Raw genomic sequence first — 72,089 nt, 5'->3', positions numbered from 1 at the left:
CTCCAAAAAAAAAAACTACAGAACAACCCTGTCTCGAAAAAAAAAAAGAAAGAAAGAAAGAAAGAAAGAAAGAAAGAAAGAAAGAAAGAAGAAAAAGAAAACAGTGCTGTCCTCGAAAATGCCCTCTCCCTTTGAACACGGCCCCTCCTTTGGGCTGAGTTTCCCACACAGCTCTGATGATGCAGGAGGATGCCGAGGGCCCAGTTGGTGCCTGTATCTGTGCCTTGGCAGCAGCTATTCATGTCTTGCCACTCAGAGTCAAATTCCCTTAAGTTTAGCCTTCCCTAAGTGCTTGTTCACTTCAGAAGACTCAACCCTCATCTTCCATGTCCTCCTGGCCTAATTTCTCATATTACTGTTTTACTGAGTATGAATCAGTAATATGAGATGTTCAGGAGAGGGAGGAAGGGTCATTCATGAAAAAAGTGAGTGTTCAACTAACTAACTCCCCATGGGTTCAGGAAGTAGTGAGAAGATATTAATGAAGCAGAGAGAAATTTCTGGTTTTGGAAGGAGGAAATCCTGAATGGCTCCCTCTGTGTCGCAGGAGAGACTCCTGGAAAGGAAACCTCAGGTTCCGGTTGGTCGGTCGGTCGGTCGGTCGGTCAGTTCGGGGAGAAATATCAGCAAGGAGGTAAAGGCCGTGCCTCACGACATCAGCAGTCCCTTCTCTGGAAATTCCACGGTATCCCAGAGAGCTCTCGGAATTTTGTGATGTCACTCGTGTCCTAGAAACGCCAACTGCCCTCAAGACACACTCTCTCGGTGCCTATAAGACTCGGTTCTAGACATGTTGTCTAGAGAATGGAGATCGTTCGTGGAGAGGCCAGAGGGAGGAAGAAGAAAGCTGGCCTCAGATCTCACAGGAAAACATGGAGAAATAATTAGTGGTCCTGGGGAAGACGAAGTGAGTTCACCACTAGCAGGGACTAGAGAGATTTCTGGATGTGATGGCTTTGAGACTTCCAGGGCTAGGGCTCAGGAACTGGGAGGTTTCTGGGATGAAACAGGTCTGTCTGTCTTGTTTCTCTGAGTTCCTAAAGGGCCAACCCACATCAAAGATTCACGATAGTTGATTTGACAAAGTCGGGAATTGACAAGGAGTGCGGAAGGAGTCAGTGAGATTTCAATACCAGCACTGACTGCACATCATCACCCCCCCCCCGGTCCTTTTCGTTGTGTAGCAATAATAATAGAGAAAGGGGAGTAGTGCTCTGCCAAAGCCCGTATTTTACCATGCCTTATATCACAGCCATTAGCAGGGTTGAGGCATCAAGTGCTGCAGTCAGTCCGACTCCTGTGACCCCCCTAAGGTTTCTGGCTTCCCAGTTTTGAGTGACACCATGGTCTCCAGTTCAGCTTGAGAGCTCTTTAAGAGCCAATGGAGGAGAGAGTGGAAAGAGACTGCCATTTTTTTCTTTTTCCTTGTCTTTCTTTCTTTTGCTGTTTTGCTTTGTTTTTCAAGAAAGGGTTTCTTTGTGTATCTTGGGCTGTCCTAAAACTCACTCTGTAAATCAGGCCATCTTTGAATTCACAGAGATCTGTGTGTGTGCTGTGATTAAAGCCCGGCTGAGACTGCAATTTCTTGTTAGCTCTGGGTGTCCTGAGCTGTTAGTAAGTGACAATGGCTCTGTGTTGTGAATCTCTGTGAATCCAGACTATGTTATGTCCTTCAATGACATGAGTCTGAAGCATCAAGCACCCACCCACCCCTATACTCCCTGAGGTCTCTGAAGTCACACACAGCGCAGCCTCTATGGGTCTGAATAAGGCTTAGAAAGCTTTTCCCTGGTTCACCTGGTGCAGAGGAAACCAGGTAAGTTCTGAGAGACATGCACCACCTTCCTACAGAAAGAAGGGAGGACTGATTAGCTAATACCCACAGAGGGGGAAACTCAAGTCTGGTATTTCAGACAGAACCTGCTTGGACAAAGTCTCATCTGTCAGTCACTTCCTGAGGGAAGGAGGGAGGGAGGGAGGGAGGGAGGGAGGGAGGAAGGAAGGACCACAATTATCTCTCCTCTGTGTCCTTTTTACGCTCTTTTCATGCTCTGATGAATATTGTGATTCAAGTTGGCCATGTCCCCTTTTCCACAGCATGTGCACTGTGGCTCTAGATCAAGGAATCAGTTTGTTTGTGTGTTTTGCTCTATCTAGGAGAAGCACCATAGCAGTTGCATACTGACTGAGAAATTTGATTTTTAGGAAATGATTTTTCATATCTGTGAGTGGTCTCTCCATAGATAGCCACTCATCTTTCTTTAAACTTGAGTATAGGAATGAATGATCCCTCCCTCCCTCCCTCCCTCCCTCCCTCTCTCCCTCTTCATGGGAATGAGTGTCTGCTCTTGCATTGAGGGCTCCCCAGTTCTCAGCATCTCCAGCCCAACCTGTCACAAGCTGATCACACATTTGCAAACTTGGGATATATTCTGCTGAAGTTTTGGGATAATGAATTTCATCAACTATGGGACTAACTTTGTTCTGACAGGACACTCACTCACAATCTCTCCTCATCACACCCACATAGTGTAACAACTTTGTGTTTCCTCCACAATGTGCTCATTTCTGTCAGGGAACTGAAAGCCGGCCAGCCAGCCAACACTATTTTTCCTTGTTTCTCATTTTGTTCTTATATTCTGTCTCTCTCCCCCCCCCCCGCCTGGAAAACTTTCAGAGTTCACTCTGCCCCCTGAGTAAAGGTGTTATGCTTCCTTTTATTGTATATTTAGTGTGTGTGTGTGTGTGTGTGTGAGAGAGAGAGAGAGAGAGAGAGAGAGATTCATTATGAAATCAAAAGTCAGTCAACAACAGCAAACTTTGTATTTATTTGTCCATCCACGTATTTGCTTGTTTACTTACTTACTTACTTACTTACTCACTCACTCACTCACTCACCCACTTCATTTATTATTTATTTATTTATTTATTTGCAGTGGAAGACTTAATTCAGTAAGAATGATCAGAAGGGTAGGTAGGGTATCCTTGGGAAAAGAGTAAGATATCACGATGACTTTCCCTTCCAAGAGGGAGCTTTCTAGTAAGACGTGAAACCACAGTTTCAAGGGCCCGCTTTCCACAAGTCCTTTTCCAAGGTCAGGCATTTCTTAGGTAAGCAAGGGTCTCCATTCATTCCCTTTGAGGAACTCTCAGGCCCTGCCCTGACATTAACCTCTGACTCCTGCCTATTGTCAAGGCCAATGGGACACTCCTCAGCCCCTCCCTGACCTGAGGTGACCTGAGAAGCCACAGCCCACCCCAGTTCACAGGCCTCTCTTTATCTATCTATCTAACTAAGTAACTGTACAGCATAAAATGTGGAATCCCTTCTCAATGAAATGCTGTTGGAAGCCATTCGATGAATTTATTCTCATCTCAGATCCTGTCCAGCAGGGATGTCTTCTTTCCGTGTTTCTTCTTCTTTTGTATGTTGCAGTCAGTTCAGATGTGCTGGTATATGGTGAGAAAGAGAGAGAGAGAGAAATGGAATTGCTTTTTATTTATTTGAAGAGTTTTAATGATTTAATATTCAGCTATTTCCAGCCTTATTTACCAGCACATTTATTATTACCAGCGAGCACCTTCCTCTGAAAACATTGGAATCGCCACCCATCTGTACATGTCATGCACGTGCATGCATATGTGTGTGTGTGTGTGTGTGTGTGTGTGTGAGCGTGTGCGCATCCCATCTATCTATCTATCTATCTATCTATCTATCTATCTATCTATCTATCTATCTATGTATCCCTTCATCAAATTCCATTTTAGGAGCTGCTATGCTGACCAGTGACATGGAGGCCACCATTTTCTTAGCCAGTGACAGTCAGGAGACAGAAAGAAGGAAAGAAAGGAAGAAAGGAAGAAAGAATCTACATTCCCAAAGAAAGAAAAAAATTAAGTAAATTTTAAAAAGTAAAAAAAAAAATTAAGAAAGTAAGTAAATACATACATAAAAATAGACATAAAGAATGAATAAATGAATAAAACTAAATAATAATTGAAACATTCAATAAGTAAATGAGTCATGCTAAATCAGCAGATAAATAAACAGATATATGAAAGAAGATAAGGAAGTGAAGGAATGAATGAACAAGTAAGTAAGTAAGTAAGTAAGTAAATAACTAGGTGGGTCATTTTTTTTAAAGAAGTAAGTAAATGAGATGGGCTGAACAGATAGTAAGTAAGTAAGTAAGTAAGCAAGCAAGCAAGCAAGCAATCGTGAAAAAAAAAATGAGAGCCGGGCGATGGTGGCGCACGCCTTTAATCCCAGTACTCGGGAGGCAGAGGTAGGCGGATCTCTGTGAGTTCGAGACCAGCCTGGTCTACAGTGCTAGTTCCAGGACAGGCTCCAAAGCCACAGAGAAACCCTGTCTCGAAAAACCAAAAAAAAAAAAAAAAAAGAGAGAGACACATCCATTCAATCCATAAAAGACAAAACGTAGAAATAAACACGTAAACTGGTCGAACCACCCAAAGCAGGAGGGAGGTCTCTGTCCAGCAGGGCTGTCTTCTTTCCAAGTTGCAGTCAGTCAGATCTCTGGGCAAACAGAAAAAGAAAGCAATTGTTTTCTACTTGAACAGTTTTAATATTACTCAAATGAATTAATATTCAGCTATTTATTCCCAGCCTTATTTACAACTGGATGCCCACTGAGCACCTTCCTCTCATAGCTAGCCCCTTCTACCCCTGCCCCATCTGGACAGATAGACAGGATGTATGTATGTATGTATAAATAAATAAATAAATAATAAAAAAGTAAAATAAAAATAAGTAAATAAATAAATTAAAAAAAAAGTGTTTGGTGAGTGGGGCGTGTTGGCATAGAGAACAAAAGAGATAAACTTACCACCAACACATTGAAGAATGATATCATTCAATCAAGACATGGAAAAAGACAACTGGTCGACCCAAGTTCACAAGGCCAACTGGTCGACCCCGGTACTTAGCATTTTAAGGCCAAATATTTAATCGGACAACTGGTCGACCCGCTTCCAGTCCGTCAAAAAAAAAGGAAGTGCACAGAGACAACTGGTCGACCCGTCAGGTCTAGGAAGATATAATATATATTATACATTAAAAAAAAAAAAAAAGAGTCCAGCGGGACATCTGGTCGACCCGCCGCATCCCCGGGGGAAAAAAATGGCCTCCCGCCCGGTGGGAGGGACTACTGGTCTACCCCGGTCCTTTGGAGAAGGAGGTGGAGAGGGGGGAAAAAAAAGTGCGCCCAACCTCCGCCGCCTCCCCGACAGGCGCGCCGCGGCGCCACGGCGCGCGAGCGGAGGTCGGCGGCGAGAGGGGGCCCGGGGCACCGCCAGACCCTCGCCCATCCTCCCCCGGGAAGAGGGATGGAGAGGGAAAGGCGCGCGCCCGGGAAAGAGGGGACACACCTGCGGGCCGCTGCGGTGCGGTGAGGCAAGCAGCGGGAGTGGATGGAGGAGAGCGAGAGCGGGAAGAGAGCCGCCGTCCGCCGTGAGCCGCCAGCGGCAGAGCCAGACACGGGTCCTCGGACGGGGCGAGGAGGGCGGGCGAGCCGGCGCCCGTCCCCCTTCCCCCTCTCTCGACCTCTCTCTCACGACCGCCACGCGCGCCCGTGCGCACGCACACTTCCGTGCGCACAACACACGTGCGACCCGGGGAGCGCGCCTCCCGGCGAGAACTCGGGCGAGGCAGGCGAGCGGGCGGGCAGAGCCGCCGCCGCTGCTCTCTCACGTTAATGATCCTTCCGCAGGTTCACCTACGGAAACCTTGTTACGACTTTTACTTCCTCTAGATAGTCTAGTTGGTGAACAACCACAAATAAGCAAACAAATAGAGAGATAATAACAATAAAAATATTTGAGAGTTCAAATAATTGACTTCATCCACAATAAAAGAATATAAAAATAAAAATATCAAATGCACTTGAACACATTGGCACAGGAGAACGCTTGCTAAATAGAACCCCAGTAGCACAGACACTGAGAGAAAAAGAAAAAAAAGAAAAAAAAAAGAAAAACAAAACAAAAAAAAAGAACAAAGAAAAAAACTAAAGAGAGAAAAAAAAGAAAAAAAAAGAAAAGAAGAAGAAGAAAAAAAGAAAAAAAGAAAAAAAAGAAAAAAGAAAGAAAGAAAAAAGAAAAAAAAAAGAAAAAAAAACAGACACTGAGAGAAACAATTAATAAGTGAGACCTCCTGAAACTGAAAAGCTTCTGTAAAGCAAAGAACATGGCCAACAAGACAAAACGACGGCCTTACAGAATGGGAAAAGATCTTCACTAATCTCCAAAATACACAAAGAAGTCGAGAAATAGGTCATCCAAAGAACAAATAATCCAATTTTAAAAAATGGAGTACAGACCTAAACAGAGAACTCTCAACAGAGGGATCTAAAATGGTTGAAAGACACTTAAATGTATTTAGTGATTATATTTCTTTTCCCTTAGGGATAAAGAAATGGAGAAGTTCTTTGAAGCAGTAAGTCACAAAAACACCAGGCCGTTAAACTTCAGCTACAGGGAAACCCTGTCTCGTGGAAAAACAAAACAACAACAACAACAACAAAAAAAAAATCCTGAAGCCAGTGATCATTGCAAACATCTGTATGTTCAGATACTGAGCCTGAGCAAGTTAGAGTGTCACAGATTTGCTGCAATTCATTGCAAATTTCATGTGGATCACAAATCCTGCTCAAGTTACAGCTGTTAGTGTCAGTGTGAACCTTGACACCATCTCTACTGGATTCCTGTCAGCTGGGCTCCGGTCTGCTAGAAAAGCAGAAGAACTAAGGTACCATAATTAACCTCTTCTGTGCCCCACCTGCAAGAACACTCTGTAAGCTACAGTTCTGAAAACAGCCTGGTCCTGGCATAAGAACAGACAGGAGGACCAATGGAACCGAATAGAAGACCCGGATATCGATCCACACATCTTCGAACACCTGATCTTTGATAAAGAAGTCAAAAATATCCAATAGAAAAAAAAAGAAAGCATGTGAGTTCAAGACCAGCCTGGTCTACAAGAGCTAGTTCCAGGACAGGCTCCAAAAAAAAAAAACTACAGAACAACCCTGTCTCGAAAAAAAAAAAGAAAGAAAGAAAGAAAGAAAGAAAGAAGAAAAAGAAAACAGTGCTGTCCTCGAAAATGCCCTCTCCCTTTGAACACGGCCCCTCCTTTGGGCTGAGTTTCCCACACAGCTCTGATGATGCAGGAGGATGCCGAGGGCCCAGTTGGTGCCTGTATCTGTGCCTTGGCAGCAGCTATTCATGTCTTGCCACTCAGAGTCAAATTCCCTTAAGTTTAGCCTTCCCTAAGTGCTTGTTCACTTCAGAAGACTCAACCCTCATCTTCCATGTCCTCCTGGCCTAATTTCTCATATTACTGTTTTACTGAGTATGAATCAGTAATATGAGATGTTCAGGAGAGGGAGGAAGGGTCATTCATGAAAAAAGTGAGTGTTCAACTAACTAACTCCCCATGGGTTCAGGAAGTAGTGAGAAGATATTAATGAAGCAGAGAGAAATTTCTGGTTTTGGAAGGAGGAAATCCTGAATGGCTCCCTCTGTGTCGGAGGAGAGACTCCTGGAAAGGAAACCTCAGGTTCCGGTTGGTCGGTCGGTCGGTCGTTCGGTCAGTTCGGGGAGAAATATCAGCAAGGAGGTAAAGGCCGTGCCTCACGACATCAGCAGTCCCTTCTCTGGAAATTCCACGGTATCCCAGAGAGCTCTCGGAATTTTGTGATGTCACTCGTGTCCTAGAAACGCCAACTGCCCTCAAGACACACTCTCTCGGTGCCTATAAGACTCGGTTCTAGACATGTTGTCTAGAGAATGGAGATCGTTCGTGGAGAGGCCAGAGGGAGGAAGAAGAAAGCTGGCCTCAGATCTCACAGGAAAACATGGAGAAATAATTAGTGGTCCTGGGGAAGACGAAGTGAGTTCACCACTAGCAGGGACTAGAGAGATTTCTGGATGTGATGGCTTTGAGACTTCCAGGGCTAGGGCTCAGGAACTGGGAGGTTTCTGGGATGAAACAGGTCTGTCTGTCTTGTTTCTCTGAGTTCCTAAAGGGCCAACCCACATCAAAGATTCACGATAGTTGATTTGACAAAGTCGGGAATTGACAAGGAGTGCGGAAGGAGTCAGTGAGATTTCAATACCAGCACTGACTGCACATCATCACCCCCCCCCCGGTCCTTTTCGTTGTGTAGCAATAATAATAGAGAAAGGGGAGTAGTGCTCTGCCAAAGCCCGTATTTTACCATGCCTTATATCACAGCCATTAGCAGGGTTGAGGCATCAAGTGCTGCAGTCAGTCCGACTCCTGTGACCCCCCTAAGGTTTCTGGCTTCCCAGTTTTGAGTGACACCATGGTCTCCAGTTCAGCTTGAGAGCTCTTTAAGAGCCAATGGAGGAGAGAGTGGAAAGAGACTGCCATTTTTTTCTTTTTCCTTGTCTTTCTTTCTTTTGCTGTTTTGCTTTGTTTTTCAAGAAAGGGTTTCTTTTTGTATCTTGGGCTGTCCTAAAACTCACTCTGTAAATCAGGCCATCTTTGAATTCACAGAGATCTGTGTGTGTGCTGTGATTAAAGCCCGGCTGAGACTGCAATTTCTTGTTAGCTCTGGGTGTCCTGAGCTGTTAGTAAGTGACAATGGCTCTGTGTTGTGAATCTCTGTGAATCCAGACTATGTTATGTCCTTCAATGACATGAGTCTGAAGCATCAAGCACCCACCCACCCCTATACTCCCTGAGGTCTCTGAAGTCACACACAGCGCAGCCTCTATGGGTCTGAATAAGGCTTAGAAAGCTTTTCCCTGGTTCACCTGGTGCAGAGGAAACCAGGTAAGTTCTGAGAGACATGCACCACCTTCCTACAGAAAGAAGGGAGGACTGATTAGCTAATACCCACAGAGGGGGAAACTCAAGTCTGGTATTTCAGACAGAACCTGCTTGGACAAAGTCTCATCTGTCAGTCACTTCCTGAGGGAAGGAGGGAGGGAGGGAGGGAGGGAGGGAGGGAGGAAGGAAGGACCACAATTATCTCTCCTCTGTGTCCTTTTTACGCTCTTTTCATGCTCTGATGAATATTGTGATTCAAGTTGGCCATGTCCCCTTTTCCACAGCATGTGCACTGTGGCTCTAGATCAAGGAATCAGTTTGTTTGTGTGTTTTGCTCTATCTAGGAGAAGCACCATAGCAGTTGCATACTGACTGAGAAATTTGATTTTTAGGAAATGATTTTTCATATCTGTGAGTGGTCTCTCCATAGATAGCCACTCATCTTTCTTTAAACTTGAGTATAGGAATGAATGATCCCTCCCTCCCTCCCTCCCTCCCTCTCTCCCTCTTCATGGGAATGAGTGTCTGCTCTTGCATTGAGGGCTCCCCAGTTCTCAGCATCTCCAGCCCAACCTGTCACAAGCTGATCACACATTTGCAAACTTGGGATATATTCTGCTGAAGTTTTGGGATAATGAATTTCATCAACTATGGGACTAACTTTGTTCTGACAGGACACTCACTCACAATCTCTCCTCATCACACCCACATAGTGTAACAACTTTGTGTTTCCTCCACAATGTGCTCATTTCTGTCAGGGAACTGAAAGCCGGCCAGCCAGCCAACACTATTTTTCCTTGTTTCTCATTTTGTTCTTATATTCTGTCTCTCTCCCCCCCCCCCGCCTGGAAAACTTTCAGAGTTCACTCTGCCCCCTGAGTAAAGGTGTTATGCTTCCTTTTATTGTATATTTAGTGTGTGTGTGTGTGTGTGTGTGAGAGAGAGAGAGAGAGAGAGAGAGAGAGATTCATTATGAAATCAAAAGTCAGTCAACAACAGCAAACTTTGTATTTATTTGTCCATCCACGTATTTGCTTGTTTACTTACTTACTTACTTACTTACTCACTCACTCACTCACTCACCCACTTCATTTATTATTTATTTATTTATTTATTTGCAGTGGAAGACTTAATTCAGTAAGAATGATCAGAAGGGTAGGTAGGGTATCCTTGGGAAAAGAGTAAGATATCACGATGACTTTCCCTTCCAAGAGGGAGCTTTCTAGTAAGACGTGAAACCACAGTTTCAAGGGCCCGCTTTCCACAAGTCCTTTTCCAAGGTCAGGCATTTCTTAGGTAAGCAAGGGTCTCCATTCATTCCCTTTGAGGAACTCTCAGGCCCTGCCCTGACATTAACCTCTGACTCCTGCCTATTGTCAAGGCCAATGGGACACTCCTCAGCCCCTCCCTGACCTGAGGTGACCTGAGAAGCCACAGCCCACCCCAGTTCACAGGCCTCTCTTTATCTATCTATCTAACTAAGTAACTGTACAGCATAAAATGTGGAATCTCTTCTCAATGAAATGCTGTTGGCAGCCATTCGATGAATTTATTCTCATCTCAGATCCTGTCCAGCAGGGATGTCTTCTTTCCGTGTTTCTTCTTCTTTTGTATGTTGCAGTCAGTTCAGATGTGCTGGTATATGGTGAGAAAGAGAGAGAGAGAGAAATGGAATTGCTTTTTATTTATTTGAAGAGTTTTAATGATTTAATATTCAGCTATTTCCAGCCTTATTTACCAGCACATTTATTATTACCAGCGAGCACCTTCCTCTGAAAACATTGGAATCGCCCCCCATCTGTACATGTCATGCACGTGCGTGCATATGTGTGTGTGTGTGTGTGTGTGTGTGTGAGCGTGTGCGCATCCCATCTATCTATCTATCTATCTATCTATCTATCTATCTATCTATCTATCTATCTATCTATCTATGTATCCCTTCATCAAATTCCATTTTAGGAGCTGCTATGCTGACCAGTGACATGGAGGCCACCATTTTCTTAGCCAGTGACAGTCAGGAGACAGAAAGAAGGAAAGAAAGGAAGAAAGGAAGAAAGAATCTACATTCCCAAAGAAAGAAAAAAATTAAGTAAATTTTAAAAAGTAAAAAAAAAATTAAGAAAGTAAGTAAATACATACATAAAAATAGACATAAAGAATGAATAAATGAATAAAACTAACTAATAATTGAAACATTCAATAAGTAAATGAGTCACGCTAAATCAGCAGATAAATAAACAGATATATGAAAGAAGATAAGGAAGTGAAGGAATGAATGAACAAGTAAGTAAGTAAGTAAGTAAGTAAATAACTAGGTGGGTCATTTTTTTTAAAGAAGTAAGTAAATGAGATGGGCTGAACAGATAGTAAGTAAGTAAGTAAGTAAGCAAGCAAGCAAGCAAGCAAGCAATCGTGAAAAAAAAAATGAGAGCCGGGCGATGGTGGCGCACGCCTTTAATCCCAGTACTCGGGAGGCAGAGGTAGGCGGATCTCTGTGAGTTCGAGACCAGCCTGGTCTACAGTGCTAGTTCCAGGACAGGCTCCAAAGCCACAGAGAAACCCTGTCTCAAAAAACCAAAAAAAAAAAAAAAAAGAGAGAGACACATCCATTCAATCCATAAAAGACAAAACGTGGAAATAAACATGTAAACTGGTCGACCCACCCAAAGCAGGAGGGAGGTCTCTGTCCAGGAGGGCCGTCTTCTTTCCAAGTTGCAGTCAGTCAGATCTCTGGGCAAACAGAAAAAGAAAGCAATTGTTTTCTACTTGAACAGTTTTAATATTACTCAAATGAATTAATATTCAGCTATTTATTCCCAGCCTTATTTACAACTGGATGCCCACCGAGCACCTTCCTCTCATAGCTAGCCCCTTCTACCCCTGCCCCATCTGGACAGATAGACAGGATGTATGTATGTATGTATGTATAAATAAATAAATAAATAAATAATAATAAAGTAAAATAAAAATAAGTAAATAAATAAATTAAAAAAAAAGTGTTTGGTGAGTGGGGCGTGTTGGCATAGAGAACAAAAGAGATAAACTAACTACCAACACATTGAAGAATGACATCATTCAATCAAGACATGGAAAAAGACAACTGGTCGACCCAAGTTCACAAGGCCAACTGGTCGACCCCGGTACTTAGCATTTTAAGGCCAAATATTTAATCGGACAACTGGTCGACCCGCTTCCAGTCCGTCAAAAAAAAAGGAAGTGCACAGAGACAACTGGTCGACCCGTCAGGTCTAGGAAGATATAATATATATTATACATTAAAAAAAAAAAAAAAAAAGAGTCCAGCGGGACATCTGGTCGACCCGCCGCATCCCCGGGGGAAAAAAATGGCCTCCCGCCCGGTGGGAGGGACTACTGGTCTACCCCGGTCCTTTGGAGAAGGAGGTGGAGAGGGGGGAAAAAAAAGTGCGCCCAACCTCTGCCGCCTCCCCGACAGGCGCGCCGCGGAGCCACGGCACGCGAGCGGAGGTCGGCGGCGAGAGGGGGCCCGGGGCGCCGCCAGACCCTCGCCCATCCTCCCCCGGGAAGAGGGATGGAGAGGGAAAGGCGCGCGCCCGGGAAAGAGGGGACACACCCGCGGGCCGCTGCGGTGCGGTGAGGCAAGCAGCGGGAGTGGACGGAGGAGAGCGAGAGCGGGAAGAGAGCCGCCGTCCGCCGTGAGCCGCCAGCGGCAGAGCCAGACACGGGTCCTCGGACGGGGTGAGGAGGGCGGGCGAGCCGGCGCCCGTCCCCCTTCCCCCTCTCTCGACCTCTCTCTCACGACCGCCACGCGCGCCCGTGCGCACGCACACTTCCGTGCGCACAACACACGTGCGACCCGGGGAGCGCGCCTCCCGGCGAGAACTCGGGCGAGGCAGGCGAGCGGGCGGGCAGAGCCGCCGCCGCTGCTCTCTCACGTTAATGATCCTTCCGCAGGTTCACCTACGGAAACCTTGTTACGACTTTTACTTCCTCTAGATAGTCAAGTTTGTGAACAACCACAAATAAGCAAACAAATAGAGAGATAATAACAATAAAAATATTTGAGAGTTCAAATAATTGACTTCATCCACAATAAAAGAATATAAAAATAAAAATATCAAATGCACTTGAACACATTGGCACAGGAGAACGCTTGCTAAATAGAACCCCAGTAGCACAGACACTGAGAGAAAAAGAAAAAAAAGAAAAAAGAAAAAAAAAACAAAAAAAAAGAACAAAGAAAAAAACTAAAGAGAGAAAAAAAAGAAAAAAAAAGAAAAGAAGAAGAAGAAAAAAAAGAAAAAAAGAAAAAAAGAAAAAAAAGAAAAATAAAGAAAGAAAAAAGAAAAAAAAAAGAAAAAAAACAGACACTGAGAGAAACAATTAATAAGTGAGACCTCCTGAAACTGAAAAGCTTCTGTAAAGCAAAGAACATGGCCAACAAGACAAAACGACGGCCTTACAGAATGGGAAAAGATCTTCACTAATCTCCAAAATACACAAAGAAGTCGAGAAATTGGTCATCCAAAGAACAAATAATCCAATTTTAAAAAATGGAGTACAGACCTAAACAGAGAACTCTCAACAGAGGGATCTAAAATGGTTGAAAGACACTTAAATGTATTTAGTGATTATATTTCTTTTCCCTTAGGGATAAAGAAATGGAGAAGTTCTTTGAAGCAGTAAGTCACAAAAACACCAGGCCGTTAAACTTCAGCTACAGGGAAACCCTGTCTCGTGGAAAAACAAAACAACAACAACAACAACAAAAAAAAAATCCTGAAGCCAGTGATCATTGCAAACATCTGTATGTTCAGATACTGAGCCTGAGCAAGTTAGAGTGTCACAGATTTGCTGCAATTCATTGCAAATTTCATGTGGATCACAAATCCTGCTCAAGTTACAGCTGTTAGTGTCAGTGTGAACCTTGACACCATCTCTACTGGATTCCTGTCAGCTGGGCTCCGGTCTGCTAGAAAAGCAGAAGAACTAAGGTACCGTAATTAACCTCTTCTGTGCCCCACCTGCAAGAACACTCTGTAAGCTACAGTTCTGAAAACAGCCTGGTCCTGGCATAAGAACAGACAGGAGGACCAATGGAACCGAATAGAAGACCCGGATATCGATCCACACATCTTCGAACACCTGATCTTTGATAAAGAAGTCAAAAATATCCAATAGAAAAAAAAAGAAAGCATGTGAGTTCAAGACCAGCCTGGTCTACAAGAGCTAGTTCCAGGACAGGCTCCAAAAAAAAAAAAAAACTACAGAACAACCCTGTCTCGAAAAAAAAAAAAAAGAAAGAAAGAAAGAAAGAAAGAAAGAAAGAAGAAAAAGAAAACAGTGCTGTCCTCGAAAATGCCCTCTCCCTTTGAACACGGCCCCTCCTTTGGGCTGAGTTTCCCACACAGCTCTGATGATGCAGGAGGATGCCGAGGGCCCAGTTGGTGCCTGTATCTGTGCCTTGGCAGCAGCTATTCATGTCTTGCCACTCAGAGTCAAATTCCCTTAAGTTTAGCCTTCCCTAAGTGCTTGTTCACTTCAGAAGACTCAACCCTCATCTTCCATGTCCTCCTGGCCTAATTTCTCATATTACTGTTTTACTGAGTATGAATCAGTAATATGAGATGTTCAGGAGAGGGAGGAAGGGTCATTCATGAAAAAAGTGAGTGTTCAACTAACTAACTCCCCATGGGTTCAGGAAGTAGTGAGAAGATATTAATGAAGCAGAGAGAAATTTCTGGTTTTGGAAGGAGGAAATCCTGAATGGCTCCCTCTGTGTCGGAGGAGAGACTCCTGGAAAGGAAACCTCAGGTTCCGGTTGGTCGGTCGGTCGGTCGGTCGGTCAGTTCGGGGAGAAATATCAGCAAGGAGGTAAAGGCCGTGCCTCACGACATCAGCAGTCCCTTCTCTGGAAATTCCACGGTATCCCAGAGAGCTCTCGGAATTTTGTGATGTCACTCGTGTCCTAGAAACGCCAACTGCCCTCAAGACACACTCTCTCGGTGCCTATAAGACTCGGTTCTAGACATGTTGTCTAGAGAATGGAGATCGTTCGTGGAGAGGCCAGAGGGAGGAAGAAGAAAGCTGGCCTCAGATCTCACAGGAAAACATGGAGAAATAATTAGTGGTCCTGGGGAAGACGAAGTGAGTTCACCACTAGCAGGGACTAGAGAGATTTCTGGATGTGATGGCTTTGAGACTTCCAGGGCTAGGGCTCAGGAACTGGGAGGTTTCTGGGATGAAACAGGTCTGTCTGTCTTGTTTCTCTGAGTTCCTAAAGGGCCAACCCACATCAAAGATTCACGATAGTTGATTTGACAAAGTCGGGAATTGACAAGGAGTGCGGAAGGAGTCAGTGAGATTTCAATACCAGCACTGACTGCACATCATCACCCCCCCCCCCCGGTCCTTTTCGTTGTGTAGCAATAATAATAGAGAAAGGGGAGTAGTGCTCTGCCAAAGCCCGTATTTTACCATGCCTTATATCACAGCCATTAGCAGGGTTGAGGCATCAAGTGCTGCAGTCAGTCCGACTCCTGTGACCCCCCTAAGGTTTCTGGCTTCCCAGTTTTGAGTGACACCATGGTCTCCAGTTCAGCTTGAGAGCTCTTTAAGAGCCAATGGAGGAGAGAGTGGAAAGAGACTGCCATTTTTTTCTTTTTCCTTGTCTTTCTTTCTTTTGCTGTTTTGCTTTGTTTTTCAAGAAAGGGTTTCTTTTTGTATCTTGGGCTGTCCTAAAACTCACTCTGTAAATCAGGCCATCTTTGAATTCACAGAGATCTGTGTGTGTGCTGTGATTAAAGCCCGGCTGAGACTGCAATTTCTTGTTAGCTCTGGGTGTCCTGAGCTGTTAGTAAGTGACAATGGCTCTGTGTTGTGAATCTCTGTGAATCCAGACTATGTTATGTCCTTCAATGACATGAGTCTGAAGCATCAAGCACCCACCCACCCCTATACTCCCTGAGGTCTCTGAAGTCACACACAGCGCAGCCTCTATGGGTCTGAATAAGGCTTAGAAAGCTTTTCCCTGGTTCACCTGGTGCAGAGGAAACCAGGTAAGTTCTGAGAGACATGCACCACCTTCCTACAGAAAGAAGGGAGGACTGATTAGCTAATACCCACAGAGGGGGAAACTCAAGTCTGGTATTTCAGACAGAACCTGCTTGGACAAAGTCTCATCTGTCAGTCACTTCCTGAGGGAAGGAGGGAGGGAGGGAGGGAGGGAGGGAGGGAGGAAGGAAGGACCACAATTATCTCTCCTCTGTGTCCTTTTTACGCTCTTTTCATGCTCTGATGAATATTGTGATTCAAGTTGGCCATGTCCCCTTTTCCACAGCATGTGCACTGTGGCTCTAGATCAAGGAATCAGTTTGTTTGTGTGTTTTGCTCTATCTAGGAGAAGCACCATAGCAGTTGCATACTGACTGAGAAATTTGATTTTTAGGAAATGATTTTTCATATCTGTGAGTGGTCTCTCCATAGATAGCCACTCATCTTTCTTTAAACTTGAGTATAGGAATGAATGATCCCTCCCTCCCTCCCTCCCTCCCTCTCTCCCTCTTCATGGGAATGAGTGTCTGCTCTTGCATTGAGGGCTCCCCAGTTCTCAGCATCTCCAGCCCAACCTGTCACAAGCTGATCACACATTTGCAAACTTGGGATATATTCTGCTGAAGTTTTGGGATAATGAATTTCATCAACTATGGGACTAACTTTGTTCTGACAGGACACTCACTCACAATCTCTCCTCATCACACCCACATAGTGTAACAACTTTGTGTTTCCTCCACAATGTGCTCATTTCTGTCAGGGAACTGAAAGCCGGCCAGCCAGCCAACACTATTTTTCCTTGTTTCTCATTTTGTTCTTATATTCTGTCTCTACCCCCCCACCCCCCGCCTGGAAAACTTTCAGAGTTCACTCTGCCCCCTGAGTAAAGGTGTTATGCTTCCTTTTATTGTATATTTAGTGTGTGTGTGTGAGAGAGAGAGAGAGAGAGAGATTCATTATGAAATCAAAAGTCAGTCAACAACAGCAAACTTTGTATTTATTTGTCCATCCACGTATTTGCTTGTTTACTTACTTACTTACTTACTTACTCACTCACTCACTCACTCACCCACTTCATTTATTATTTATTTATTTATTTATTTGCAGTGGAAGACTTAATTCAGTAAGAATGATCAGAATGGTAGGTAGGGTATCCTTGGGAAAAGAGTAAGATATCACGATGACTTTCCCTTCCAAGAGGGAGCTTTCTAGTAAGACGTGAAACCACAGTTTCAAGGGCCCGCTTTCCACAAGTCCTTTTCCAAGGTCAGGCATTTCTTAGGTAAGCAAGGGTCTCCATTCATTCCCTTTGAGGAACTCTCAGGCCCTGCCCTGACATTAACCTCTGACTCCTGCCTATTGTCAAGGCCAATGGGACACTCCTCAGCCCCTCCCTGACCTGAGGTGACCTGAGAAGCCACAGCCCACCCCAGTTCACAGGCCTCTCTTTATCTATCTATCTAACTAAGTAACTGTACAGCATAAAATGTGGAATCTCTTCTCAATGAAATGCTGTTGGCAGCCATTCGATGAATTTATTCTCATCTCAGATCCTGTCCAGCAGGGATGTCTTCTTTCCGTGTTTCTTCTTCTTTTGTATGTTGCAGTCAGTTCAGATGTGCTGGTATATGGTGAGAAAGAGAGAGAGAGAGAAATGGAATTGCTTTTTATTTATTTGAAGAGTTTTAATGATTTAATATTCAGCTATTTCCAGCCTTATTTACCAGCACATTTATTATTACCAGCGAGCACCTTCCTCTGAAAACATTGGAATCGCCCCCCATCTGTACATGTCATGCACGTGCGTGCATATGTGTGTGTGTGTGTGTGTGTGTGTGTGAGTGTGTGCGCATCCCATCTATCTATCTATCTATCTATCTATCTATCTATCTATCTATCTATTTATCTACCTATCTATCTATGTATCCCTTCATCAAATTCCATTTTAGGAGCTGCTATGCTGACCAGTGACATGGAGGCCACCATTTTCTTAGCCAGTGACAGTCAGGAGACAGAAAGAAGGAAAGAAAGGAAGAAAGGAAGAAAGAATCTACATTCCCAAAGAAAGAAAAAAATTAAGTAAATTTTAAAAAGTAAAAAAAAAATTAAGAAAGTAAGTAAATACATACATAAAAATAGACATAAAGAATGAATAAATGAATAAAACTAAATAATAATTGAAACATTCAATAAGTAAATGAGTCACGCTAAATCAGCAGATAAATAAACAGATATATGAAAGAAGATAAGGAAGTGAAGGAATGAATGAACAAGTAAGTAAGTAAGTAAGTAAGTAAATAACTAGGTGGGTCTTTTTTTTAAAGAAGTAAGTAAATGAGATGGGCTGAACAGATAGTAAGTAAGTAAGTAAGTAAGCAAGCAAGCAAGCAAGCAATCGTGAAAAAAAAATGAGAGCCGGACGATGGTGGCGCACGCCTTTAATCCCAGTACTCGGGAGGCAGAGGTAGGCGGATCTCTGTGAGTTCGAGACCAGCCTGGTCTACAGTGCTAGTTCCAGGACAGGCTCCAAAGCCACAGAGAAACCCTGTCTCGAAAAACCAAAAAAAAAAAAAGAGAGAGAGACACATCCATTCAATCCATAAAAGACAAAACGTGGAAATAAACATGTAAACTGGTCGACCCACCCAAAGCAGGAGGGAGGTCTCTGTCCAGCAGGGCCGTCTTCTTTCCAAGTTGCAGTCAGTCAGATCTCTGGGCAAACAGAAAAAGAAAGCAATTGTTTTCTACTTGAACAGTTTTAATATTACTCAAATGAATTAATATTCAGCTATTTATTCCCAGCCTTATTTACAACTGGATGCCCACCGAGCACCTTCCTCTCATAGCTAGCCCCTTCTACCCCTGCCCCATCTGGACAGATAGACAGGATGTATGTATGTATGTATAAATAAATAAATAAATAATAAAAAAGTAAAATAAAAATAAGTAAATAAATAAATTAAAAAAAAAGTGTTTGGTGAGTGGGGCGTGTTGTCATAGAGAACAAAAGAGATAAACTAACCACCAACACATTGAAGAATGACATCAGTCAATCAAGACATGGAAAAAGACAACTGCTCGACCCAAGTTCACAAGGCCAACTGGTCGACCCCGGTACTTAGCATTTTAAGGCCAAATATTTAATCGGACAACTGGTCGACCCGCTTCCAGTCCGTCAAAAAAAAGGAAGTGCACAGAGACAACTGGTCGACCCGTCAGGTCTAGGAAGATATAATATATATTATACATTAAAAAAAAAAAAAAAAAAAAAGAGTCCAGCGGGACATCTGGTCGACCTGCCGCATCCCCGGGGGAAAAAAATGGCCTCCCGCCCGGTGGGAGGGACTACTGGTCTACCCCGGTCCTTTGGAGAAGGAGGTGGAGAGGGGGGAAAAAAAAGTGCGCCCAACCTCCGCCGCCTCCCGACAGGCGCGCCGCGGCGCCACGGCGCGCGAGCGGAGGTCGGCGGCGAGAGGGGGCCCGGGGCGCCGCCAGACCCTCGCCCATCCTCCCCCGGGAAGAGGGATGGAGAGGGAAAGGCGAGCGCCCGGGAAAGAGGGGACACACCCGCGGACCGCTGCGGTGCGGTGAGGCAAGCAGCGGGAGTGGACGGAGGAGAGCGAGAGCGGGAAGAGAGCCGCCGTCCGCCGTGAGCCGCCAGCGGCAGAGCCAGACACGGGTCCTCGGACGGGGCGAGGAGGGCGGGCGAGCCGGCGCCCGTCCCCCTTCCCCCTCTCTCGACCTCTCTCTCACGACCGCCACGCGCGCCCGTGCGCACGCACACTTCCGTGCGCACAACACACGTGCGACCCGGGGAGCGCGCCTCCCGGCGAGAACTCGGGCGAGGCAGGCGAGCGGGCGGGCAGAGCCGCCGCCGCTGCTCTCTCACGTTAATGATCCTTCCGCAGGTTCACCTACGGAAACCTTGTTACGACTTTTACTTCCTCTAGATAGTCAAGTTGGTGAACAACCACAAATAAGCAAACAAATAGAGAGATAATAACAATAAAAATATTTGAGAGTTCAAATAATTGACTTCATCCACAATAAAAGAATATAAAAATAAAAATATCAAATGCACTTGAACACATTGGCACAGGAGAACGCTTGCTAAATAGAACCCCAGTAGCACAGACACTGAGAGACAAAGAAAAAAAAGAAAAAAGAAAAAAAAAAGAAAAACAAAACAAAAAAAAAGAACAAAGAAAAAAACTAAAGAGAGAAAAAAAAGAAAAAAAAAGAAAAGAAGAAGAAGAAAAAAAAGAAAAAAGAAAAAAAGAAAAAAAAGAAAAAAAAAGAAAGAAAAAAGAAAAAAAAAGAAAAAAAAACAGACACTGAGAGAAACAATTAATAAGTGAGACCTCCTGAAACTGAAAAGCTTCTGTAAAGCAAAGAACATGGCCAACAAGACAAAACGACGGCCTTACAGAATGGGAAAAGATCTTCACTAATCTCCAAAATACACAAAGAAGTCGAGAAATTGGTCATCCAAAGAACAAATAATCCAATTTTAAAAAATGGAGTACAGACCTAAACAGAGAACTCTCAACAGAGGGATCTAAAATGGTTGAAAGACACTTAAATGTATTTAGTGATTATATTTCTTTTCCCTTAGGGATAAAGAAATGGAAAAGTTCTTTGAAGCAGTAAGTCACAAAAACACCAGGCCGTTAAACTTCAGCTACAGGGAAACCCTGTCTCGTGGAAAAACAAAACAACAACAACAACAAAAAAAAAAATCCTGAAGCCAGTGATCATTGCAAACATCTGTATGTTCAGATACTGAGCCTGAGCAAGTTAGAGTGTCACAGATTTGCTGCAATTCATTGCAAATTTCATGTGGATCACAAATCCTGCTCAAGTTACAGCTGTTAGTGTCAGTGTGAACCTTGACACCATCTCTACTGGATTCCTGTCAGCTGGGCTCCGGTCTGCTAGAAAAGCAGAAGAACTAAGGTACCGTAATTAACCTCTTCTGTGCCCCACCTGCAAGAACACTCTGTAAGCTACAGTTCTGAAAACAGCCTGGTCCTGGCATAAGAACAGACAGGAGGACCAATGGAACCGAATAGAAGACCCGGATATCGATCCACACATCTTCGAACACCTGATCTTTGATAAAGAAGTCAAAAATATCCAATAGAAAAAAAAAGAAAGCATGTGAGTTCAAGACCAGCCTGGTCTACAAGAGCTAGTTCCAGGACAGGCTCCAAAAAAATAAAACTACAGAACAACCCTGTCTCGAAAAACAAAAAGAAAGAAAGAAAGAAAGAAAGAAAGAAAGAAAGAAAGAAAGAAAGAAAGAAGAAAAAGAAAACAGTGCTGTCCTCGAAAATGCCCTCTCCCTTTGAACACGGCCCCTCCTTTGGGCTGAGTTTCCCACACAGCTCTGATGATGCAGGAGGATGCCGAGGGCCCAGTTGGTGCCTGTATCTGTGCCTTGGCAGCAGCTATTCATGTCTTGCCACTCAGAGTCAAATTCCCTTAAGTTTAGCCTTCCCTAAGTGCTTGTTCACTTCAGAAGACTCAACCCTCATCTTCCATGTCCTCCTGGCCTAATTTCTCATATTACTGTTTTACTGAGTATGAATCAGTAATATGAGATGTTCAGGAGAGGGAGGAAGGGTCATTCATGAAAAAAGTGAGTGTTCAACTAACTAACTCCCCATGGGTTCAGGAAGTAGTGAGAAGATATTAATGAAGCAGAGAGAAATTTCTGGTTTTGGAAGGAGGAAATCCTGAATGGCTCCCTCTGTGTCGGAGGAGAGACTCCTGGAAAGGAAACCTCAGGTTCCGGTTGGTCGGTCGGTCGGTCGGTCGGTCAGTTCGGGGAGAAATATCAGCAAGGAGGTAAAGGCCGTGCCTCACGACATCAGCAGTCCCTTCTCTGGAAATTCCACGGTATCCCAGAGAGCTCTCGGAATTTTGTGATGTCACTCGTGTCCTAGAAACGCCAACTGCCCTCAAGACACACTCTCTCGGTGCCTATAAGACTCGGTTCTAGACATGTTGTCTAGAGAATGGAGATCGTTCGTGGAGAGGCCAGAGGGAGGAAGAAGAAAGCTGGCCTCAGATCTCACAGGAAAACATGGAGAAATAATTAGTGGTCCTGGGGAAGACGAAGTGAGTTCACCACTAGCAGGGACTAGAGAGATTTCTGGATGTGATGGCTTTGAGACTTCCAGGGCTAGGGCTCAGGAACTGGGAGGTTTCTGGGATGAAACAGGTCTGTCTGTCTTGTTTCTCTGAGTTCCTAAAGGGCCAACCCACATCAAAGATTCACGATAGTTGATTTGACAAAGTCGGGAATTGACAAGGAGTGCGGAAGGAGTCAGTGAGATTTCAATACCAGCACTGACTGCACATCATCACCCCCCCCCGGTCCTTTTCGTTGTGTAGCAATAATAATAGAGAAAGGGGAGTAGTGCTCTGCCAAAGCCCGTATTTTACCATGCCTTATATCACAGCCATTAGCAGGGTTGAGGCATCAAGTGCTGCAGTCAGTCCGACTCCTGTGAACCCCCTAAGGTTTCTGGCTTCCCAGTTTTGAGTGACACCATGGTCTCCAGTTCAGCTTGAGAGCTCTTTAAGAGCCAATGGAGGAGAGAGTGGAAAGAGACTGCCATTTTTTTCTTTTTCCTTGTCTTTCTTTCTTTTGCTGTTTTGCTTTGTTTTTCAAGAAAGGGTTTCTTTGTGTATCTTGGGCTGTCCTAAAACTCACTCTGTAAATCAGGCCATCTTTGAATTCACAGAGATCTGTGTGTGTGCTGTGATTAAAGCCCGGCTGAGACTGCAATTTCTTGTTAGCTCTGGGTGTCCTGAGCTGTTAGTAAGTGACAATGGCTCTGTGTTGTGAATCTCTGTGAATCCAGACTATGTTATGTCCTTCAATGACATGAGTCTGAAGCATCAAGCACCCACCCACCCCTATACTCCCTGAGGTCTCTGAAGTCACACACAGCGCAGCCTCTATGGGTCTGAATAAGGCTTAGAAAGCTTTTCCCTGGTTCACCTGGTGCAGAGGAAACCAGGTAAGTTCTGAGAGACATGCACCACCTTCCTACAGAAAGAAGGGAGGACTGATTAGCTAATACCCACAGAGGGGGAAACTCAAGTCTGGTATTTCAGACAGAACCTGCTTGGACAAAGTCTCATCTGTCAGTCACTTCCTGAGGGAAGGAGGGAGGGAGGGAGGGAGGGAGGGAGGGAGGGAGGGAGGAAGGAAGGACCACAATTATCTCTCCTCTGTGTCCTTTTTACGCTCTTTTCATGCTCTGATGAATATTGTGATTCAAGTTGGCCATGTCCCCTTTTCCACAGCATGTGCACTGTGGCTCTAGATCAAGGAATCAGTTTGTTTGTGTGTTTTGCTCTATCTAGGAGAAGCACCATAGCAGTTGCATACTGACTGAGAAATTTGATTTTTAGGAAATGATTTTTCATATCTGTGAGTGGTCTCTCCATAGATAGCCACTCATCTTTCTTTAAACTTGAGTATAGGAATGAATGATCCCTCCCTCCCTCCCTCCCTCCCTCTCTCCCTCTTCATGGGAATGAGTGTCTGCTCTTGCATTGAGGGCTCCCCAATTCTCAGCATCTCCAGCCCAACCTGTCACAAGCTGATCACACATTTGCAAACTTGGGATATATTCTGCTGAAGTTTTGGGATAATGAATTTCATCAACTATGGGACTAACTTTGTTCTGACAGGACACTCACTCACAATCTCTCCTCATCACACCCACATAGTGTAACAACTTTGTGTTTCCTCCACAATGTGCTCATTTCTGTCAGGGAACTGAAAGCCGGCCAGCCAGCCAACACTATTTTTCCTTGTTTCTCATTTTGTTCTTATATTCTGTCTCTCCCCCCCCCCGCCTGGAAAACTTTCAGAGTTCACTCTGCCCCCTGAGTAAAGGTGTTATGCTTCCTTTTATTGTATATTTAGTGTGCGTGTGTGTGTGTGTGTGTGTGTGAGAGAGAGAGAGAGAGAGAGATTCATTATGAAATCAAAAGTCAGTCAACAACAGCAAACTTTGTATTTATTTGTCCATCCACGTATTTGCTTGTTTACTTACTTACTTACTTACTTACTCACTCACTCACTCACTCACCCACTTCATTTATTATTTATTTATTTATTTATTTGCAGTGGAAGACTTAATTCAGTAAGAATGATCAGAATGGTAGGTAGGGTATCCTTGGGAAAAGAGTAAGATATCACGATGACTTTCCCTTCCAAGAGGGAGCTTTCTAGTAAGACGTGAAACCACAGTTTCAAGGGCCCGCTTTCCACAAGTCCTTTTCCAAGGTCAGGCATTTCTTAGGTAAGCAAGGGTCTCCATTCATTCCCTTTGAGGAACTCTCAGGCCCTGCCCTGACATTAACCTCTGACTCCTGCCTATTGTCAAGGCCAATGGGACACTCCTCAGCCCCTCCCTGACCTGAGGTGACCTGAGAAGCCACAGCCCACCCCAGTTCACAGGCCTCTCTTTATCTATCTATCTAACTAAGTAACTGTACAGCATAAAATGTGGAATCTCTTCTCAATGAAATGCTGTTGGCAGCCATTCGATGAATTTATTCTCATCTCAGATCCTGTCCAGCAGGGATGTCTTCTTTCCGTGTTTCTTCTTCTTTTGTATGTTGCAGTCAGTTCAGATGTGCTGGTATATGGTGAGAAAGAGAGAGAGAGAGAAATGGAATTGCTTTTTATTTATTTGAAGAGTTTTAATGATTTAATATTCGGCTATTTCCAGCCTTATTTACCAGCACATTTATTATTACCAGCGAGCACCTTCCTCTGAAAACATTGGAATCGCCCCCCATCTGTACATGTCATGCACGTGCGTGCATATGTGTGTGTGTGTGTGTGTGTGTGTGTGTGTGAGCGTGTGCGCATCCCATCTATCTATCTATCTATCTATCTATCTATCTATCTATCTATCTATCTATGTATCCCTTCATCAAATTCCATTTTAGGAGCTGCTATTCTGACCAGTGACATGGAGGCCACCATTTTCTTAGCCAGTGACAGTCAGGAGACAGAAAGAAGGAAAGAAAGGAAGAAAGGAAGAAAGAATCTACATTCCCAAAGAAAGAAAAAAATTAAGTAAATTTTAAAAAGTAAAAAAAAAATTAAGAAAGTAAGTAAATACATACATAAAAATAGACATAAAGAATGAATAAATGAATAAAACAAAATAATAATTGAAACATTCAATAAGTAAATGAGTCACGCTAAATCAGCAGATAAATAAACAGATATATGAAAGAAGATAAGGAAGTGAAGGAATGAATGAACAAGTAAGTAAGTAAGTAAGTAAGTAAATAACTAGGTGGGTCATTTTTTTTAAAGAAGTAAGTAAATGAGATGGGCTGAACAGATAGTAAGTAAGTAAGTAAGTAAGCAAGCAAGCAAGCAAGCAATCGTGAAAAAAAAAATGAGAGCCGGGCGATGGTGGCGCACGCCTTTAATCCCAGTACTCGGGAGGCAGAGGTAGGCGGATCTCTGTGAGTTCGAGACCAGCCTGGTCTACAGTGCTAGTTCCAGGACAGGCTCCAAAGCCACAGAGAAACCCTGTCTCGAAAAACCAAAAAAAAAAAAAAAAAAAAAAAGAGAGAGACACATCCATTCAATCCATAAAAGACAAAACGTGGAAATAAACATGTAAACTGGTCGACCCACCCAAAGCAGGAGGGAGGTCTCTGTCCAGCAGGGCCGTCTTCTTTCCAAGTTGCAGTCAGTCAGATCTCTGAGCAAACAGAAAAAGAAAGCAATTGTTTTCTACTTGAACAGTTTTAATATTACTCAAATGAATTAATATTCAGCTATTTATTCCCAGCCTTATTTACAACTGGATGCCCACCGAGCACCTTCCTCTCATAGCTAGCCCCTTCTACCCCTGCCCCATCTGGACAGATAGACAGGATGTATGTATGTATGTATAAATAAATAAATAATAAAAAAGTAAAATAAAAATAAGTAAATAAATAAATTAAAAAAAAGTGTTTGGTGAGTGGGGCGTGTTGGCATAGAGAACAAAAGAGATAAACTAACCACCAACACATTGAAGAATGACATCATTCAATCAAGACATGGAAAAAGACAACTGGTCGACCCAAGTTCACAAGGCCAACTGGTCGACCCCGGTACTTAGCATTTTAAGGCCAAATATTTAATCGGACAACTGGTCGACCCGCTTCCAGTCCGTCAAAAAAAAGGAAGTGCACAGAGACAACTGGTCGACCCGTCAGGTCTAGGAAGATATAATATATATTATACATTAAAAAAAAAAAAAGAGTCCAGCGGGACATCTGGTCGACCCGCCGCATACCCGGGGGAAAAAAATGGCCTCCCGCCCGGTGGGAGGGACTACTGGTCTACCCCGGTCCTTTGGAGAAGGAGGTGGAGAGGGGGGAAAAAAAAGTGCGCCCAACCTCCGCCGCCTCCCCGACAGGCGCGCCGCGGCGCCATGGCGCGCGAGCGGAGGTCGGCGGCGAGAGGGGGCCCGGGGCGCCGCCAGACCCTCACCCATCCTCCCCCGGGAAGAGGGATGGAGAGGGAAAGGCGCGCGCCCGGGAAAGAGGGGACACACCCGCGGGCCGCTGCGGTGCGGTGAGGCAAGCAGCGGGAGTGGACGGAGGAGAGCGAGAGCGGGAAGAGAGCCGCCGTCCGTCGTGAGCCGCCAGCGGCAGAGCCAGACACGGGTCCTCGGACGGGGCGAGGAGGGCGGGCGAGCCGGCGCCCGTCCCCCTTCCCCCTCTCTCGACCTCTCTCTCACGACCGCCACGCGCGCCCGTGCGCACGCACACTTCCGTGCGCACAACACACGTGCGACCCGGGGAGCGCGCCTCCCGGCGATAACTCGGGCGAGGCAGGCGAGCGGGCGGGCAGAGCCGCCGCCGCTGCTCTCTCACGTTAATGATCCTTCCGCAGGTTCACCTACGGAAACCTTGTTACGACTTTTACTTCCTCTAGATAGTCAAGTTGGTGAACAACCACAAATAAGCAAACAAATAGAGAGATAATAACAATAAAAATATTTGAGAGTTCAAATAATTGACTTCATCCACAATAAAAGAATATAAAAATAAAAATATCAAATGCACTTGAACACATTGGCACAGGAGAACGCTTGCTAAATAGAACCCCAGTAGCACAGACACTGAGAGAAAAAGAAAAAAAAGAAAAAAGAAAAAAAAAAGAAAAACAAAACAAAAAAAAGAACAAAGAAAAAAACTAAAGAGAGAAAAAAAGAAAAAAAAGAAAAGAAGAAGAAAAAAAAAAAGAAAAAAAGAAAAAAAAAGAAAGAAAAAAGAAAAAAAAAAGAAAAAAAAAAGAAAAAAAAACAGACACTGAGAGAAACAATTAATAAGTGAGACCTCCTGAAACTGAAAAGCTTCTGTAAAGCAAAGAACATGGCCAACAAGACAAAACGACGGCCTTACAGAATGGGAAAAGATCTTCACTAATCTCCAAAATACACAAAGAAGTCGAGAAATTGGTCATCCAAAGAACAAATAATCCAATTTTAAAAAATGGAGTACAGACCTAAACAGAGAACTCTCAACAGAGGGATCTAAAATGGTTGAAAGACACTTAAATGTATTTAGTGATTATATTTCTGTTCCCTTAGGGATAAAGAAATGGCGAAGTTCTTTGAAGCAGTAAGTCACAAAAACACCAGGCCGTTAAACTTCAGCTACAGGGAAACCCTGTCTCGTGGAAAAACAAAACAACAACAACAACAAAAAAAAAAATCCTGAAGCCAGTGATCATTGCAAACATCTGTATGTTCAGATACTGAGCCTGAGCAAGTTAGAGTGTCACAGATTTGCTGCAATTCATTGCAAATTTCATGTGGATCACAAATCCTGCTCAAGTTACAGCTGTTAGTGTCAGTGTGAACCTTGACACCATCTCTACTGGATTCCTGTCAGCTGGGCTCCGGTCTGCTAGAAAAGCAGAAGAACTAAGGTACCGTAATTAACCTCTTCTGTGCCCCACCTGCAAGAACACTCTGTAAGCTACAGTTCTGAAAACAGCCTGGTCCTGGCATAAGAACAGACAGGAGGACCAATGGAACCGAATAGAAGACCCGGATATCGATCCACACATCTTTGAACACCTGATCTTTGATAAAGAAGTCAAAAATATCCAATAGAAAAAAAAAAGAAAGCATGTGAGTTCAAGACCAGCCTGGTCTACAAGAGCTAGTTCCAGGACAGGCTCCAAAAAAAAAAAAACTACAGAACAACCCTGTCTCGAAAAAAAAAAAAAAGAAAGAAAGAAAGAAAGAAAGAAAGAAGAAAAAGAAAACAGTGCTGTCCTCGAAAATGCCCTCTCCCTTTGAACACGGCACCTCCTTTGGGCTGAGTTTCCCACACAGCTCTGATGATGCAGGAGGATGCCGAGGGCCCAGTTGGTGCCTGTATCTGTGCCTTGGCAGCAGCTATTCATGTCTTGCCACTCAGAGTCAAATTCCCTTAAGTTTAGCCTTCCCTAAGTGCTTGTTCACTTCAGAAGACTCAACCCTCATCTTCCATGTCCTCCTGGCCTAATTTCTCATATTACTGTTTTACTGAGTATGAATCAGTAATATGAGATGTTCAGGAGAGGGAGGAAGGGTCATTCATGAAAAAAGTGAGTGTTCAACTAACTAACTCCCCATGGGTTCAGGAAGTAGTGAGAAGATATTAATGAAGCAGAGAGAAATTTCTGGTTTTGGAAGGAGGAAATCCTGAATGGCTCCCTCTGTGTCGCAGGAGAGACTCCTGGAAAGGAAACCTCAGGTTCCGGTTGGTCGGTCGGTCGGTCGGTCGGTCAGTTCGGGGAGAAATATCAGCAAGGAGGTAAAGGCCGTGCCTCACGACATCAGCAGTCCCTTCTCTGGAAATTCCACGGTATCCCAGAGAGCTCTCGGAATTTTGTGATGTCACTCGTGTCCTAGAAACGCCAACTGCCCTCAAGACACACTCTCTCGGTGCCTATAAGACTCGGTTCTAGACATGTTGTCTAGAGAATGGAGATCGTTCGTGGAGAGGCCAGAGGGAGGAAGAAGAAAGCTGGCCTCAGATCTCACAGGAAAACATGGAGAAATAATTAGTGGTCCTGGGGAAGACGAAGTGAGTTCACCACTAGCAGGGACTAGAGAGATTTCTGGATGTGATGGCTTTGAGACTTCCAGGGCTAGGGCTCAGGAACTGGGAGGTTTCTGGGATGAAACAGGTCTGTCTGTCTTGTTTCTCTGAGTTCCTAAAGGGCCAACCCACATCAAAGATTCACGATAGTTGATTTGACAAAGTCGGGAATTGACAAGGAGTGCGGAAGGAGTCAGTGAGATTTCAATACCAGCACTGACTGCACATCATCACCCCCCCCCCCGGTCCTTTTCGTTGTGTAGCAATAATAATAGAGAAAGGGGAGTAGTGCTCTGCCAAAGCCCGTATTTTACCATGCCTTATATCACAGCCATTAGCAGGGTTGAGGCATCAAGTGCTGCAGTCAGTCCGACTCCTGTGACCCCCCTAAGGTTTCTGGCTTCCCAGTTTTGAGTGACACCATGGTCTCCAGTTCAGCTTGAGAGCTCTTTAAGAGCCAATGGAGGAGAGAGTGGAAAGAGACTGCCATTTTTTCTTTTTCCTTGTCTTTCTTTCTTTTGCTGTTTTGCTTTGTTTTTCAAGAAAGGGTTTCTTTTTGTATCTTGGGCTGTCCTAAAACTCACTCTGTAAATCAGGCCATCTTTGAATTCACAGAGATCTGTGTGTGTGCTGTGATTAAAGCCCGGCTGAGACTGCAATTTCTTGTTAGCTCTGGGTGTCCTGAGCTGTTAGTAAGTGACAATGGCTCTGTGTTGTGAATCTCTGTGAATCCAGACTATGTTATGTCCTTCAATGACATGAGTCTGAAGCATCAAGCACCCACCCACCCCTATACTCCCTGAGGTCTCTGAAGTCACACACAGCGCAGCCTCTATGGGTCTGAATAAGGCTTAGAAAGCTTTTCCCTGGTTCACCTGGTGCAGAGGAAACCAGGTAAGTTCTGAGAGACATGCACCACCTTCCTACAGAAAGAAGGGAGGACTGATTAGCTAATACCCACAGAGGGGGAAACTCAAGTCTGTTATTTCAGACAGAACCTGCTTGGACAAAGTCTCATCTGTCAGTCACTTCCTGAGGGAAGGAGGGAGGGAGGGAGGGAGGGAGGGAGGGAGGAAGGAAGGACCACAATTATCTCTCCTCTGTGTCCTTTTTACGCTCTTTTCATGCTCTGATGAATATTGTGATTCAAGTTGGCCATGTCCCCTTTTCCACAGCATGTGCACTGTGGCTCTAGATCAAGGAATCAGTTTGTTTGTGTGTTTTGCTCTATCTAGGAGAAGCACCATAGCAGTTGCATACTGACTGAGAAATTTGATTTTTAGGAAATGATTTTTCATATCTGTGAGTGGTCTCTCCATAGATAGCCACTCATCTTTCTTTAAACTTGAGTATAGGAATGAATGATCCCTCCCTCCCTCCCTCCCTCCCTCTCTCCCTCTTCATGGGAATGAGTGTCTGCTCTTGCATTGAGGGCTCCCCAGTTCTCAGCATCTCCAGCCCAACCTGTCACAAGCTGATCACACATTTGCAAACTTGGGATATATTCTGCTGAAGTTTTGGGATAATGAATTTCATCAACTATGGGACTAACTTTGTTCTGACAGGACACTCACTCACAATCTCTCCTCATCACACCCACATAGTGTAACAACTTTGTGTTTCCTCCACAATGTGCTCATTTCTGTCAGGGAACTGAAAGCCGGCCAGCCAGCCAACACTATTTTTCCTTGTTTCTCATTTTGTTCTTATATTCTGTCTCTCCCCCCCCCCCGCCTGGAAAACTTTCAGAGTTCACTCTGCCCCCTGAGTAAAGGTGTTATGCTTCCTTTTATTGTATATTTAGTGTGTGTGTGTGTGTGTGTGTGTGTGTGTGTGAGAGAGAGAGAGAGAGATTCATTATGAAATCAAAAGTCAGTCAACAACAGCAAACTTTGTATTTATTTGTCCATCCACGTATTTGCTTGTTTACTTATTTACTTACTTACTTACTCACTCACTCACTCACCCACTTCATTTATTATTTATTTATTTATTTATTTGCAGTGGAAGACTTAATTCAGTAAGAATGATCAGAAGGGTAGGTAGGGTATCCTTGAGAAAAGAGTAAGATATCACGATGACTTTCCCTTCCAAGAGGGAGCTTTCTAGTAAGACGTGAAACCACAGTTTCAATGGCCCGCTTTCCACAAGTCCTTTTCCAAGGTCAGGCATTTCTTAGGTAAGCAAGGGTCTCCATTCATTCCCTTTGAGGAACTCTCAGGCCCTGCCCTGACATTAACCTCTGACTCCTGCCTATTGTCAAGGCCAATGGGACACTCCTCAGCCCCTCCCTGACCTGAGGTGACCTGAGAAGCCACAGCCCACCCCAGTTCACAGGCCTCTCTTTATCTATCTATCTAACTAAGTAACTGTACAGCATAAAATGTGGAATCTCTTCTCAATGAAATGCTGTTGGCAGCCATTCGATGAATTTATTCTCATCTCAGATCCTGTCCAGCAGGGATGTCTTCTTTCCGTGTTTCTTCTTCTTTTGTATGTTGCAGTCAGTTCAGATGTGCTGGTATATGGTGAGAAAGAGAGAGAGAGAGAAATGGAATTGCTTTTTATTTATTTGAAGAGTTTTAATGATTTAATATTCAGCTATTTCCAGCCTTATTTACCAGCACATTTATTATTACCAGCGAGCACCTTCCTCTGAAAACATTGGAATCGCCCCCCATCTGTACATGTCATGCACGTGCGTGCATATGTGTGTGTGTGTGTGTGTGTGTGAGCGTGTGCGCATCCCATCTATCTATCTATCTATCTATCTATCTATCTATCTATCTATCTATCTATCTATGTATCCCTTCATCAAATTCCATTTTAGGAGCTGCTATGCTGACCAGTGACATGGAGGCCACCATTTTCTTAGCCAGTGACAGTCAGGAGACAGAAAGAAGGAAAGAAAGGAAGAAAGGAAGAAAGAATCTACATTCCCAAAGAAAGAAAAAAATTAAGTAAATTTTAAAAAGTAAAAAAAAAATTAAGAAAGTAAGTAAATACATACATAAAAATAGACATAAAGAATGAATAAATGAATAAAACAAAATAATAATTGAAACATTCAATAAGTAAATGAGTCACGCTAAATCAGCAGATAAATAAACAGATATATGAAAGAAGATAAGGAAGTGAAGGAATGAATGAACAAGTAAGTAAGTAAGTAAGTAAGTAAATAACTAGGTGGGTCATTTTTTTTAAAGAAGTAAGTAAATGAGATGGGCTGAACAGATAGTAAGTAAGTAAGTAAGTAAGCAAGCAAGCAAGCAAGCAATCGTGAAAAAAAAAATGAGAGCCGGGCGATGGTGGCGCACGCCTTTAATCCCAGTACTCGGGAGGCAGAGGTAGGCGGATCTCTGTGAGTTCGAGACCAGCCTGGTCTACAGTGCTAGTTCCAGGACAGGCTCCAAAGCCACAGAGAAACCCTGTCTCGAAAAACCAAAAAAAAAAAAAAAAAAAAAAAGAGAGAGACACATCCATTCAATCCATAAAAGACAAAACGTGGAAATAAACATGTAAACTGGTCGACCCACCCAAAGCAGGAGGGAGGTCTCTGTCCAGCAGGGCCGTCTTCTTTCCAAGTTGCAGTCAGTCAGATCTCTGGGCAAACAGAAAAAGAAAGCAATTGTTTTCTACTTGAACAGTTTTAATATTACTCAAATGAATTAATATTCAGCTATTTATTCCCAGCCTTATTTACAACTGGATGCCCACCGAGCACCTTCCTCTCATAGCTAGCCCCTTCTACCCCTGCCCCATCTGGACAGATAGACAGGATGTATGTATGTATGTATAAATAAATAAATAAATAATAAAAAAGTAAAATAAAAATAAGTAAATAAATAAATTAAAAAAAAAGTGTTTGGTGAGTGGGGCGTGTTGGCATAGAGAACAAAAGAGATAAACTAACCACCAACACATTGAAGAATGACATCAGTCAATCAAGACATGGAAAAAGACAACTGGTCGACCCAAGTTCACAAGGCCAACTGGTCGACCCCGGTACTTAGCATTTTAAGGCCAAATATTTAATCAGACAACTGGTCGACCCGCTTCCAGTCCGTCAAAAAAAAGGAAGTGCACAGAGACAACTGGTCGACCCGTCAGGTCTAGGAAGATATAATATATATTATACATTAAAAAAAAAAAAAAAAAAAAAAAGAGTCCAGCGGGACATCTGGTCGACCCGCCGCATCCCCAGGGGAAAAAAATGGCCTCCCGCCCGGTGGGAGGGACTACTGGTCTACCCCGGTCCTTTGGAGAAGGAGGTGGAGAGGGGGGAAAAAAAAGTGCGCCCAACCTCCGCCGCCTCCCCGACAGGCGCGCCGCGGCGCCACGGCGCGCGAGCGGAGGTCGGCGGCGAGAGGGGGCCCGGGGCGCCGCCAGACCCTCGCCCATCCTCCCCCGGGAAGAGGGATGGAGAGGGAAAGGCGCGCGCCCGGGAAAGAGGGGACACACCCGCGGGCCGCTGCGGTGCGGTGAGGCAAGCAGCGGGAGTGGACGGAGGAGAGCGAGAGCGGGAAGAGAGCCGCCGTCCGTCGTGAGCCGCCAGCGGCAGAGCCAGACACGGGTCCTCGGACGGGGCGAGGAGGGCGGGCTAGCCGGCGCCCGTCCCCCTTCCCCCTCTCTCGACCTCTCTCTCACGACCGCCACGCGCGCCCGTGCGCACGCACACTTCCGTGCGCACAACACACGTGCGACCCGGGGAGCGCGCCTCCCGGCGAGAACTCGGGCGAGGCAGGCGAGCGGGCGGGCAGAGCCGCCGCCGCTGCTCTCTCACGTTAATGATCCTTCCGCAGGTTCACCTACGGAAACCTTGTTACGACTTTTACTTCCTCTAGATAGTCAAGTTGGTGAACAACCACAAATAAGCAAACAAATAGAGAGATAATAACAATAAAAATATTTGAGAGTTCAAATAATTGACTTCATCCACAATAAAAGAATATAAAAATAAAAATATCAAATGCACTTGAACACATTGGCACAGGAGAACGCTTGCTAAATAGAACCCCAGTAGCACAGACACTGAGAGAAAAAGAAAAAAAAGAAAAAAGAAAAAAAAAGAAAAACAAAACAAAAAAAAAGAACAAAGAAAAAAACTAAAGAGAGAAAAAAAAGAAAAAAAAAGAAAAGAAGAAGAAGAAAAAAAAGAAAAAAAGAAAAAAAGAAAAAAAAGAAAAAAAAGAAAGAAAAAAGAAAAAAAAACAGACACTGAGAGAAACAATTAATAAGTGAGACCTCCTGAAACTGAAAAGCTTCTGTAAAGCAAAGAACATGGCCAACAAGACAAAACGACGGCCTTACAGAATGGGAAAAGATCTTCACTAATCTCCAAAATACACAAAGAAGTCGAGAAATTGGTCATCCAAAGAACAAATAATCCAATTTTAAAAAATGGAGTACAGACCTAAACAGAGAACTCTCAACAGAGGGATCTAAAATGGTTGAAAGACACTTAAATGTATTTAGTGATTATATTTCTTTTCCCTTAGGGATAAAGAAATGGAGAAGTTCTTTGAAGCAGTAAGTCACAAAAACACCAGGCCGTTAAACTTCAGCTACAGGGAAACCCTGTCTCGTGGAAAAACAAAACAACAACAACAACAACAAAAAAAAAAATCCTGAAGCCAGTGATCATTGCAAACATCTGTATGTTCAGATACTGAGCCTGAGCAAGTTAGAGTGTCACAGATTTGCTGCAATTCATTGCAAATTTCATGTGGATCACAAATCCTGCTCAAGTTACAGCTGTTAGTGTCAGTGTGAACCTTGACACCATCTCTACTGGATTCCTGTCAGCTGGGCTCCGGTCTGCTAGAAAAGCAGAAGAACTAAGGTACCGTAATTAACCTCTTCTGTGCCCCACCTGCAAGAACACTCTGTAAGCTACAGTTCTGAAAACAGCCTGGTCCTGGCATAAGAACAGACAGGAGGACCAATGGAACCGAATAGAAGACCCGGATATCGATCCACACATCTTCGAACACCTGATCTTTGATAAAGAAGTCAAAAATATCCAATAGAAAAAAAAAGAAAGCATGTGAGTTCAAGACCAGCCTGGTCTACAAGAGCTAGTTCCAGGACAGGCTCCAAAAAAAAAAAAACTACAGAACAACCCTGTCTCGAAAAAAAAAAAAAGAAAGAAAGAAAGAAAGAAAGAAAGAAGAAAAAGAAAACAGTGCTGTCCTCGAAAATGCCCTCTCCCTTTGAACACGGCCCCTCCTTTGGGCTGAGTTTCCCACACAGCTCTGATGATGCAGGAGGATCCCGAGGGCCCAGTTGGTGCCTGTATCTGTGCCTTGGCAGCAGCTATTCATGTCTTGCCACTCAGAGTCAAATTCCCTTAAGTTTAGCCTTCCCTAAGTGCTTGTTCACTTCAGAAGACTCAACCCTCATCTTCCATGTCCTCCTGGCCTAATTTCTCATATTACTGTTTTACTGAGTATGAATCAGTAATATGAGATGTTCAGGAGAGGGAGGAAGGGTCATTCATGAAAAAAGTGAGTGTTCAACTAACTAACTCCCCATGGGTTCAGGAAGTAGTGAGAAGATATTAATGAAGCAGAGAGAAATTTCTGGTTTTGGAAGGAGGAAATCCTGAATGGCTCCCTCTGTGTCGGAGGAGAGACTCCTGGAAAGGAAACCTCAGGTTCCGGTTGGTCGGTCGGTCGGTCGGTCGGTCAGTTCGGGGAGAAATATCAGCAAGGAGGTAAAGGCCGTGCCTCACGACATCAGCAGTCCCTTCTCTGGAAATTCCACGGTATCCCAGAGAGCTCTCGGAATTTTGTGATGTCACTCGTGTCCTAGAAACGCCAACTGCCCTCAAGACACACTCTCTCGGTGCCTATAAGACTCGGTTCTAGACATGTTGTCTAGAGAATGGAGATCGTTCGTGGAGAGGCCAGAGGGAGGAAGAAGAAAGCTGGCCTCAGATCTCACAGGAAAACATGGAGAAATAATTAGTGGTCCTGGGGAAGACGAAGTGAGTTCACCACTAGCAGGGACTAGAGAGATTTCTGGATTTGATGGCTTTGAGACTTCCAGGGCTAGGGCTCAGGAACTGGTAGGTTTCTGGGATGAAACAGGTCTGTCTGTCTTGTTTCTCTGAGTTCCTAAAGGGCCAACCCACATCACAGATTCACGATAGTTGATTTGACAAAGTCGGGAATTGACAAGGAGTGCGGAAGGAGTCAGTGAGATTTCAATACCAGCACTGACTGCACATCATCACCCCCCCCCCCGGTCCTTTTCGTTGTGTAGCAATAATAATAGAGAAAGGGGAGTAGTGCTCTGCCAAAGCCCGTATTTTACCATGCCTTATATCACAGCCATTAGCAGGGTTGAGGCATCAAGTGCTGCAGTCAGTCCGACTCCTGTGACCCCCCTAAGGTTTCTGGCTTCCCAGTTTTGAGTGACACCATGGTCTCCAGTTCAGCTTGAGAGCTCTTTAAGAGCCAATGGAGGAGAGAGTGGAAAGAGACTGCCATTTTTTTCTTTTTCCTTGTCTTTCTTTCTTTTGCTGTTTTGCTTTGTTTTTCAAGAAAGGGTTTCTTTTTGTATCTTGGGCTGTCCTAAAACTCACTCTGTAAATCAGGCCATCTTTGAATTCACAGAGATCTGTGTGTGTGCTGTGATTAAAGCCCGGCTGAGACTGCAATTTCTTGTTAGCTCTGGGTGTCCTGAGCTGTTAGTAAGTGACAATGGCTCTGTGTTGTGAATCTCTGTGAATCCAGACTATGTTATGTCCTTCAATGACATGAGTCTGAAGCATCAAGCACCCACCCACCCCTATACTCCCTGAGGTCTCTGAAGTCACACACAGCGCAGCCTCTATGGGTCTGAATAAGGCTTAGAAAGCTTTTCCCTGGTTCACCTGGTGCAGAGGAAACCAGGTAAGTTCTGAGAGACATGCACCACCTTCCTACAGAAAGAAGGGAGGACTGATTAGCTAATACCCACAGAGGGGGAAACTCAAGTCTGGTATTTCAGACAGAACCTGCTTGGACAAAGTCTCATCTGTCAGTCACTTCCTGAGGGAAGGAGGGAGGGAGGGAGGGAGGGAGGGAGGGAGGAAGGAAGGACCACAATTATCTCTCCTCTGTGTCCTTTTTACGCTCTTTTCATGCTCTGATGAATATTGTGATTCAAGTTGGCCATGTCCCCTTTTCCACAGCATGTGCACTGTGGCTCTAGATCAAGGAATCAGTTTGTTTGTGTGTTTTGCTCTATCTAGGAGAAGCACCATAGCAGTTGCATACTGACTGAGAAATTTGATTTTTAGGAAATGATTTTTCATATCTGTGAGTGGTCTCTCCATAGATAGCCACTCATCTTTCTTTAAACTTGAGTATAGGAATGAATGATCCCTCCCTCCCTCCCTCCCTCCCTCTCTCCCTCTTCATGGGAATGAGTGTCTGCTCTTGCATTGAGGGCTCCCCAGTTCTCAGCATCTCCAGCCCAACCTGTCACAAGCTGATCACACATTTGCAAACTTGGGATATATTCTGCTGAAGTTTTGGGATAATGAATTTCATCAACTATGGGACTAACTTTGTTCTGACAGGACACTCACTCACAATCTCTCCTCATCACACCCACATAGTGTAACAACTTTGTGTTTCCTCCACAATGTGCTCATTTCTGTCAGGGAACTGAAAGCCGGCCAGCCAGCCAACACTATTTTTCCTTGTTTCTCATTTTGTTCTTATATTCTGTCTCTCCCCCCACACCCCCCGCCTGGAAAACTTTCAGAGTTCACTCTGCCCCCTGAGTAAAGGTGTTATGCTTCCTTTTATTGTATATTTAGTGTGTGTGTGTGTGTGTGTGTGTGTGTGTGAGAGAGAGAGAGAGAGAGATTCATTATGAAATCAAAAGTCAGTCAACAACAGCAAACTTTGTATTTATTTGTCCATCCACGTATTTGCTTGTTTACTTACTTACTTACTTACTTACTCACTCACTCACTCACTCACCCACTTCATTTATTATTTATTTATTTATTTATTTGCAGTGGAAGACTTAATTCAGTAAGAATGATCAGAATGGTAGGTAGGGTATCCTTGGGAAAAGAGTAAGATATCACGATGACTTTCCCTTCCAAGAGGGAGCTTTCTAGTAAGACGTGAAACCACAGTTTCAAGGGCCCACTTTCCACAAGTCCTTTTCCAAGGTCAGGCATTTCTTAGGTAAGCAAGGGTCTCCATTCATTCCCTTTGAGGAACTCTCAGGCCCTGCCCTGACATTAACCTCTGACTCCTGCCTATTGTCAAGGCCAATGGGACACTCCTCAGCCCCTCCCTGACCTGAGGTGACCTGAGAAGCCACAGCCCACCCCAGTTCACAGGCCTCTCTTTATCTATCTATCTAACTAAGTAACTGTACAGCATAAAATGTGGAATCTCTTCTCAATGAAATGCTGTTGGCAGCCATTCGATGAATTTATTCTCATCTCAGATCCTGTCCAGCAGGGATGTCTTCTTTCCGTGTTTCTTCTTCTTTTGTATGTTGCAGTCAGTTCAGATGTGCTGGTATATGGTGAGAAAGAGAGAGAGAGAGAAATGGAATTGCTTTTTATTTATTTGAAGAGTTTTAATGATTTAATATTCAGCTATTTCCAGCCTTATTTACCAGCACATTTATTATTACCAGCGAGCACCTTCCTCTGAAAACATTGGAATCGCCCCCCATCTGTACATGTCATGCACGTGCGTGCATATGTGTGTGTGTGTGTGTGTGTGTGTGTGTGTGAGCGTGTGCGCATCCCATCTATCTATCTATCTATCTATCTATCTATCTATCTATCTATCTATCTATCTATCTATCTATCTATGTATCCCTTCATCAAATTCCATTTTAGGAGCTGCTATGCTGACCAGTGACATGGAGGCCACCATTTTCTTAGCCAGTGACAGTCAGGAGACAGAAAGAAGGAAAGAAAGGAAGAAAGGAAGAAAGAATCTACATTCCCAAAGAAAGAAAAAAATTAAGTAAATTTTAAAAAGTAAAAAAAAAATTAAGAAAGTAAGTAAATACATACATAAAAATAGACATAAAGAATGAATAAATGAATAAAACAAAATAATAATTGAAACATTCAATAAGTAAATGAGTCACGCTAAATCAGCAGATAAATAAACAGATATATGAAAGAAGATAAGGAAGTGAAGGAATGAATGAACAAGTAAGTAAGTAAGTAAGTAAGTAAATAACTAGGTGGGTCATTTTTTTTAAAGAAGTAAGTAAATGAGATGGGCTGAACAGATAGTAAGTAAGTAAGTAAGTAAGTAAGCAAGCAAGCAAGCAAGCAATCGTGAAAAAAAAAATGAGAGCCGGGCGATGGTGGCGCACGCCTTTAATCCCAGTACTCGGGAGGCAGAGGTAGGCGGATCTCTGTGAGTTCGAGACCAGCCTGGTCTACAGTGCTAGTTCCAGGACAGGCTCCAAAGCCACAGAGAAACCCTGTCTCGAAAAACCAAAAAAAAAAAAAAAGAGAGAGACACATCCATTCAATCCATAAAAGACAAAACGTGGAAATAAACATGTAAACTGGTCGACCCACCCAAAGCAGGAGGGAGGTCTCTGTCCAGCAGGGCCGTCTTCTTTCCAAGTTGCAGTCAGTCAGATCTCTGGGCAAACAGAAAAAGAAAGCAATTGTTTTCTACTTGAACAGTTTTAATATTACTCAAATGAATTAATATTCAGCTATTTATTCCCAGCCTTATTTACAACTGGATGCCCACCGAGCACCTTCCTCTCATAGCTAGCCCCTTCTACCCCTGCCCCATCTGGACAGATAGACAGGATGTATGTATGTATGTATAAATAAATAAATAATAAAAAAGTAAAATAAAAATAAGTAAATAAATAAATTAAAAAAAAAGTGTTTGGTGAGTGGGGCGTGTTGGCATAGAGAACAAAAGAGATAAACTAACCACCAACACATGAAGAATGACATCATTCAATCAAGACAAGGAAAAAGACAACTGGTCGACCCAAGTTCACAAGGCCAACTGATCGACCCCGGTACTTAGCATTTTAAGGCCAAATATTTAATCGGACAACTGGTCGACCCGCTTCCAGTCCGTCAAAAAAAAAGGAAGTGCACAGAGACAACTGGTCGACCCGTCAGGTCTAGGAAGATATAATATATATTATACATTAAAAAAAAAAAAACAAAAAAAGAGTCCAGCGGGACATCTGGTCGACCCGCCGCATCCCCGGGGGAAAAAAATGGCCTCCCGCCCGGTGGGAGGGACTACTGGTCTACCCCGCTCCTTTGGAGAAGGAGGTGGAGAGGGGGGAAAAAAAAGTGCGCCCAACCTCCGCCGCCTCCCGACAGGCGCGCCGCGGCGCCACGGCGCGCGAGCGGAGGTCGGCGGCGAGAGGGGGCCCGGGGCGCCGCCAGACCCTCGCCCATCCTCCCCCGGGAAGAGGGATGGAGAGGGAAAGGCGTGCGCCCGGGAAAGAGGGGACACACCCGCGGGCCGCTGCGGTGCGGTGAGGCAAGCAGCGGGAGTGGATGGAGGAGAGCGAGAGCGGGAAGAGAGCCGCCGTCCGCCGTGAGCCGCCAGCGGCAGAGCCAGACAGGGGTCCTCGGACGGGGCGAGGAGGGCGGGCGAGCCGGCGCCCGTCCCCCTTCCCCCTCTCTCGACCTCTCTCTCACGACCGCCACGCGCGCCCGTGCGCACGCACACTTCCGTGCGCACAACACACGTGCGACCCGGGGAGCGCGCCTCCCGGCGAGAACTCGGGCTAGGCAGGCGAGCGGGCGGGCAGAGCCGCCGCCGCTGCTCTCTCACGTTAATGATCCTTCCCCAGGTTCACCTACGGAAACCTTGTTACGACTTTTACTTCCTCTAGATAGTCAAGTTGGTGAACAACCACAAATAAGCAAACAAATAGAGAGATAATAACAATAAAAATATTTGAGAGTTCAAATAATTGACTTCATCCACAATAAAAGAATATAAAAATAAAAATATCAAATGCACTTGAACACATTGGCACAGGAGAACGCTTGCTAAATAGAACCCCAGTAGCACAGACACTGAGAGAAAAAGAAAAAAAAGAAAAAAGAAAAAAAAAGAAAAACAAAACAAAAAAAAGAACAAAGAAAAAAACTAAAGAGAGAAAAAAAAGAAAAAAAAAGAAAAGAAGAAGAAGAAAAAAAAGAAAAAAGAAAAAAAGAAAAAAAAGAAAAAAAAAGAAAGAAAAAAGAAAAAAAAAACAGACACTGAGAGAAACAATTAATAAGTGAGACCTCCTGAAACTGAAAAGCTTCTGTAAAGCAAAGAACATGGCCAACAAGACAAAACGACGGCCTTACAGAATGGGAAAAGATCTTCACTAATCTCCAAAATACACAAAGAAGTCGAGAAATTGGTCATCCAAAGAACAAATAATCCAATTTTAAAAAATGGAGTACAGACCTAAACAGAGAACTCTCAACAGAGGGATCTAAAATGGTTGAAAGACACTTAAATGTATTTAGTGATTATATTTCTTTTCCCTTAGGGATAAAGAAATGGAGAAGTTCTTTGAAGCAGTAAGTCACAAAAACACCAGGCCGTTAAACTTCAGCTACAGGGAAACCCTGTCTCGTGGAAAAACAAAACAACAACAACAACAACAACAAAAAAATCCTGAAGCCAGTGATCATTGCAAACATCTGTATGTTCAGATACTGAGCCTGAGCAAGTTAGAGTGTCACAGATTTGCTGCAATTCATTGCAAATTTCATGTGGATCACAAATCCTGCTCAAGTTACAGCTGTTAGTGTCAGTGTGAACCTTGACACCATCTCTACTGGATTCCTGTCAGCTGGGCTCCGGTCTGCTAGAAAAGCAGAAGAACTAAGGTACCGTAATTAACCTCTTCTGTGCCCCACCTGCAAGAACACTCTGTAAGCTACAGTTCTGAAAACAGCCTGGTCCTGGCATAAGAACAGACAGGAGGACCAATGGAACCGAATAGAAGACCCGGATATCGATCCACACATCTTCGAACACCTGATCTTTGATAAAGAAGTCAAAATATCCAATAGAAAAAAAAAGAAAGCATGTGAGTTCAAGACCAGCCTGGTCTACAAGAGCTAGTTCCAGGACAGGCTCCAAAAAAAAAAAAAAACTACAGAACAACCCTGTCTCGAAAAAAAAAAAAAAAGAAAGAAAGAAAGAAAGAAAGAAAGAAAGAAAGAAAGAAAGAAGAAAAAGAAAACAGTGCTGTCCTCGAAAATGCCCTCTCCCTTTGAACACGGCCCCTCCTTTGGGCTGAGTTTCCCACACAGCTCTGATGATGCAGGAGGATGCCGAGGGCCCAGTTGGTGCCTGTATCTGTGCCTTGGCAGCAGCTATTCATGTCTTGCCACTCAGAGTCAAATTCCCTTAAGTTTAGCCTTCCCTAAGTGCTTGTTCACTTCAGAAGACTCAACCCTCATCTTCCATGTCCTCCTGGCCTAATTTCTCATATTACTGTTTTACTGAGTATGAATCAGTAATATGAGATGTTCAGGAGAGGGAGGAAGGGTCATTCATGAAAAAAGTGAGTGTTCAACTAACTAACTCCCCATGGGTTCAGGAAGTAGTGAGAAGATATTAATGAAGCAGAGAGAAATTTCTGGTTTTGGAAGGAGGAAATCCTGAATGGCTCCCTCTGTGTCGGAGGAGAGACTCCTGGAAAGGAAACCTCAGGTTCCGGTTGGTCGGTCGGTCGGTCGGTCGGTCAGTTCGGGGAGAAATATCAGCAAGGAGGTAAAGGCCGTGCCTCACGACATCAGCAGTCCCTTCTCTGGAAATTCCACGGTATCCCAGAGAGCTCTCGGAATTTTGTGATGTCACTCGTGTCCTAGAAACGCCAACTGCCCTCAAGACACACTCTCTCGGTGCCTATAAGACTCGGTTCTAGACATGTTGTCTAGAGAATGGAGATCGTTCGTGGAGAGGCCAGAGGGAGGAAGAAGAAAGCTGGCCTCAGATCTCACAGGAAAACATGGAGAAATAATTAGTGGTCCTGGGGAAGACGAAGTGAGTTCACCACTAGCAGGGACTAGAGAGATTTCTGGATGTGATGGCTTTGAGACTTCCAGGGCTAGGGCTCAGGAACTGGGAGGTTTCTGGGATGAAACAGGTCTGTCTGTCTTGTTTCTCTGAGTTCCTAAAGGGCCAACCCACATCAAAGATTCACGATAGTTGATTTGACAAAGTCGGGAATTGACAAGGAGTGCGGAAGGAGTCAGTGAGATTTCAATACCAGCACTGACTGCACATCATCACCCCCCCCCCCGGTCCTTTTCGTTGTGTAGCAATAATAATAGAGAAAGGGGAGTAGTGCTCTGCCAAAGCCCGTATTTTACCATGCCTTATATCACAGCCATTAGCAGGGTTGAGGCATCAAGTGCTGCAGTCAGTCCGACTCCTGTGACCCCCCTAAGGTTTCTGGCTTCCCAGTTTTGAGTGACACCATGGTCTCCAGTTCAGCTTGAGAGCTCTTTAAGAGCCAATGGAGGAGAGAGTGGAAAGAGACTGCCATTTTTTCTTTTTCCTTGTCTTTCTTTCTTTTGCTGTTTTGCTTTGTTTTTCAAGAAAGGGTTTCTTTGTGTATCTTGGGCTGTCCTAAAACTCACTCTGTAAATCAGGCCATCTTTGAATTCACAGAGATCTGTGTGTGTGCTGTGATTAAAGCCCGGCTGAGACTGCAATTTCTTGTTAGCTCTGGGTGTCCTGAGCTGTTAGTAAGTGACAATGGCTCTGTGTTGTGAATCTCTGTGAATCCAGACTATGTTATGTCCTTCAATGACATGAGTCTGAAGCATCAAGCACCCACCCACCCCTATACTCCCTGAGGTCTCTGAAGTCACACACAGCGCAGCCTCTATGGGTCTGAATAAGGCTTAGAAAGCTTTTCCCTGGTTCACCTGGTGCAGAGGAAACCAGGTAAGTTCTGAGAGACATGCACCACCTTCCTACAGAAAGAAGGGAGGACTGATTAGCTAATACCCACAGAGGGGGAAACTCAAGTCTGGTATTTCAGACAGAACCTGCTTGGACAAAGTCTCATCTGTCAGTCACTTCCTGAGGGAAGGAGGGAGGGAGGGAGGGAGGGAGGGAGGGAGGAAGGAAGGACCACAATTATCTCTCCTCTGTGTCCTTTTTACGCTCTTTTCATGCTCTGATGAATATTGTGATTCAAGTTGGCCATGTCCCCTTTTCCACAGCATGTGCACTGTGGCTCTAGATCAAGGAATCAGTTTGTTTGTGTGTTTTGCTCTATCTAGGAGAAGCACCATAGCAGTTGCATACTGACTGAGAAATTTGATTTTTAGGAAATGATTTTTCATATCTGTGAGTGGTCTCTCCATAGATAGCCACTCATCTTTCTTTAAACTTGAGTATAGGAATGAATGATCCCTCCCTCCCTCCCTCCCTCCCTCTCTCCCTCTTCATGGGAATGAGTGTCTGCTCTTGCATTGAGGGCTCCCCAGTTCTCAGCATCTCCAGCCCAACCTGTCACAAGCTGATCACACATTTGCAAACTTGGGATATATTCTGCTGAAGTTTTGGGATAATGAATTTCATCAACTATGGGACTAACTTTGTTCTGACAGGACACTCACTCACAATCTCTCCTCATCACACCCACATAGTGTAACAACTTTGTGTTTCCTCCACAATGTGCTCATTTCTGTCAGGGAACTGAAAGCCGGCCAGCCAGCCAACACTATTTTTCCTTGTTTCTCATTTTGTTCTTATATTCTGTCTCTCCCCCCCCCCCCCGCCTGGAAAACTTTCAGAGTTCACTCTGCCCCCTGAGTAAAGGTGTTATGCTTCCTTTTATTGTATATTTAGTGTGCGTGTGTGTGTGTGTGTGTGTGAGAGAGAGAGAGAGAGAGAGATTCATTATGAAATCAAAAGTCAGTCAACAACAGCAAACTTTGTATTTATTTGTCCATCCACGTATTTGCTTGTTTACTTACTTACTTACTTACTTACTCACTCACTCACTCACTCACCCACTTCATTTATTATTTATTTATTTATTTATTTGCAGTGGAAGACTTAATTCAGTAAGAATGATCAGAATGGTAGGTAGGGTATCCTTGGGAAAAGAGTAAGATATCACGATGACTTTCCCTTCCAAGAGGGAGCTTTCTAGTAAGACGTGAAACCACAGTTTCAAGGGCCCACTTTCCACAAGTCCTTTTCCAAGGTCAGGCATTTCTTAGGTAAGCAAGGGTCTCCATTCATTCCCTTTGAGGAACTCTCAGGCCCTGCCCTGACATTAACCTCTGACTCCTGCCTATTGTCAAGGCCAATGGGACACTCCTCAGCCCCTCCCTGACCTGAGGTGACCTGAGAAGCCACAGCCCACCCCAGTTCACAGGCCTCTCTTTATCTATCTATCTAACTAAGTAACTGTACAGCATAAAATGTGGAATCTCTTCTCAATAAAATGCTGTTGGCAGCCATTCGATGAATTTATTCTCATCTCAGATCCTGTCCAGCAGGGATGTCTTCTTTCCGTGTTTCTTCTTCTTTTGTATGTTGCAGTCAGTTCAGATGTACTGGTATATGGTGAGAAAGAGAGAGAGAGAGAAATGGAATTGCTTTTTATTTATTTGAAGAGTTTTAATGATTTAATATTCAGCTATTTCCAGCCTTATTTACCAGCACATTTATTATTACCAGCGAGCACCTTCCTCTGAAAACATTGGAATCGCCCCCCATCTGTACATGTCATGCACGTGCGTGCATATGTGTGTGTGTGTGTGTGTGTGTGTGAGCGTGTGCGCATCCCATCTATCTATCTATCTATCTATCTATCTATCTATCTATCATCTATCTATCTATCTATCTATCTATGTATCCCTTCATCAAATTCCATTTTAGGAGCTGCTATGCTGACCAGTGACATGGAGGCCACCATTTTCTTAGCCAGTGACAGTCAGGAGACAGAAAGAAGGAAAGAAAGGAAGAAAGGAAGAAAGAATCTACATTCCCAAAGAAAGAAAAAAATTAAGTAAATTTTAAAAAGTAAAAAAAAAATTAAGAAAGTAAGTAAATACATACATAAAAATAGACATAAAGAATGAATAAATGAATAAAACTAAATAATAATTGAAACATTCAATAAGTAAATGAGTCACGCTAAATCAGCAGATAAATAAACAGATATATGAAAGAAGATAAGGAAGTGAAGGAATGAATGAACAAGTAAGTAAGTAAGTAAGTAAGTAAATAACTAGGTGGGTCATTTTTTTTAAAGAAGTAAGTAAATGAGATGGGCTGAACAGATAGTAAGTAAGTAAGTAAGTAAGCAAGCAAGCAAGCAAGCAATCGTGAAAAAAAAAATGAGAGCCGGGCGATGGTGGCGCACGCCTTTAATCCCAGTACTCGGGAGGCAGAGGTAGGCGGATCTCTGTGAGTTCGAGACCAGCCTGGTCTACAGTGCTAGTTCCAGGACAGGCTCCAAAGCCACAGAGAAACCCTGTCTCGAAAAACCAAAAAAAAAAAAAAAAAAAAAGAGAGAGACACATCCATTCAATCCATAAAAGACAAAACGTGGAAATAAACATGTAAACTGGTCGACCCACCCAAAGCAGGAGGGAGGTCTCTGTCCAGCAGGGCCGTCTTCTTTCCAAGATGCAGTCAGTCAGATCTCTGGGCAAACAGAAAAAGAAAGCAATTGTTTTCTACTTGAACAGTTTTAATATTACTCAAATGAATTAATATTCAGCTATTTATTCCCAGCCTTATTTACAACTGGATGCCCACCGAGCACCTTCCTCTCATAGCTAGCCCCTTCTACCCCTGCCCCATCTGGACAGATAGACAGGATGTATGTATGTATGTATAAATAAATAAATAATAAAAAAGTAAAATAAAAATAAGTAAATAAATAAATTAAAAAAAAAGCGTTTGGTGAGTGGGGCGTGTTGGCATAGAGAACAAAAGAGATAAACTAACCACCAACACATTGAAGAATGACATCAGTCAATCAAGACATGGAAAAAGACAACTGGTCGACCCAAGTTCACAAGGCCAACTGGTCGACCCCGGTACTTAGCATTTTAAGGCCAAATATTTAATCGGACAACTGGTCGACCCGCTTCCAGTCCGTCAAAAAAAAGGAAGTGCACAGAGACAACTGGTCGACCCGTCAGGTCTAGGAAGATATAATATATATTATACATTAAAAAAAGAGTCCAGCGGGACATCTGGTCGACCCGCCGCATCCCCGGGGGAAAAAAATGGCCTCCCGCCCGGTGGGAGGGACTACTGGTCTACCCCGGTCCTTTGGAGAAGGAGGTGGAGAGGGGGGAAAAAAAAGTGCGCCCAACCTCCGCCGCCTCCCGACAGGCGCGCCGCGGCGCCACGGCGCGCGAGCGGAGGTCGGCGGCGAGAGGGGGCCCGGGGCGCCGCCAGACCCTCGCCCATCCTCCCCCGGGAAGAGGGATGGAGAGGGAAAGGCGCGCGCCCGGGAAAGAGGGGACACACCCGCGGGCCGCTGCGGTGCGGTGAGGCAAGCAGCGGGAGTGGACGGAGGAGAGCGAGAGCGGGAAGAGAGCCGCCGTCCGCCGTGAGCCGCCAGCGGCAGAGCCAGACACGGGTCCTCGGACGGGGCGAGGAGGGCGGGCGAGCCGGCGCCCGTCCCCCTTCCCCCTCTCTCGACCTCTCTCTCACGACCGCCACGCGCGCCCGTGCGCACGCACACTTCCGTGCGCACAACACACGTGCGACCCGGGGAGCGCGCCTCCCGGCGAGAACTCGGGCGAGGCAGGCGAGCGGGCGGGCAGAGCCGCCGCCGCTGTTCTCTCACGTTAATGATCCTTCCGCAGGTTCACCTACGGAAACCTTGTTACGACTTTTACTTCCTCTAGATAGTCAAGTTGGTGAACAACCACAAATAAGCAAACAAATAGAGAGATAATAACAATAAAAATATTTGAGAGTTCAAATAATTGACTTCATCCACAATAAAAGAATATAAAAATAAAAATATCAAATGCACTTGAACACATTGGCACAGGAGAACGCTTGCTAAATAGAACCCCAGTAGCACAGACACTGAGAGAAAAAGAAAAAAAAGAAAAAAGAAAAAAAAAAGAAAAACAAAACAAAAAAAAGAACAAAGAAAAAAACTAAAGAGAGAAAAAAAGAAAAAAAAGAAAAGAAGAAGAAGAAAAAAAAGAAAAAAAGAAAAAAAGAAAAAAAAGAAAAAAAAACAGACACTGAGAGAAACAATTAATAAGTGAGACCTCCTGAAACTGAAAAGCTTCTGTAAAGCAAAGAACATGGCCAACAAGACAAAACGACGGCCTTACAGAATGGGAAAAGATCTTCACTAATCTCCAAAATACACAAAGAAGTCGAGAAATTGGTCATCCAAAGAAAAAATAATCCAATTTTAAAAAATGGAGTACAGACCTAAACAGAGAACTCTCAACAGAGGGATCTAAAATGGTTGAAAGACACTTAAATGTATTTAGTGATTATATTTCTTTTCCCTTAGGGATAAAGAAATGGAGAAGTTCTTTGAAGCAGTAAGTCACAAAAACACCAGGCCGTTAAACTTCAGCTACAGGGAAACCCTGTCTCGTGGAAAAACAAAACAACAACAACAACAAAAAAAAAAAAATCCTGAAGCCAGTGATCATTGCAAACATCTGTATGTTCAGATACTGAGCCTGAGCAAGTTAGAGTGTCACAGATTTGCTGCAATTCATTGCAAATTTCATGTGGATCACAAATCCTGCTCAAGTTACAGCTGTTAGTGTCAGTGTGAACCTTGACACCATCTCTACTGGATTCCTGTCAGCTGGGCTCCGGTCTGCTAGAAAAGGAGAAGAACTAAGGTACCGTAATTAACCTCTTCTGTGCCCCACCTGCAAGAACACTCTGTAAGCTACAGTTCTGAAAACAGCCTGGTCCTGGCATAAGAACAGACAGGAGGACCAATGGAACCGAATAGAAGACCCGGATATCGATCCACACATCTTCGAACACCTGATCTTTGATAAAGAAGTCAAAAATATCCAATAGAAAAAAAAAGAAAGCATGTGAGTTCAAGACCAGCCTGGTCTACAAGAGCTAGTTCCAGGACAGGCTCCAAAAAAAAAAAAAAACTACAGAACAACCCTGTCTCGAAAAAAAAAAAGAAAGAAAGAAAGAAAGAAAGAAAGAAAGAAAGAAAGAAAGAAGAAAAAGAAAACAGTGCTGTCCTCGAAAATGCCCTCTCCCTTTGAACACGGCCCCTCCTTTGGGCTGAGTTTCCCACACAGCTCTGATGATGCAGGAGGATGCCGAGGGCCCAGTTGGTGCCTGTATCTGTGCCTTGGCAGCAGCTATTCATGTCTTGCCACTCAGAGTCAAATTCCCTTAAGTTTAGCCTTCCCTAAGTGCTTGTTCACTTCAGAAGACTCAACCCTCATCTTCCATGTCCTCCTGGCCTAATTTCTCATATTACTGTTTTACTGAGTATGAATCAGTAATATGAGATGTTCAGGAGAGGGAGGAAGGGTCATTCATGAAAAAAGTGAGTGTTCAACTAACTAACTCCCCATGGGTTCAGGAAGTAGTGAGAAGATATTAATGAAGCAGAGAGAAATTTCTGGTTTTGGAAGGAGGAAATCCTGAATGGCTCCCTCTGTGTCGGAGGAGAGACTCCTGGAAAGGAAACCTCAGGTTCCGGTTGGTCGGTCGGTCGGTCGGTCGGTCAGTTCGGGGAGAAATATCAGCAAGGAGGTAAAGGCCGTGCCTCACGACATCAGCAGTCCCTTCTCTGGAAATTCCACGGTATCCCAGAGAGCTCTCGGAATTTTGTGATGTCACTCGTGTCCTAGAAACGCCAACTGCCCTCAAGACACACTCTCTCGGTGCCTATAAGACTCGGTTCTAGACATGTTGTCTAGAGAATGGAGATCGTTCGTGGAGAGGCCAGAGGGAGGAAGAAGAAAGCTGGCCTCAGATCTCACAGGAAAACATGGAGAAATAATTAGTGGTCCTGGGGAAGACGAAGTGAGTTCACCACTAGCAGGGACTAGAGAGATTTCTGGATGTGATGGCTTTGAGACTTCCAGGGCTAGGGCTCAGGAACTGGGAGGTTTCTGGGATGAAACAGGTCTGTCTGTCTTGTTTCTCTGAGTTCCTAAAGGGCCAACCCACATCAAAGATTCACGATAGTTGATTTGACAAAGTCGGGAATTGACAAGGAGTGCGGAAGGAGTCAGTGAGATTTCAATACCAGCACTGACTGCACATCATCACCCCCCCCCCCCCGGTCCTTTTCGTTGTGTAGCAATAATAATAGAGAAAGGGGAGTAGTGCTCTGCCAAAGCCCGTATTTTACCATGCCTTATATCACAGCCATTAGCAGGGTTGAGGCATCAAGTGCTGCAGTCAGTCCGACTCCTGTGACCCCCCTAAGGTTTCTGGCTTCCCAGTTTTGAGTGACACCATGGTCTCCAGTTCAGCTTGAGAGCTCTTTAAGAGCCAATGGAGGAGAGAGTGGAAAGAGACTGCCATTTTTTTCTTTTTCCTTGTCTTTCTTTCTTTTGCTGTTTTGCTTTGTTTTTCAAGAAAGGGTTTCTTTGTGTATCTTGGGCTGTCCTAAAACTCACTCTGTAAATCAGGCCATCTTTGAATTCACAGAGATCTGTGTGTGTGCTGTGATTAAAGCCCGGCTGAGACTGCAATTTCTTGTTAGCTCTGGGTGTCCTGAGCTGTTAGTAAGTGACAATGGCTCTGTGTTGTGAATCTCTGTGAATCCAGACTATGTTATGTCCTTCAATGACATGAGTCTGAAGCATCAAGCACCCACCCACCCCTATACTCCCTGAGGTCTCTGAAGTCACACACAGCGCAGCCTCTATGGGTCTGAATAAGGCTTAGAAAGCTTTTCCCTGGTTCACCTGGTGCAGAGGAAACCAGGTAAGTTCTGAGAGACATGCACCACCTTCCTACAGAAAGAAGGGAGGACTGATTAGCTAATACCCACAGAGGGGGAAACTCAAGTCTGGTATTTCAGACAGAACCTGCTTGGACAAAGTCTCATCTGTCAGTCACTTCCTGAGGGAAGGAGGGAGGGAGGGAGGGAGGGAGGGAGGGAGGAAGGAAGGACCACAATTATCTCTCCTCTGTGTCCTTTTTACGCTCTTTTCATGCTCTGATGAATATTGTGATTCAAGTTGGCCATGTCCCCTTTTCCACAGCATGTGCACTGTGGCTCTAGATCAAGGAATCAGTTTGTTTGTGTGTTTTGCTCTATCTAGGAGAAGCACCATAGCAGTTGCATACTGACTGAGAAATTTGATTTTTAGGAAATGATTTTTCATATCTGTGAGTGGTCTCTCCATAGATAGCCACTCATCTTTCTTTAAACTTGAGTATAGGAATGAATGATCCCTCCCTCCCTCCCTCCCTCCCTCCCTCCCTCCCTCCCTCTCTCCCTCTTCATGGGAATGAGTGTCTGCTCTTGCATTGAGGGCTCCCCAGTTCTCAGCATCTCCAGCCCAACCTGTCACAAGCTGATCACACATTTGCAAACTTGGGATATATTCTGCTGAAGTTTTGGGATAATGAATTTCATCAACTATGGGACTAACTTTGTTCTGACAGGACACTCACTCACAATCTCTCCTCATCACACCCACATAGTGTAACAACTTTGTGTTTCCTCCACAATGTGCTCATTTCTGTCAGGGAACTGAAAGCCGGCCAGCCAGCCAACACTATTTTTCCTTGTTTCTCATTTTGTTCTTATATTCTGTCTCTCTCCCCCCCCCCCCGCCTGGAAAACTTTCAGAGTTCACTCTGCCCCCTGAGTAAAGGTGTTATGCTTCCTTTTATTGTATATTTAGTGTGTGTGTGTGTGTGTGAGAGAGAGAGAGAGAGAGAGAGAGAGAGAGAGAGATTCATTATGAAATCAAAAGTCAGTCAACAACAGCAAACTTTGTATTTATTTGTCCATCCACGTATTTGCTTGTTTACTTACTTACTTACTTACTTACTCACTCACTCACTCACTCACCCACTTCATTTATTATTTATTTATTTATTTATTTGCAGTGGAAGACTTAATTCAGTAAGAATGATCAGAAGGGTAGGTAGGGTATCCTTGGGAAAAGAGTAAGATATCACGATGACTTTCCCTTCCAAGAGGGAGCTTTCTAGTAAGACGTGAAACCACAGTTTCAAGGGCCCGCTTTCCACAAGTCCTTTTCCAAGGTCAGGCATTTCTTAGGTAAGCAAGGGTCTCCATTCATTCCCTTTGAGGAACTCTCAGGCCCTGCCCTGACATTAACCTCTGACTCCTGCCTATTGTCAAGGCCAATGGGACACTCCTCAGCCCCTCCCTGACCTGAGGTGACCTGAGAAGCCACAGCCCACCCCAGTTCACAGGCCTCTCTTTATCTATGTATCTAACTAAGTAACTGTACAGCATAAAATGTGGAATCTCTTCTCAATGAAATGCTGTTGGCAGCCATTCGATGAATTTATTCTCATCTCAGATCCTGTCCAGCAGGGATGTCTTCTTTCCGTGTTTCTTCTTCTTTTGTATGTTGCAGTCAGTTCAGATGTGCTGGTATATGGTGAGAAAGAGAGAGAGAGAGAAATGGAATTGCTTTTTATTTATTTGAAGAGTTTTAATGATTTAATATTCAGCTATTTCCAGCCTTATTTACCAGCACATTTATTATTACCAGCGAGCACCTTCCTCTGAAAACATTGGAATCGCCCCCCATCTGTACATGTCATGCACGTGCGTGCATATGTGTGTGTCTGTGTGTGTGTGTGTGTGTGTGAGCGTGTGCGCATCCCATCTATCTATCTATCTATCTATCTATCTATCTATCTATCTATCTATCTATCTATCTATCTATGTATCCCTTCATCAAATTCCATTTTAGGAGCTGCTATGCTGACCAGTGACATGGAGGCCACCATTTTCTTAGCCAGTGACAGTCAGGAGACAGAAAGAAGGAAAGAAAGGAAGAAAGGAAGAAAGAATCTACATTCCCAAAGAAAGAAAAAAATTAAGTAAATTTTAAAAAGTAAAAAAAAAATTAAGAAAGTAAGTAAATACATACATAAAAATAGACATAAAGAATGAATAAATGAATAAAACTAAATAATAATTGAAACATTCAATAAGTAAATGAGTCACGCTAAATCAGCAGATAAATAAACAGATATATGAAAGAAGATAAGGAAGTGAAGGAATGAATGAACAAGTAAGTAAGTAAGTAAGTAAGTAAATAACTAGGTGGGTCATTTTTTTAAAGAAGTAAGTAAATGAGATGGGCTGAACAGATAGTAAGTAAGTAAGTAAGTAAGCAAGCAAGCAAGCAAGCAATCGTGAAAAAAAAAATGAGAGCCGGGCGATGGTGGCGCACGCCTTTAATCCCAGTACTCGGGAGGCAGAGGTAGGCGGATCTCTGTGAGTTCGAGACCAGCCTGGTCTACAGTGCTAGTTCCAGGACAGGCTCCAAAGCCACAGAGAAACCCTGTCTCGAAAAACCAAAAAAAAAAAAAAAAAAAAAAGAGAGAGACACATCCATTCAATCCATAAAAGACAAAACGTGGAAATAAACATGTAAACTGGTCGACCCACCCAAAGCAGGAGGGAGGTCTCTGTCCAGCAGGGCCGTCTTCTTTCCAAGTTGCAGTCAGTCAGATCTCTGGGCAAACAGAAAAAGAAAGCAATTGTTTTCTACTTGAACAGTTTTAATATTACTCAAATGAATTAATATTCAGCTATTTATTCCCAGCCTTATTTACAACTGGATGCCCACCGAGCACCTTCCTCTCATAGCTAGCCCCTTCTACCCCTGCCCCATCTGGACAGATAGACAGGATGTATGTATGTATGTATAAATAAATAAATAATAAAAAAGTAAAATAAAAATAAGTAAATAAATAAATTAAAAAAAAGCGTTTGGTGAGTGGGGCGTGTTGGCATAGAGAACAAAAGAGATAAACTAACCACCAACACATTGAAGAATGACATCATTCAATCAAGACATGGAAAAAGACAACTGGTCGACCCAAGTTCACAAGCCCAACTGGTCGACCCCGGTACTTAGCATTTTAAGGCCAAATATTTAATCGGACAACTGGTCGACCCGCTTCCAGTCCGTCAAAAAAAAGGAAGTGCACAGAGACAACTGGTCGACCCGTCAGGTCTAGGAAGATATAATATATATTATACATTAAAAAAAAAAAAAAAAGAGTCCAGCGGGACATCTGGTCGACCCGCCGCATCCCCGGGGGAAAACAATGGCCTCCCGCCCGGTGGGAGGGACTACTGGTCTACCCCGGTCCTTTGGTGAAGGAGGTGGAGAGGGGGGAAAAAAAAGTGCGCCCAACCTCCGCTGCCTCCCCGACAGGCGCGCCGCGGCGCCACGGCGCGCGAGCGGAGGTCGGCGGCGAGAGGGGGCCCGGGGCGCCGCCAGACCCTCGCCCATCCTCCCCCGGGAAGAGGGATGGAGAGGGAAAGGCGCGCGCCCGGGAAAGAGGGGACACACCCGCGGGCCGCTGCGGTGCGGTGAGGCAAGCAGCGGGAGTGGACGGAGGAGAACGAGAGCGGGAAGAGAGCCGCCGTCCGCCGTGAGCCGCCAGCGGCAGAGCCAGACACGGGTCCTCGGACGGGGCGAGGAGGGCGGGCGAGCCGGCGCCCGTCCCCCTTCCCCCTCTCTCGACCTCTCTCTCACGACCGCCACGCGCGCCCGTGCGCACGCACACTTCCGTGCGCACAACACACGTGCGACCCGGGGAGCGCGCCTCCCGGCGAGAACTCGGGCTAGGCAGGCGAGCGGGCGGGCAGAGCCGCCGCCGCTGCTCTCTCACGTTAATGATCCTTCCCCAGGTTCACCTACGGAAACCTTGTTACGACTTTTACTTCCTCTAGATAGTCAAGTTGGTGAACAACCACAAATAAGCAAACAAATAGAGAGATAATAACAATAAAAATATTTGAGAGTTCAAATAATTGACTTCATCCACAATAAAAGAATATAAAAATAAAAATATCAAATGCACTTGAACACATTGGCACAGGAGAACGCTTGCTAAATAGAACCCCAGTAGCACAGACACTGAGAGAAAAAGAAAAAAAAGAAAAAAGAAAAAAAAAAGAAAAACAAAACAAAAAGAAAGAACAAAGAAAAAAACTAAAGAGAGAAATAAAAGAAAAAAAAAGAAAAGAAGAAGAAGAAAAAAAAGAAAAAAAGAAAAAAAGAAAAAAAAGAAAAAAAAAGAAAGAAAAAAAGAAAAAAAAAAGAAAAAAAAACAGACACTGAGAGAAACAATTAATAAGTGAGACCTCCTGAAACTGAAAAGCTTCTGTAAAGCAAAGAACATGGCCAACAAGACAAAACGACGGCCTTACAGAATGGGAAAAGATCTTCACTAATCTCCAAAATACACAAAGAAGTCGAGAAATTGGTCATCCAAAGAACAAATAATCCAATTTTAAAAAATGGAGTACAGACCTAAACAGAGAACTCTCAACAGAGGGATCTAAAATGGTTGAAAGACACTTAAATGTATTTAGTGATTATATTTCTTTTCCCTTAGGGATAAAGAAATGGAGAAGTTCTTTGAAGCAGTAAGTCACAAAAACACCAGGCCGTTAAACTTCAGCTACAGGGAAACCCTGTCTCGTGGAAAAACAAAACAACAACAACAACAAAAAAAAAAAAATCCTGAAGCCAGTGATCATTGCAAACATCTGTATGTTCAGATACTGAGCCTGAGCAAGTTAGAGTGTCACAGATTTGCTGCAATTCATTGCAAATTTCATGTGGATCACAAATCCTGCTCAAGTTACAGCTGTTAGTGTCAGTGTGAACCTTGACACCATCTCTACTGGATTCCTGTCAGCTGGGCTCCGGTCTGCTAGAAAAGCAGAAGAACTAAGGTACCGTAATTAACCTCTTCTGTGCCCCACCTGCAAGAACACTCTGTAAGCTACAGTTCTGAAAACAGCCTGGTCCTGGCATAAGAACAGACAGGAGGACCAATGGAACCGAATAGAAGACCCGGATATCGATCCACACATCTTCGAACACCTGATCTTTGATAAAGAAGTCAAAAATATCCAATAGAAAAAAAAAGAAAGCATGTGAGTTCAAGACCAGCCTGGTCTACAAGAGCTAGTTCCAGGACAGGCTCCAAAAAAAAAAAACTACAGAACAACCCTGTCTCGAAAAAAAAGAAAGAAAGAAAGAAAGAAAGAAAGAAAGAAAGAAAGAAAGAAAGAAGAAAAAAGAAAACAGTGCTGTCCTCGAAAATGCCCTCTCCCTTTGAACACGGCCCCTCCTTTGGGCTGAGTTTCCCACACAGCTCTGATGATGCAGGAGGATGCCGAGGGCCCAGTTGGTGCCTGTATCTGTGCCTTGGCAGCAGCTATTCATGTCTTGCCACTCAGAGTCAAATTCCCTTAAGTTTAGCCTTCCCTAAGTGCTTGTTCACTTCAGAAGACTCAACCCTCATCTTCCATGTCCTCCTGGCCTAATTTCTCATATTACTGTTTTACTGAGTATGAATCAGTAATATGAGATGTTCAGGAGAGGGAGGAAGGGTCATTCATGAAAAAAGTGAGTGTTCAACTAACTAACTCCCCATGGGTTCAGGAAGTAGTGAGAAGATATTAATGAAGCAGAGAGAAATTTCTGGTTTTGGAAGGAGGAAATCCTGAATGGCTCCCTCTGTGTCGGAGGAGAGACTCCTGGAAAGGAAACCTCAGGTTCCGGTTGGTCGGTCGGTCGGTCGGTCGGTCAGTTCGGGGAGAAATATCAGCAAGGAGGTAAAGGCCGTGCCTCACGACATCAGCAGTCCCTTCTCTGGAAATTCCACGGTATCCCAGAGAGCTCTCGGAATTTTGTGATGTCACTCGTGTCCTAGAAACGCCAACTGCCCTCAAGACACACTCTCTCGGTGCCTATAAGACTCGGTTCTAGACATGTTGTCTAGAGAATGGAGATCGTTCGTGGAGAGGCCAGAGGGAGGAAGAAGAAAGCTGGCCTCAGATCTCACAGGAAAACATGGAGAAATAATTAGTGGTCCTGGGGAAGACGAAGTGAGTTCACCACTAGCAGGGACTAGAGAGATTTCTGGATGTGATGGCTTTGAGACTTCCAGGGCTAGGGCTCAGGAACTGGGAGGTTTCTGGGATGAAACAGGTCTGTCTGTCTTGTTTCTCTGAGTTCTAAAGGGCCAACCCACATCAAAGATTCACGATAGTTGATTTGACAAAGTCGGGAATTGACAAGGAGTGCGGAAGGAGTCAGTGAGATTTCAATACCAGCACTGACTGCACATCATCACCCCCCCCCCCGGTCCTTTTCGTTGTGTAGCAATAATAATAGAGAAAGGGGAGTAGTGCTCTGCCAAAGCCCGTATTTTACCATGCCTTATATCACAGCCATTAGCAGGGTTGAGGCATCAAGTGCTGCAGTCAGTCCGACTCCTGTGACCCCCCTAAGGTTTCTGGCTTCCCAGTTTTGAGTGACACCATGGTCTCCAGTTCAGCTTGAGAGCTCTTTAAGAGCCAATGGAGGAGAGAGTGGAAAGAGACTGCCATTTTTTTCTTTTTCCTTGTCTTTCTTTCTTTTGCTGTTTTGCTTTGTTTTTCAAGAAAGGGTTTCTTTGTGTATCTTGGGCTGTCCTAAAACTCACTCTGTAAATCAGGCCATCTTTGAATTCACAGAGATCTGTGTGTGTGCTGTGATTAAAGCCCGGCTGAGACTGCAATTTCTTGTTAGCTCTGGGTGTCCTGAGCTGTTAGTAAGTGACAATGGCTCTGTGTTGTGAATCTCTGTGAATCCAGACTATGTTATGTCCTTCAATGACATGAGTCTGAAGCATCAAGCACCCACCCACCCCTATACTCCCTGAGGTCTCTGAAGTCACACACAGCGCAGCCTCTATGGGTCTGAATAAGGCTTAGAAAGCTTTTCCCTGGTTCACCTGGTGCAGAGGAAACCAGGTAAGTTCTGAGAGACATGCACCACCTTCCTACAGAAAGAAGGGAGGACTGATTAGCTAATACCCACAGAGGGGGAAACTCAAGTCTGGTATTTCAGACAGAACCTGCTTGGACAAAGTCTCATCTGTCAGTCACTTCCTGAGGGAAGGAGGGAGGGAGGGAGGGAGGGAGGGAGGAAGGAAGGACCACAATTATCTCTCCTCTGTGTCCTTTTTACGCTCTTTTCATGCTCTGATGAATATTGTGATTCAAGTTGGCCATGTCCCCTTTTCCACAGCATGTGCACTGTGGCTCTAGATCAAGGAATCAGTTTGTTTGTGTGTTTTGCTCTATCTAGGAGAAGCACCATAGCAGTTGCATACTGACTGAGAAATTTGATTTTTAGGAAATGATTTTTCATATCTGTGAGTGGTCTCTCCATAGATAGCCACTCATCTTTCTTTAAACTTGAGTATAGGAATGAATGATCCCTCCCTCCCTCCCTCCCTCCCTCCCTCTCTCCCTCTTCATGGGAATGAGTGTCTGCTCTTGCATTGAGGGCTCCCCAGTTCTCAGCATCTCCAGCCCAACCTGTCACAAGCTGATCACACATTTGCAAACTTGGGATATATTCTGCTGAAGTTTTGGGATAATGAATTTCATCAACTATGGGACTAACTTTGTTCTGACAGGACACTCACTCACAATCTCTCCTCATCACACCCACATAGTGTAACAACTTTGTGTTTCCTCCACAATGTGCTCATTTCTGTCAGGGAACTGAAAGCCGGCCAGCCAGCCAACACTATTTTTCCTTGTTTCTCATTTTGTTCTTATATTCTGTCTCTCCCCCCACACCCCCCGCCTGGAAAACTTTCAGAGTTCACTCTGCCCCCTGAGTAAAGGTGTTATGCTTCCTTTTATTGTATATTTAGTGTGTGTGTGTGTGTGTGTGTGTGTGAGAGAGAGAGAGAGAGAGAGAGAGAGAGAGAGATTCATTATGAAATCAAAAGTCAGTCAACAACAGCAAACTTTGTATTTATTTGTCCATCCACGTATTTGCTTGTTTACTTACTTACTTACTTACTTACTCACTCACTCACTCACTCACCCACTTCATTTATTATTTATTTATTTATTTATTTGCAGTGGAAGACTTAATTCAGTAAGAATGATCAGAAGGGTAGGTAGGGTATCCTTGGGAAAAGAGTAAGATATCACGATGACTTTCCCTTCCAAGAGGGAGCTTTCTAGTAAGACGTGAAACCACAGTTTCAAGGGCCCGCTTTCCACAAGTCCTTTTCCAAGGTCAGGCATTTCTTAGGTAAGCAAGGGTCTCCATTCATTCCCTTTGAGGAACTCTCAGGCCCTGCCCTGACATTAACCTCTGACTCCTGCCTATTGTCAAGGCCAATGGGACACTCCTCAGCCCCTCCCTGACCTGAGGTGACCTGAGAAGCCACAGCCCACCCCAGTTCACAGGCCTCTCTTTATCTATCTATCTAACTAAGTAACTGTACAGCATAAAATGTGGAATCTCTTCTCAATGAAATGCTGTTGGCAGCCATTCGATGAATTTATTCTCATCTCAGATCCTGTCCAGCAGGGATGTCTTCTTTCCGTGTTTCTTCTTCTTTTGTATGTTGCAGTCAGTTCAGATGTGCTGGTATATGGTGAGAAAGAGAGAGAGAGAGAAATGGAATTGCTTTTTATTTATTTGAAGAGTTTTAATGATTTAATATTCAGCTATTTCCAGCCTTATTTACCAGCACATTTATTATTACCAGCGAGCACCTTCCTCTGAAAACATTGGAATCGCCCCCCATCTGTACATGTCATGCACGTGCGTGCATATGTGTGTGTGTGTGTGTGTGTGTGTGTGTGAGCGTGTGCGCATCCCATCTATCTATCTATCTATCTATCTATCTATCTATCTATCTATCTATCTATCTATCTATCTATGTATCCCTTCATCAAATTCCATTTTAGGAGCTGCTATGCTGACCAGTGACATGGAGGCCACCATTTTCTTAGCCAGTGACAGTCAGGAGACAGAAAGAAGGAAAGAAAGGAAGAAAGGAAGAAAGAATCTACATTCCCAAAGAAAGAAAAAAATTAAGTAAATTTTAAAAAGTAAAAAAAAAATTAAGAAAGTAAGTAAATACATACATAAAAATAGACATAAAGAATGAATAAATGAATAAAACTAAATAATAATTGAAACATTCAATAAGTAAATGAGTCACGCTAAATCAGCAGATAAATAAACAGATATATGAAAGAAGATAAGGAAGTGAAGGAATGAATGAACAAGTAAGTAAGTAAGTAAGTAAGTAAATAACTAGGTGGGTCATTTTTTTAAAGAAGTAAGTAAATGAGATGGGCTGAACAGATAGTAAGTAAGTAAGTAAGTAAGCAAGCAAGCAAGCAAGCAATCGTGAAAAAAAAAATGAGAGCCGGGCGATGGTGGCGCACGCCTTTAATCCCAGTACTCGGGAGGCAGAGGTAGGCGGACTCTGTGAGTTCGAGACCAGCCTGGTCTACAGTGCTAGTTCCAGGACAGGCTCCAAAGCCACAGAGAAACCCTGTCTCGAAAAACCAAAAAAAAAAAAAAAGAGAGAGAGACACATCCATTCAATCCATAAAAGACAAAACGTGGAAATAAACATGTAAACTGGTCGACCCACCCAAAGCAGGAGGGAGGTCTCTGTCCAGCAGGGCCGTCTTCTTTCCAAGTTGCAGTCAGTCAGATCTCTGGGCAAACAGAAAAAGAAAGCAATTGTTTTCTACTTGAACAGTTTTAATATTACTCAAATGAATTAATATTCAGCTATTTATTCCCAGCCTTATTTACAACTGGATGCCCACCGAGCACCTTCCTCTCATAGCTAGCCCCTTCTACCCCTGCCCCATCTGGACAGATAGACAGGATGTATGTATGTATGTATAAATAAATAAATAAATAATAAAAAAGTAAAATAAAAATAAGTAAATAAATAAATTAAAAAAAAAGTGTTTGGTGAGTGGGGCGTGTTGGCATAGAGAACAAAAGAGATAAACTAACCACCAACACATTGAAGAATGACATCAGTCAATCAAGACATGGAAAAAGACAACTGGTCGACCCAAGTTCACAAGGCCAACTGGTCGACCCCGGTACTTAGCATTTTAAGGCCAAATATTTAATCGGACAACTGGTCGACCCGCTTCCAGTCCGTCAAAAAAAAGGAAGTGCACAGAGACAACTGGTCGACCCGTCAGGTCTAGGAAGATATAATATATATTATACATTAAAAAAAAAAAAAAAAAAAAAGAGTCCAGCGGGACATCTGGTCGACCCGCCGCATCCCCGGGGGAAAAAAATGGCCTCCCGCCCGGTGGGAGGGACTACTGGTCTACCCCGGTCCTTTGGAGAAGGAGGTGGAGAGGGGGGAAAAAAAAGTGCGCCCAACCTCCGCCGCCTCCCCGAACAGGCGCGCCGCGGCGCCACGGCGCGCGAGCGGAGGTCGGCGGCGAGAGGGGGCCCGGGGCGCCGCCAGACCCTCGCCCATCCTCCCCCGGGAAGAGGGATGGAGAGGGAAAGGCGCGCGCCCGGGAAAGAGGGGACACACCCGCGGGCCGCTGCGGTGCGGTGAGGCAAGCAGCGGGAGTGGACGGAGGAGAACGAGAGCGGGAAGAGAGCCGACGTCCGCCGTGAGCCGCCAGCGGCAGAGCCAGACACGGGTCCTCGGACGGGGCGAGGAGGGCGGGCGAGCCGGCGCCCGTCCCCCTTCCCCCTCTCTCGACCTCTCTCTCACGACCGCCACGCGCGCCCGTGCGCACGCACACTTCCGTGCGCACAACACATGTGCGACCCGGGGAGCGCGCCTCCCGGCGAGAACTCGGGCGAGGCAGGCGAGCGGGCGGGCAGAGCCGCCGCCGCTGCTCTCTCACGTTAATGATCCTTCCGCAGGTTCACCTACGGAAACCTTGTTACGACTTTTACTTCCTCTAGATAGTCAAGTTGGTGAACAACCACAAATAAGCAAACAAATAGAGAGATAATAACAATAAAAATATTTGAGAGTTCAAATAATTGACTTCATCCACAATAAAAGAATATAAAAATAAAAATATCAAATGCACTTGAACACATTGGCACAGGAGAACGCTTGCTAAATAGAACCCCAGTAGCACAGACACTGAGAGAAAAAGAAAAAAAAGAAAAAAGAAAAAAAAAAGAAAAACAAAACAAAAAAAAAGAACAAAGAAAAAAACTAAAGAGAAAAAAAAGAAAAAAAAAGAAAAGAAGAAGAAGAAAAAAAGAAAAAAAGAAAAAAAGAAAAAAAAAAGAAAGAAAAAAGAAAAAAAAAGAAAAAAAAACAGACACTGAGAGAAACAATTAATAAGTGAGACCTCCTGAAACTGAAAAGCTTCTGTAAAGCAAAGAACATGGCCAACAAGACAAAACGACGGCCTTACAGAATGGGAAAAGATCTTCACTAATCTCCAAAATACACAAAGAAGTCGAGAAATAGGTCATCCAAAGAACAAATAATCCAATTTTAAAAAATGGAGTACAGACCTAAACAGAGAACTCTCAACAGAGGGATCTAAAATGGTTGAAAGACACTTAAATGTATTTAGTGATTATATTTCTTTTCCCTTAGGGATAAAGAAATGGAGAAGTTCTTTGAAGCAGTAAGTCACAAAAACACCAGGCCGTTAAACTTCAGCTACAGGGAAACCCTGTCTCGTGGAAAAACAAAACAACAACAACAACAACAACAAAAAAAATCCTGAAGCCAGTGATCATTGCAAACATCTGTATGTTCAGATACTGAGCCTGAGCAAGTTAGAGTGTCACAGATTTGCTGCAATTCATTGCAAATTTCATGTGGATCACAAATCCTGCTCAAGTTACAGCTGTTAGTGTCAGTGTGAACCTTGACACCATCTCTACTGGATTCCTGTCAGCTGGGCTCCGGTCTGCTAGAAAAGCAGAAGAACTAAGGTACCGTAATTAACCTCTTCTGTGCCCCACCTGCAAGAACACTCTGTAAGCTACAGTTCTGAAAACAGCCTGGTCCTGGCATAAGAACAGACAGGAGGACCAATGGAACCGAATAGAAGACCTGGATATCGATCCACACATCTTCGAACACCTGATCTTTGATAAAGAAGTCAAAAATATCCAATAGAAAAAAAAAGAAAGCATGTGAGTTCAAGACCAGCCTGGTCTACAAGAGCTAGTTCCAGGACAGGCTCCAAAAAAAAAAAAAAACTACAGAACAACCCTGTCTCGAAAAAAAAAAGAAAGAAAGAAAGAAAGAAAGAAAGAAGAAAAAGAAAACAGTGCTGTCCTCGAAAATGCCCTCTCCCTTTGAACACGGCCCCTCCTTTGGGCTGAGTTTCCCACACAGCTCTGATGATGCAGGAGGATGCCGAGGGCCCAGTTGGTGCCTGTATCTGTGCCTTGGCAGCAGCTATTCATGTCTTGCCACTCAGAGTCAAATTCCCTTAAGTTTAGCCTTCCCTAAGTGCTTGTTCACTTCAGAAGACTCAACCCTCATCTTCCATGTCCTCCTGGCCTAATTTCTCATATTACTGTTTTACTGAGTATGAATCAGTAATATGAGATGTTCAGGAGAGGGAGGAAGGGTCATTCATGAAAAAAGTGAGTGTTCAACTAACTAACTCCCCATGGGTTCAGGAAGTAGTGAGAAGATATTAATGAAGCAGAGAGAAATTTCTGGTTTTGGAAGGAGGAAATCCTGAATGGCTCCCTCTGTGTCGGAGGAGAGACTCCTGGAAAGGAAACCTCAGGTTCCGGTTGGTCGGTCGGTCGGTCGGTCGGTCAGTTCGGGGAGAAATATCAGCAAGGAGGTAAAGGCCGTGCCTCACGACATCAGCAGTCCCTTCTCTGGAAATTCCACGGTATCCCAGAGAGCTCTCGGAATTTTGTGATGTCACTCGTGTCCTAGAAACGCCAACTGCCCTCAAGACACACTCTCTCGGTGCCTATAAGACTCGGTTCTAGACATGTTGTCTAGAGAATGGAGATCGTTCGTGGAGAGGCCAGAGGGAGGAAGAAGAAAGCTGGCCTCAGATCTCACAGGAAAACATGGAGAAATAATTAGTGGTCCTGGGGAAGACGAAGTGAGTTCACCACTAGCAGGGACTAGAGAGATTTCTGGATGTGATGGCTTTGAGACTTCCAGGGCTAGGGCTCAGGAACTGGGAGGTTTCTGGGATGAAACAGGTCTGTCTGTCTTGTTTCTCTGAGTTCCTAAAGGGCCAACCCACATCAAAGATTCACGATAGTTGATTTGACAAAGTCGGGAATTGACAAGGAGTGCGGAAGGAGTCAGTGAGATTTCAATACCAGCACTGACTGCACATCATCACCCCCCCCCCCGGTCCTTTTCGTTGTGTAGCAATAATAATAGAGAAAGGGGAGTAGTGCTCTGCCAAAGCCCGTATTTTACCATGCCTTATATCACAGCCATTAGCAGGGTTGAGGCATCAAGTGCTGCAGTCAGTCCGACTCCTGTGACCCCCCTAAGGTTTCTGGCTTCCCAGTTTTGAGTGACACCATGGTCTCCAGTTCAGCTTGAGAGCTCTTTAAGAGCCAATGGAGGAGAGAGTGGAAAGAGACTGCCATTTTTTTCTTTTTCCTTGTCTTTCTTTCTTTTGCTGTTTTGCTTTGTTTTTCAAGAAAGGGTTTCTTTGTGTATCTTGGGCTGTCCTAAAACTCACTCTGTAAATCAGGCCATCTTTGAATTCACAGAGATCTGTGTGTGTGCTGTGATTAAAGCCCGGCTGAGACTGCAATTTCTTGTTAGCTCTGGGTGTCCTGAGCTGTTAGTAAGTGTCAATGGCTCTGTGTTGTGAATCTCTGTGAATCCAGACTATGTTATGTCCTTCAATGACATGAGTCTGAAGCATCAAGCACCCACCCACCCCTATACTCCCTGAGGTCTCTGAAGTCACACACAGCGCAGCCTCTATGGGTCTGAATAAGGCTTAGAAAGCTTTTCCCTGGTTCACCTGGTGCAGAGGAAACCAGGTAAGTTCTGAGAGACATGCACCACCTTCCTACAGAAAGAAGGGAGGACTGATTAGCTAATACCCACAGAGGGGGAAACTCAAGTCTGGTATTTCAGACAGAACCTGCTTGGACAAAGTCTCATCTGTCAGTCACTTCCTGAGGGAAGGAGGGAGGGAGGGAGGGAGGAAGGAAGGACCACAATTATCTCTCCTCTGTGTCCTTTTTACGCTCTTTTCATGCTCTGATGAATATTGTGATTCAAGTTGGCCATGTCCCCTTTTCCACAGCATGTGCACTGTGGCTCTAGATCAAGGAATCAGTTTGTTTGTGTGTTTTGCTCTATCTAGGAGAAGCACCATAGCAGTTGCATACTGACTGAGAAATTTGATTTTTAGGAAATGATTTTTCATATCTGTGAGTGGTCTCTCCATAGATAGCCACTCATCTTTCTTTAAACTTGAGTATAGGAATGAATGATCCCTCCCTCCCTCCCTCCCTCCCTCTCTCCCTCTTCATGGGAATGAGTGTCTGCTCTTGCATTGAGGGCTCCCCAGTTCTCAGCATCTCCAGCCCAACCTGTCACAAGCTGATCACACATTTGCAAACTTGGGATATATTCTGCTGAAGTTTTGGGATAATGAATTTCATCAACTATGGGACTAATTTTGTTCTGACAGGACACTCACTCACAATCTCTCCTCATCACACCCACATAGTGTAACAACTTTGTGTTTCCTCCACAATGTGCTCATTTCTGTCAGGGAACTGAAAGCCGGCCAGCCAGCCAACACTATTTTTCCTTGTTTCTCATTTTGTTCTTATATTCTGTCTCTCCCCCCACACCCCCCGCCTGGAAAACTTTCAGAGTTCACTCTGCCCCCTGAGTAAAGGTGTTATGCTTCCTTTTATTGTATATTTAGTGTGTGTGTGTGTGTGTGTGTGTGTGTGTGTGAGAGAGAGAGAGAGAGATTCATTATGAAATCAAAAGTCAGTCAACAACAGCAAACTTTGTATTTATTTGTCCATCCACGTATTTGCTTGTTTACTTACTTACTTACTTACTTACTCACTCACTCACTCACTCACCCACTTCATTTATTATTTATTTATTTATTTATTTGCAGTGGAAGACTTAATTCAGTAAGAATGATCAGAAGGGTAGGTAGGGTATCCTTGGGAAAAGAGTAAGATATCACGATGACTTTCCCTTCCAAGAGGGAGCTTTCTAGTAAGACGTGAAACCACAGTTTCAAGGGCCCGCTTTCCACAAGTCCTTTTCCAAGGTCAGGCATTTCTTAGGTAAGCAAGGGTCTCCATTCATTCCCTTTGAGGAACTCTCAGGCCCTGCCCTGACATTAACCTCTGACTCCTGCCTATTGTCAAGGCAAATGGGACACTCCTCAGCCCCTCCCTGACCTGAGGTGACCTGAGAAGCCACAGCCCACCCCAGTTCACAGGCCTCTATCTATCTATCTAACTAAGTAACTGTACAGCATAAAATGTGGAATCTCTTCTCAATGAAATGCTGTTGGCAGCCATTCGATGAATTTATTCTCATCTCAGATCCTGTCCAGCAGGGATGTCTTCTTTCCGTGTTTCTTCTTCTTTTGTATGTTGCAGTCAGTTCAGATGTGCTGGTATATGGTGAGAAAGAGAGAGAGAGAGAAATGGAATTGCTTTTTATTTATTTGAAGAGTTTTAATGATTTAATATTCAGCTATTTCCAGCCTTATTTACCAGCACATTTATTATTACCAGCGAGCACCTTCCTCTGAAAACATTGGAATCGCCCCCCATCTGTACATGTCATGCACGTGCGTGCATATGTGTGTGTGTGTGTGTGTGTGTGTGTGTGTGAGCGTGTGCGCATCCCATCTATCTATCTATCTATCTATCTATCTATCTATCTATCTATCTATCTATCTATCTATGTATCCCTTCATCAAATTCCATTTTAGGAGCTGCTATGCTGACCAGTGACATGGAGGCCACCATTTTCTTAGCCAGTGACAGTCAGGAGACAGAAAGAAGGAAAGAAAGGAAGAAAGGAAGAAAGAATCTACATTCCCAAAGAAAGAAAAAAATTAAGTAAATTTTAAAAAGTAAAAAAAAAATTAAGAAAGTAAGTAAATACATACATAAAAATAGACATAAAGAATGAATAAATGAATAAAACTAAATAATAATTGAAACATTCAATAAGTAAATGAGTCACGCTAAATCAGCAGATAAATAAACAGATATATGAAAGAAGATAAGGAAGTGAAGGAATGAATGAACAAGTAAGTAAGTAAGTAAGTAAGTAAATAACTAGGTGGGTCATTTTTTTTAAAGAAGTAAGTAAATGAGATGGGCTGAACAGATAGTAAGTAAGTAAGTAAGTAAGCAAGCAAGCAAGCAAGCAATCGTGAAAAAAAAAATGAGAGCCGGGCGATGGTGGCGCACGCCTTTAATCCCAGTACTCGGGAGGCAGAGGTAGGCGGATCTCTGTGAGTTCGAGACCAGCCTGGTCTACAGTGCTAGTTCCAGGACAGGCTCCAAAGCCACAGAGAAACCCTGTCTCGAAAAACCAAAAAAAAAAAAAAAGAGAGAGAGACACATCCATTCAATCCATAAAAGACAAAACGTGGAAATAAACATGTAAACTGGTCGACCCACCCAAAGCAGGAGGGAGGTCTCTGTCCAGCAGGGCCGTCTTCTTTCCAAGTTGCAGTCAGTCAGATCTCTGGGCAAACAGAAAAAGAAAGCAATTGTTTTCTACTTGAACAGTTTTAATATTACTCAAATGAATTAATATTCAGCTATTTATTCCCAGCCTTATTTACAACTGGATGCCCACCGAGCACCTTCCTCTCATAGCTAGCCCCTTCTACCCCTGCCCCATCTGGACAGATAGACAGGATGTATGTATGTATGTATAAATAAATAAATAAATAATAAAAAAGTAAAATAAAAATAAGTAAATAAATAAATTAAAAAAAAAGTGTTTGGTGAGTGGGGCGTGTTGGCATAGAGAACAAAAGAGATAAACTAACCACCAACACATTGAAGAATGACATCAGTCAATCAAGACATGGAAAAAGACAACTGGTCGACCCAAGTTCACAAGGCCAACTGGTCGACCCCGGTACTTAGCATTTTAAGGCCAAATATTTAATCGGACAACTGGTCGACCCGCTTCCAGTCCGTCAAAAAAAAGGAAGTGCACAGAGACAACTGGTCGACCCGTCAGGTCTAGGAAGATATAATATATATTATACATTAAAAAAAAAAAAAAAAAGAGTCCAGCGGGACATCTGTTAGACCCGCCGCATCCCCGGGGGAAAAAAATGGCCTCCCGCCCGGTGGGAGGGACTACTGGTCTACCCCGGTCCTTTGGAGAAGGAGGTGGAGAGGGGGGAAAAAAAAGTGCGCCCAACCTCCGCCGCCTCCCCGACAGGCGCGCCGCAGCGCCACGGCGCGCGAGCGGAGGTCGGCGGCGAGAGGGGGCCCGGGGCGCCGCCAGACCCTCGCCCATCCTCCCCCGGGAAGAGGGATGGAGAGGGAAAGGCGCGCGCCCGGGAAAGAGGGGACACACCCGCGGGCCGCTGAGGTGCTGTGAGGCAAGCAGCGGGAGTGGACGGAGGAGAGCGAGAGCGGGAAGAGAGCCGCCGTCCGCCGTGAGCCGCCAGTGGCAGAGCCAGACACGGGTCCACGGACGGGGCGAGGAGGGCGGGCGAGCCGGCGCCCGTCCCCCTTCCCCCTCTCTCGACCTCTCTCTCACGACCGCCACGCGCGCCCGTGCGCACGCACACTTCCGTGCGCACAACACACGTGCGACCCGGGGAGCGCGCCTCCCGGCGAGAACTCGGGCGAGGCAGGCAAGCGTCGGGCAGAGCCGCTGCCGCTGCTCTCTCACGTTAATGATCCTTCCGCAGGTTCACCTACGGAAACCTTGTTACGACTTTTACTTCCTCTAGATAGTCAAGTTGGTGAACAACCACAAATAAGCAAACAAATAGAGAGATAATAACAATAAAAATATTTGAGAGTTCAAATAATTGACTTCATCCACAATAAAAGAATATAAAAATAAAAATATCAAATGCACTTGAACACATTGGCACAGGAGAACGCTTGCTAAATAGAACCCCAGTAGCACAGACACTGAGAGAAAAAGAAATAAAAGAAAAAAGAAAAAAAAAGAAAAACAAAACAAAAAAAAGAACAAAGAAAAAAACTAAAGAGAGAAAAAAAAGAAAAAAAAAGAAAAGAAGAAGAAGAAAAAAAAGAAAAAAAAAAACGAAAAAAAAAAGAAAGAAAAAAGAAAAAAAAAAGAAAAAAAAAACAGACACTGAGAGAAACAATTAATAAGTGAGACCTCCTGAAACTGAAAAGCTTCTGTAAAGCAAAGAACATGGCCAACAAGACAAAACGACGGCCTTACAGAATGGGAAAAGATCTTCACTAATCTCCAAAATACACAAAGAAGTCGAGAAATTGGTCATCCAAAGAACAAATAATCCAATTTTAAAAAATGGAGTACAGACCTAAACAGAGAACTCTCAACAGAGGGATCTAAAATGGTTGAAAGACACTTAAATGTATTTAGTGATTATATTTCTTTTCCCTTAGGGATAAAGAAATGGAGAAGTTCTTTGAAGCAGTAAGTCACAAAAACACCAGGCCGTTAAACTTCAGCTACAGGGAAACCCTGTCTCGTGGAAAAACAAAACAACAACAACAACAACAAAAAAAAATCCTGAAGCCAGTGATCATTGCAAACATCTGTATGTTCAGATACTGAGCCTGAGCAAGTTAGAGTGTCACAGATTTGCTGCAATTCATTGCAAATTTCATGTGGATCACAAATCCTGCTCAAGTTACAGCTGTTAGTGTCAGTGTGAACCTTGACACCATCTCTACTGGATTCCTGTCAGCTGGGCTCCGGTCTGCTAGAAAAGCAGAAGAACTAAGGTACCGTAATTAACCTCTTCTGTGCCCCACCTGCAAGAACACTCTGTAAGCTACAGTTCTGAAAACAGCCTGGTCCTGGCATAAGAACAGACAGGAGGACCAATGGAACCGAATAGAAGACCCGGATATCGATCCACACATCTTCGAACACCTGATCTTTGATAAAGAAGTCAAAAATATCCAATAGAAAAAAAAAGAAAGCATGTGAGTTCAAGACCAGCCTGGTCTACAAGAGCTAGTTCCAGGACAGGCTCCAAAAAAAAAAAAACTACAGAACAACCCTGTCTCGAAAAAAAAAAGAAAGAAAGAAAGAAAGAAAGAAGAAAAAGAAAACAGTGCTGTCCTCGAAAATGCCCTCTCCCTTTGAACACGGCCCCTCCTTTGGGCTGAGTTTCCCACACAGCTCTGATGATGCAGGAGGATGCCGAGGGCCCAGTTGGTGCCTGTATCTGTGCCTTGGCAGCAGCTATTCATGTCTTGCCACTCAGAGTCAAATTCCCTTAAGTTTAGCCTTCCCTAAGTGCTTGTTCACTTCAGAAGACTCAACCCTCATCTTCCATGTCCTCCTGGCCTAATTTCTCATATTACTGTTTTACTGAGTATGAATCAGTAATATGAGATGTTCAGGAGAGGGAGGAAGGGTCATTCATGAAAAAAGTGAGTGTTCAACTAACTAACTCCCCATGGGTTCAGGAAGTAGTGAGAAGATATTAATGAAGCAGAGAGAAATTTCTGGTTTTGGAAGGAGGAAATCCTGAATGGCTCCCTCTGTGTCGGAGGAGGGACTCCTGGAAAGGAAACCTCAGGTTCCGGTTGGTCGGTCGGTCGGTCGGTCGGTCAGTTCGGGGAGAAATATCAGCAAGGAGGTAAAGGCCGTGCCTCACGACATCAGCAGTCCCTTCTCTGGAAATTCCACGGTATCCCAGAGAGCTCTCGGAATTTTGTGATGTCACTCGTGTCCTAGAAACGCCAACTGCCCTCAAGACACACTCTCTCGGTGCCTATAAGACTCGGTTCTAGACATGTTGTCTAGAGAATGGAGATCGTTCGTGGAGAGGCCAGAGGGAGGAAGAAGAAAGCTGGCCTCAGATCTCACAGGAAAACATGGAGAAATAATTAGTGGTCCTGGGGAAGACGAAGTGAGTTCACCACTAGCAGGGACTAGAGAGATTTCTGGATGTGATGGCTTTGAGACTTCCAGGGCTAGGGCTCAGGAACTGGGAGGTTTCTGGGATGAAACAGGTCTGTCTGTCTTGTTTCTCTGAGTTCCTAAAGGGCCAACCCACATCAAAGATTCACGATAGTTGATTTGACAAAGTCGGGAATTGACAAGGAGTGCGGAAGGAGTCAGTGAGATTTCAATACCAGCACTGACTGCACATCATCACCTCCCCCCCGGTCCTTTTCGTTGTGTAGCAATAATAATAGAGAAAGGGGAGTAGCGCTCTGCCAAAGCCCGTATTTTACCATGCCTTATATCACAGCCATTAGCAGGGTTGAGGCATCAAGTGCTGCAGTCAGTCCGACTCCTGTGACCCCCCTAAGGTTTCTGGCTTCCCAGTTTTGAGTGACACCATGGTCTCCAGTTCAGCTTGAGAGCTCTTTAAGAGCCAATGGAGGAGAGAGTGGAAAGAGACTGCCATTTTTTTCTTTTTCCTTGTCTTTCTTTCTTTTGCTGTTTTGCTTTGTTTTTCAAGAAAGGGTTTCTTTGTGTATCTTGGGCTGTCCTAAAACTCACTCTGTAAATCAGGCCATCTTTGAATTCACAGAGATCTGTGTGTGTGCTGTGATTAAAGCCCAGCTGAGACTGCAATTTCTTGTTAGCTCTGGGTGTCCTGAGCTGTTAGTAAGTGACAATGGCTCTGTGTTGTGAATCTCTGTGAATCCAGACTATGTTATGTCCTTCAATGACATGAGTCTGAAGCATCAAGCACCCACCCACCCCTATACTCCCTGAGGTCTCTGAAGTCACACACAGCGCAGCCTCTATGGGTCTGAATAAGGCTTAGAAAGCTTTTCCCTGGTTCACCTGGTGCAGAGGAAACCAGGTAAGTTCTGAGAGACATGCACCACCTTCCTACAGAAAGAAGGGAGGACTGATTAGCTAATACCCACAGAGGGGGAAACTCAAGTCTGGTATTTCAG

Source organism: Microtus pennsylvanicus, unplaced genomic scaffold, assembly GCF_037038515.1.
Source record: "Microtus pennsylvanicus isolate mMicPen1 unplaced genomic scaffold, mMicPen1.hap1 Scaffold_49, whole genome shotgun sequence".
NCBI lineage: Eukaryota > Metazoa > Chordata > Mammalia > Rodentia > Cricetidae > Microtus > Microtus pennsylvanicus.
The sequence above is the reverse complement of the archived record's forward strand: the minus strand, read 5'-3'. Positions refer to the sequence as shown.